The following is a 55,743-nucleotide window of genomic DNA, read 5'->3' on the forward strand; positions in this document are numbered from 1 at the left end:
AGTGGTTACAATCATCCGGGTTTAAATCATGCTCACATTGATTTGATTTTGACGCAATATTTACACTGAAGCTGGCAGGTGGCTATGGTAAGGGGCCTGACATTTCCCGACCAGGTGCCGAGTGGTGCCCAATCACAACACACACTGGCCCAGCTAACCAATAACAGCACATTTCGTATTTCAGAAGGCGGGCCTTCATTTGATACAGGAACTATTCGAGCCGTTCATGCCAGACTGGGGAGAGAGGTGTTGTAATAATGTAAAATATGTGAAACATAATGTTTTTCGAACTACCTAGTATGAGAGCCTGTTCTAGTACACCCCCAAAACAAAATCAAGTCTTTGTAAAAGAGCATAATTGGACCCCTTTAAGGGAACACAAAGAGTTGAGAAAGAAATCGGATATGTATTATTATATTGGATCCATGCAGTGTGTCTTAAAGTGATTCTGTTCTATATTTATTTGTGCTGTTGCTTGTCATTTGTTTATTTGTTCTTATTTTAGTTCTGACTGTCCACTTGTCTTGTTTAGGCTAGTAGTTTTTGCTGTGGTAATTGGAAGCGAGAACTGTAAAATGTAACTGGTATCTAAAATGTTGGTGTCATACTGTAAGCTTATTTATTAGAATACAAGATAAATAACATGGGTCAAAAACAACAAAAACAATAAATATTCAATTGTTTTGTGGCAGGGACAATGAAAATGTTGGCAAGTAAAGCAAAGTAAAAGGGCAAGCAAGAATTTAACCACTGGCCCGACCTGGCCTGACCGGGCCAGTAGACAAAATCTTTCGCGTTGAGCCCGGTTAGAGTTTTCACCTGGTGAATGATAAAACAGGTGAAAAAAGTCTTGTTGTTGAGCTTCTTTGAATTGGACCAATAAGTCCACCATCAACCAAAAATGTCTTATCAATGCTCTAGCAACCACCCTCATCTTGCTAGAATAATGACTTTAGGATTCACTAGAAAAATGTAAAAATAATCACAAAATCTCATTCTCAGTCTCATTTAATTTTTTTTTTCTCTATCAAACCTTCAAATGACAATAGGAAATTGCAGTGAAAAACAACTAAAATAAAGTCATAAAATAAACAACTAACCATCATAAAAGACCACACAAGCTAATTTTTCTGCCTGACAGAATTAAGGGTAATTTAGTTTTTAGGTTTTTGTTGTAGTAGAGGTTATAATTATTCACAGCACATGAAATTGACTTTAGCAGACATTCCCCAATCCCTGCCAACAGTTCAGACAGATCCTCATGTAGTGTGTTAAAAATGACAGCATCAGCATTTCCCTATTAAAGTGCCGTGACCCCAGAACCACAGGGGCCCTTCTCTCGGCCTCGCTCTCACTCTGCCTCCTTATGTTTTCTTTGTTTCTGCACTCTGTTCAGCAGTTATGGCTTTCGCTTCAGGATTAAAGGCTGAATTCCACAGACACTGTAATAATGTTTACATTACAATCTACAGGCCCGCAGGCATCCTGTCATATACCAGCATGTGTTAAACTCTGACAACCACTTACATTTGCCAAGAATACCCAAGTGATCTACTTAACATCGCCTTGTGTGTATTTAAACTCTGCTTTACTGTCGCATTTCGGCACATCAGACCATATTTTACTTACAATGTAATTGTACTTTATTATACACTAATGTACCACACATGTACCATGCCTTCGTATACAGGTGCATCTCAATAAATTAGAATGTCATGGAAAAGTTCATTTATTTCAGTAATTCAACTCAAATTGTGAAACTTGTTTTTCCACGACATTCTAATTTATTGAGATGCACCTGTACACAGGTGAAACTGTCAGGAAGAGTGTTTATATAAGTGTGCATTTGTCCACTACATTTTGTGCATAGCATAAAAACATCCAAAAAAAAAAAAGATAAAAAAATAGAAATAAATCAAGGTTCTGGAACAGATTGTTTGTTTTATACAGCCTAAAATTAAATGGGTAACACTTTATTTCAGTGTCCATTGTTACACGTTACATATACTTACTATAGTAAAAACAGTAAATTATGCATAATTATCTGCAACTAACCTTAAGCCAAACCCTAAACCTAATTATATCGTAAGTACATGTTGTTAACATTAAGGACACTGTAAAAAATAAAGTGCAAAAAATAAATGCATTTAATGTGTATTTACCTGTAATGTGATTTTAAAAAGTGATTTAAAAAGTGAACATCAATTCACATACCTTGATGCTCTAAAGTGTAAACTTGTGTTTGATCATGGGTTAGTCTAGATTTAGTTTAGGTGTTTGTCATTTTGTCCAGTTCATGCATATGGCCAACTACAAGTCAACAGTTAATAAATGTCTGACAACATGCGTTTGGTTACAAAACCAGTTTTCTGAACTCAGTTGCCCACCAGCAGTCTGTATACTTTATTGAGGAACAATTTAATGTTCAGTTATTTGTATCCAGTTACAACAGGGCAAACAAAAGTCTTCAGATGATCATTTCCCCACACAGTGGGTTTTTGTTTCAGAAAACAGTGCATAGAAAATAATTATTAGAACTACACAGTAACACTTTCCAGCATCTCTTGGTGCAAGCAGCATCTGCAAGATATGTCACAGAAGTGTACTGGAAAGGATTATTAACTAGTCTGTTAGGAATATATCCTTCCGCCCAAATCCCAATCTACACCCATGCACTGCACTTAACATCATATCTTTGGACTGCACGTCTTCTCTCTGGCTATAGCCCATTTTAGGCACACAAAGCCTACCTCACCCTGTCGTTTTCATGCCAGCCATTTTAATTAGAGGGATGTCTGATCTCTTAGCATGTGCCTGTTACTGGCTCTTTGCCCAACTGCAATTAATTACTGGTGTGCCTGCTCAAATGATCTGGCAGCCAGATAACAATTTCTCAGTGAGAATCCACAGGGATTTCCTCTCCTCCGTTTGATCCTGCTACTGGGGTTTACACGCCACTTAAGGCCATTTTCCGGGGTGTAGCAGGTGAGAGGAGAAGTGGGTTATCAGAGCAGTTATCAGTGTCTGACTACAAATAACTAGATAAACATTACATTTTTTCCCAAAAAGGTATACAGACTGATGGTGTGCACCTGAGTTCAGAAAACTGATTTCATAACAACCAAACACATGTGGTCAGACTTAAAAATCTAGTGTTAAAGTATCTGTAAACTCAATTCCACATCTGAGAAACATTTTAATTTTCTAAGCTGTTCATTTTTTGTATTAAACAGCATTCTGAAATACAAATAAAGCTCAAAACACAAAAAATAACATCATGAAAACATGGCAATTAAAAATGCATGGCAGGAAATCAGTTATAGCTCATTCATTATATCACAAAAATAGCCATCTTGTAGGAAATGAGAAGAACAGACTGAAACAAATAAGGTGAAACATATTTAAAATGTATCAGACCACAACTGTAAGAGAAGATCTGCTGTACTGTATGTCTAATTGTTACTTTTTCTCCAATTGCTGACACTGAGCAACTATTTCCATCAATCAATGTCTAACATCAGCTAATAGTGACTGCACTGATTCTATGGCTAGCACAATAAGAGCATTGGGTTTTATAGTGAAGCTAAAATCGAGGGACTGGAGAGAAGTGCCTTATTGTAATCTTTATAATATGACATAGTCCATTACCCTCAATCCTCATGTTTTTATTCATCTGGGGAAACAGGAGGGGGTAGGGACAGAGAGAGGGGGAGCTAACAAAAAAGGGTTAAAAATACAGTAATTTATTTGGGCGTTTCTCTTGAATTCACATTGCTATTTATAGCTTGAACACTAAAGAATAACCAAAAGAGTTTTGCAATGTCTACAAACAGGACAAAACTGACCCACTGAAAAATAAAAAAACAAAAAGCTGAAAAAAATGGCTGCTGAAAATTCAGCTTTTGCATTTAAAAAAATATTACAATAGAACACAGTTATATGTAATAATATTTTACAATATATCTGTTTCTGTTGTATTATTGATCAAATAACTGCAGTCTTGGTGAGAATAAGAGACTTCATTCAAAAACTTTTTTTTTTTAATCTTACCGACCCCAAACAAATGGCAGTTTAATTACAGTAAGTGATAATGTATGTGTCATGCAAGGTGAACTTTGTCAATCTATCATGAATTTAAATAGCAAAAAAGGCCTAGCAAACTATATTTGATATAAGATAGATCTTTTGACTTATTTCTTATAGGCATCATCTTAGACCGCTGCAGACACAAAAGTTAGTGAATAAATCTAGAAATATCTGACCCATAGCATGATTGCTACACACTCAAGCAATAGATGGATCTTAAAAATAACTGACCTGAAACGCTCTCGTGCTATTTCAATCAGGATAATGAGCAGCACAGTGGTTTGGACCACTGAACTGATTAGATGTTTTGCTGTTGTTCTCATTAAACTGCACATACTGTATCCAATGAAGCCTCCCATAAGCATTGGCCTTAAAGATTTTGTAACAACTGCCCTGAGGGCTGTTATTTTTTTATCAGACTTATTACTGCTATTCATATCAGTCATAAAACACATTTTGCTCCTTGAACAAAGGGATAGAGTTCACTATGGCAGTGTTTCCTGTGTCACCTTTAGTCAGCAGCGTCATTAATTAACAGAGGAACAGTCTGTTTTTCCACACTAACGCCAAGCCGGAAAAACATTTCACTGATCCTTACCGAGATGAGTGTGGCTCTCCCTTCCTGGACGTTGTTTCCAAACCCTGGTGTTTTCCCTTTCTTTATAACTCATATAAATTAATGTATTCGTTTTTGTCATGGTTAAAAGCTCATTTGGGTGTAATTACAAACGCTGGACTTCATATTCTAAGAATATTGAAATCGAAAACCCTTGGGACAAAGCAGTATTCCAAAATCAAAGCACCACACACAAACACACAAGCATGCCCATCTACTTCAATCTGCCACATGCTGACCTCTGCATATCTGAGTCAGAGAGGGAGAGGGGCAACAGGCCAGTGATCATTTTTATTTTTGAGCCTGGCCAGAGAAAGGATTTTGTTGTCTGACTAATATCAGTCAAACACCCACCCTGCACAGACCCCAAGAAGGCCGAGAGCCTTCTGCTTAGAAACAGATCAATCCACAGCATAACGCCAGTGTAATCCTGCATGTCGTCTGCTTAAAAAATACAAATCAATGAACAAATCTCGGGTTAAAATCATTTCAGTTCTAAGCCCCAAATCATTCCATACCAGTCCGCTGGGGGGCAGAGACATTTTGAGTCACAGACATTTTTATATCTAATAAGCATAATAATAAATAATTTAAAATACTTTGTACATTCATGTTTATTAGTAAACTCCTATCGGTTTCACTCTGAATGGTATTGTATCCTAAATAAGTCGAAAATGACACCTAAACTTTACTGTAAACTGACTGCGAGACACTATAATCCTGTCTGTCTTTTGCTCCTAAAGCCTCTTAGTCTAGACTGACTCCTCTTAACAGGTTGAGAGAAAACCAGACTCAGCCCTGATAAACAGCAAACCACATCCTCAAGCAAATTATGAAGATAGCTAAGAATTTTCTCATATTATATGTTCTTTCTCATATACATCATCAAATTCTACAAAACAGTGAAATTGCACACCATTTGCTGAAGTGGTCATTTTAAGTATGCAACTAAATGTTTCATACAAAATCTTGCGATATTGGTCGTGAGAGGTGAGGAGAGGAGAGGAGAGGAGAGGAGAGGAGAGGAGAGGAGCCTTGTTCTTGCTTGCCGAGTGAGCATTTAAGTGTAATACCCTTTATTTCAGCTAGAGCTCTAGTTAGAGCTGGGTTAGTCTCAGAGCAGTGAGACAGCAAGAAGAACACAATTTGGCTCTTGATGTGTGTCAGGAGAGCACTGTGTCTCTCAAATCCTTCTAGGGCTGAGAGACTAAGAGAGAGAGAGACAAAAACAAGAAACAAAGAAAAAAAAGTGACGTGACCAAGTATGGTGACCCATACTAGGAATTAGTGCTCTGCATTTACCCATCCAAAGTGCACACACACAGCAGTGAACACACACACACCATGAACACACACCCGGAGCAGTGGGCAGCCATTTATGCTGCGGCGCCCGGGGAGCAGTTGGGGGTTCAGTGCCTTGCTCAAGGGCACCTCAGTCGTGGTATTGAAGGTGGGAGAGAGCGCTGTACATTCACTCCCCCCACCTACAATCCCTGCCGGTACGAGACTCGAACCCACAACCTTTGGGTTATGAGTCCGACTCTCTAACCATTAGGCCACGACTTCCCTGAGAAAGAAGGAGTCTTTCAATAAAAGGATAGTTCACCCATAAATTCTGTCATCATTTACTCATTTTCATGTTGTTCAAAACCTGTATGACTTTTTCTTTCATTGAATAAAAGAAAGTTCAGACACACTCGCTCTGTTTAAATCTAGATTAAAGACTCATCTCTTTGGCCAAGCATTCAAATAATGCATCTCATAATCTTTGGACTGCAGTTATATCTGATCAAATGCGTATTATTATTCTTTAGCTTGGGTTAAACAAATTAATTTTACTTGGTTGGAACAGCAGCTACGCCAATTATGTCTCTATTCGTTTCTCTGTTTTTGCCGTAACTAGGATTTACACAAGCTTCAGTCTGGATCCAGAACACCTGAGAAGAGATGATGCCAACCCCTCAGAGGACCTCAGATGATGCCAACCCTGAAACAACATACATAACTACCACATTTTGCTATAAGTTTGATTGCATCATATAATAATTGCTGTTAATAGTGTTCATCGTCTGTTTGATTACGTCTTTAATTGATTTTTCCATACATTTCTGCCATATGTACATAAACTGACAGTCACCACTGATAAGCTACTACTAAATATTGTAGAAACTTCTGTAAAGTTGCTTTGCAACTATTTGTATCTTAAAAAGCATTATACAAATAAACTTGAGTTGAATTGAATTGAATAAAAAAAGGAGAAATTCTTTTCTTTTTTTCATGCAGTTACAATGAACAGAAACTAAAGCTGTCAAAGGACACAAAGCACCAAAATAGTATCATTGAAGTGGTCCATATAAAAGCTATATGATAGTTTTGTATATGACCATTCACTGAAAATCAGCGGAGATCGCTCTACCTCTCACCGACAATTGAGAGAAGTCCCAATCTCCAATTCATTAACAAATTATTCTTTTTGATGTGATCTTTTCAGTGAACCAATTGATCTGCTTCACGAAGGAACAAGGAGCATTTCAATATTATTTTCGTCAGTACTGAGATACAGGCCTCTCATCAAAACAAGTATCATTTTGATATTATTTTTATACTGTTGTGGATATATGGCTGTATAATGTCTTTTCATGCAGTAGGGAGTCGTTCACAAGCTGCACAATAAAGAGCTGCTTCATCGCTGACAAACAACAGAGTTCTGTTTCCTTTGTATAGTAGGTAAATATCCACCTCCAGTGCTCTTTTTTTTTCCGTCTTATAAAATATCCCTTTATTATTATGGTGTGAGAAACAGCTGCTAATGATTCAGTGAATGAGTGAACTGATTGAATGAATCAAATTAAATGGCAAACAAACACCTTTTTGCAAACCCACTGACATTGACTGAAGTATTTTAATACATCACACGAGTTGTATGAACCACTTTTTTGTGTTGCACAGAGGAAAGCAAATAATGATATAATTTTAATTTCTAAGATTTCTAAGAAATATCTCATTAATGCAACTGAAGAAGAGGCAGAGGGGAAAAACCACAACAACCAGTGCTCTGAGGCTACATGTGACCTGTGTAGAGTACATGCACACAAAAAGCCGTCTGTCAGCGTCAGTGAGGAATGCGGTGTAAATGTCCTTGCTGCTGAGCGCCTGCATGCAGCACTGAAGTTTCCGTTCTTCCTTTCAGAAACCATTCTGAATATGAATAAAAAATGAGCTGAGAGCGCAAGAGAAAGAGAGACTGCGAAGGAAGGTGAGAACAAGACAAAGAGCTGGTGAGTCTTGAGAGAGTGGGCGGAAGATAAATTGCAGAAGTAGGGTGAACTACGAGAAGAACGGAAGAACACATGTGGGAGGGGTGAACACGGAGAAAGGTGCCTGCATGAGAAAGAAATGACTGGGTTCCTTTGAGAGATGTGGTAAAAAGGCTTGTTGTTGCTAAGATGCCATATACACACACAAAAAATTCTGCTGTGGAAATGTATTAATACATTAGCCGTGGGAGAAGCAAACCTCGCATGGCTAATGAAGTTCACACATCCCCTCCTTCAACACTATGCTTCTCCCATGATGGCATGCACTGCAGCTCTACATGTTCACTGGGATATGAGTTCAAAGCATAAAAACAGTATTTTTTAGAAGATTAGAGAATATTCACACTTGAATCCTTCAGCAGGTAATTTAGGTGACTTATAAATGAAACACAAAAATGGGTTTCAAAATAATACAAAGCTAGAGCCAAATACAAGGATTTTTTTATTGATTATGATGATATTGAATAATGATAGAAATTTTACTTATGCATAAAACTATACCCATATCTAAAAGTGATTCATTATCTAACTTGACCATCACCATGAATTCAAGTTCTCAGATCAGACCTGCATGATGCAGAAGGATGCCATTTTGACCGATTATATGGTCTCTATCCTTAACAATGGTGAAATGGTAAGAATTCTTTGTTGACAGAATAATTGCACATCACAATGGTTTGTACCCATTACGTCACTAAAAGCCAGACCTCCCACCTGAGATGCAGGAATAGCTGTTGACATTCCTAATGTGCCTGACAGCATTGTTTAAGCACTCCTCTTTGGCAGGAGCAAAGTGCTTGATGATTTGTCCAACTTCAATGCATTCGACAGCGATATGAGAAATACCTCACACAAGTGTAAGCTGAGAATGAATTATTAGACCCACAGACACACTGCCACCACAGAGGTTTACATTTTTTGTAGTCCCAGAGTAAATCTAAAATTCTGTTTATATAACACTAGTGTGTTAATGCTGTTAAACAGAGTGCTACTGACTGTTATTTGTATATGGTGACTTAGGATGAAACAAATCTCGGCTGCAGGATGAGCTGTGCAGGATAAGTTTATTATTTATTTTCAATTTTAATGAAGCTTATATTTACGGACTGTTGATGGCAAGCCCAAGATTTGGGGGGCTAAGCCCACCTACGTGAACATATGCCGTTTAAATGTTTGGGGTCAGTACGATTTTTTTTAAAGAAATTAATACTTCCATTCAGAAAGGATACATTCAATTGATCAAAAGTAATAGACATTTATAATGTCACAAAAGTTTTATATTTCAAATAAATGCTGTTCTTTTGAACTTTTGTTTGAACTGTTTAAGGAATGGTGGTTTCCACAAAATATGAAGTAGTGCATCTGTTTTCAACATTGATAATAAGAAATATTTCTTGAACACCAAATCAACATATTAGAATGATTTCTGAAGGATCATGTGGCACTGAAGATTGGAGTAATGGCTGCTCAAAATTCAGCTTTGCCATTAAAGGAATAAATAACATTTTAAAATATATTTAAATAGAAAACACTTATTTTATATTGCAATAATATAGAAAAATATTACAATTTGCAGTATATTTTGGTCAAATCATGAATCCATCCTTGGTGAACATAAGATACTTTTAAAAACATTTAAAAAAAAATGTATTTGACCCCAAACATTTGAATGGTATATCCTGACTTAGGTGTGAGAGGTTGCAAGTTCAACTAAACCAAATAAATTAATTAAACTAAAATAAACCAATTAAAACGACAGATGTCAGTACATGTTAATAGTTGTGTGTGGTTGTCAGGGTTGAACAAAATTCAGAACTGAAGAATTAGTTTCCTTTCAATTCACGAGTTTATTCTGAATTGAATTGGCCACACTCCACAGGAAGCAGACAGAGAGAAATTCAGTAGATTGTAATTCAAAGAAATGTAACACAGTCGATGCATTCTAGATCTAGGAAATGAAGCGTTCTTCCATCTTGGTTCACAAAAGTTAATTAAATGATGAAATGTATATTCTATCCTCAATCCTTCACACTTCAAGGATTTTGAAACTTTTTCAAAACTTTCAAACCAGATTTTGTCAAGCCAGCATTCAGACATTGAATATCAATTACAAAAAAATGTTTTACATAAAATTTCAATTCATTTTAATTCTACTTCCTTACTTTCAAATAGCAAATCTGCAAACTGTTTTCCACCTCAATTCAAATTCAGGAATTCAGGAACTGAATTGGAATTTTAAAGAGGTCATGAACTGCCTTTTTACTGTTCTCTGACGTCCACTTATAATGATATTAATGATTCAGTGAATGAGTGAACTGATTGAATGAATCAAATTAAATGGCAAACAAACACCTTTTTGCAAACCCACTGACATTGACTGAAGTATTTTAATACATCACACGAGTTGTATGAACCACTTTTTTGTGTTGCACAGAGGAAAGCAAATAATGATATAATTTTAATTTCTAAGATTTCTAAGAAATATCTCATTAATGCAACTGAAGAAGAGGCAGAGGGGAAAAACCACAACAACCAGTGCTCTGAGGCTACATGTGACCTGTGTAGAGTACATGCACACAAAAAGCCGTCTGTCAGCGTCAGTGAGGAATGCGGTGTAAATGTCCTTGCTGCTGAGCGCCTGCATGCAGCACTGAAGTTTCCGTTCTTCCTTTCAGAAACCATTCTGAATATGAATAAAAAATGAGCTGAGAGCGCAAGAGAAAGAGAGACTGCGAAGGAAGGTGAGAACAAGACAAAGAGCTGGTGAGTCTTGAGAGAGTGGGCGGAAGATAAATTGCAGAAGTAGGGTGAACTACGAGAAGAACGGAAGAACACATGTGGGAGGGGTGAACACGGAGAAAGGTGCCTGCATGAGAAAGAAATGACTGGGTTCCTTTGAGAGATGTGGTAAAAAGGCTTGTTGTTGCTAAGATGCCATATACACACACAAAAAATTCTGCTGTGGAAATGTATTAATACATTAGCCGTGGGAGAAGCAAACCTCGCATGGCTAATGAAGTTCACACATCCCCTCCTTCAACACTATGCTTCTCCCATGATGGCATGCACTGCAGCTCTACATGTTCACTGGGATATGAGTTCAAAGCATAAAAACAGTATTTTTTAGAAGATTAGAGAATATTCACACTTGAATCCTTCAGCAGGTAATTTAGGTGACTTATAAATGAAACACAAAAATGGGTTTCAAAATAATACAAAGCTAGAGCCAAATACAAGGATTTTTTTATTGATTATGATGATATTGAATAATGATAGAAATTTTACTTATGCATAAAACTATACCCATATCTAAAAGTGATTCATTATCTAACTTGACCATCACCATGAATTCAAGTTCTCAGATCAGACCTGCATGATGCAGAAGGATGCCATTTTGACCGATTATATGGTCTCTATCCTTAACAATGGTGAAATGGTAAGAATTCTTTGTTGACAGAATAATTGCACATCACAATGGTTTGTACCCATTACGTCACTAAAAGCCAGACCTCCCACCTGAGATGCAGGAATAGCTGTTGACATTCCTAATGTGCCTGACAGCATTGTTTAAGCACTCCTCTTTGGCAGGAGCAAAGTGCTTGATGATTTGTCCAACTTCAATGCATTCGACAGCGATATGAGAAATACCTCACACAAGTGTAAGCTGAGAATGAATTATTAGACCCACAGACACACTGCCACCACAGAGGTTTACATTTTTTGTAGTCCCAGAGTAAATCTAAAATTCTGTTTATATAACACTAGTGTGTTAATGCTGTTAAACAGAGTGCTACTGACTGTTATTTGTATATGGTGACTTAGGATGAAACAAATCTCGGCTGCAGGATGAGCTGTGCAGGATAAGTTTATTATTTATTTTCAATTTTAATGAAGCTTATATTTACGGACTGTTGATGGCAAGCCCAAGATTTGGGGGGCTAAGCCCACCTACGTGAACATATGCCGTTTAAATGTTTGGGGTCAGTACGATTTTTTTTAAAGAAATTAATACTTCCATTCAGAAAGGATACATTCAATTGATCAAAAGTAATAGACATTTATAATGTCACAAAAGTTTTATATTTCAAATAAATGCTGTTCTTTTGAACTTTTGTTTGAACTGTTTAAGGAATGGTGGTTTCCACAAAATATGAAGTAGTGCATCTGTTTTCAACATTGATAATAAGAAATATTTCTTGAACACCAAATCAACATATTAGAATGATTTCTGAAGGATCATGTGGCACTGAAGATTGGAGTAATGGCTGCTCAAAATTCAGCTTTGCCATTAAAGGAATAAATAACATTTTAAAATATATTTAAATAGAAAACACTTATTTTATATTGCAATAATATAGAAAAATATTACAATTTGCAGTATATTTTGGTCAAATCATGAATCCATCCTTGGTGAACATAAGATACTTTTAAAAACATTTAAAAAAAAATGTATTTGACCCCAAACATTTGAATGGTATATCCTGACTTAGGTGTGAGAGGTTGCAAGTTCAACTAAACCAAATAAATTAATTAAACTAAAATAAACCAATTAAAACGACAGATGTCAGTACATGTTAATAGTTGTGTGTGGTTGTCAGGGTTGAACAAAATTCAGAACTGAAGAATTAGTTTCCTTTCAATTCACGAGTTTATTCTGAATTGAATTGGCCACACTCCACAGGAAGCAGACAGAGAGAAATTCAGTAGATTGTAATTCAAAGAAATGTAACACAGTCGATGCATTCTAGATCTAGGAAATGAAGCGTTCTTCCATCTTGGTTCACAAAAGTTAATTAAATGATGAAATGTATATTCTATCCTCAATCCTTCACACTTCAAGGATTTTGAAACTTTTTCAAAACTTTCAAACCAGATTTTGTCAAGCCAGCATTCAGACATTGAATATCAATTACAAAAAAATGTTTTACATAAAATTTCAATTCATTTTAATTCTACTTCCTTACTTTCAAATAGCAAATCTGCAAACTGTTTTCCACCTCAATTCAAATTCAGGAATTCAGGAACTGAATTGGAATTTTAAAGGGGTCATGAACTGCCTTTTTACTGTTCTCTGACGTCCACTTATAATGATATAAAGATTTTTACATCAAAAAACATCATAATTTAGAATAGACTATTTTCTGTCCTGATTTGACCCCCCTCATCTTTCTCTCTCAAGATTGTTGTTACAATCTTTCTGAAAATCCTGCGTCGAATTGTGCCTTGTTTGTAAACAAATCTGCGATAAAATGAAGTGAACAATGGACCAAGTTCTTACTGACATGGTCTGGATCTTTATTAAAAAAAGTTAATCCACTCGTTCCTAAAGTTGGGATCAGAAGGAAGGCGATGCAAAATGGCTGTTTTCGGGGCCATTTTTACAGTTTGATTACTCAATTCAAATTCAGGAATTCAGGAACTGAATTGGAATTTTAAAGAGGTCATGAACTGCCTTTTTACTGTTCTCTGACGTCCACTTATAATGATATCAAGATTTTTACATCAAAAAACATCATACTTTAGAATAGGCTATTTTCTGTCCTGATTTGACCCCCCTCATCTTTCTCTCTCAAGATTGTTGTTACAATCTTTCTGAAAATCCTGCGTCGAATTGTGCCTTGTTTGTAAACAAATCTGCGATAAAATGAAGTGAACAAAGGACCGAGTTCTTACTGATGCGGTCTGGATCTTCATTAAAAATAAAGTTCATCCAATCTATCCTAACGTTGGGATAAGAAGGAAGGCAATGCAAAGACTGTTTTCCAACAGCTTGGCACTGAACAGCGTCTTGTTGTCTTCGGAGCATCTTTATCGTTTGGTTTCTGCATAGACCTGCATTCGCCTCTTTCATAAACACTACATATGCGTGAATCGGTGGGCGGGGCTAAACAGGCAGTGATGTAGAAGCAGCCATTGATCTTCTTCTGAGGAGGCGGGGTTTAGCCACACTATTACATCATAAAGTGGCACATTCCACAACCTGTCGTTTTGGCAGATTGGCTTCAAGATAAGCCAAGATAAGTTTTTAGACTAACAAGAAAGTTTTGAGTTCTGAAACTTACAGGAGGTTTTTATAGTACAATGACTTCTTATATGTCAAAAGATCAAGGGAATTTTGATTTCTCAGTTCACGACCCCTTTAAAGGTATTCTCAATTCTAAATGGCACACAAACCTGTTGACTGCATTTTTTTATTTCACTGGAACAGAGGGCATTCAGATGAGACATGCGGAGCACTCGTCTGGGACAGCGATGCATGGCTCAGGCTCCACCACTAACTAAAGGAAAAGAACCAATGCTGTAACAAAACTTTAAAGTTCTCAAAGCAAAATCTCAGATATCTTACTACAGCCACTAGTTTCAGCAAACAAAGAGTGAGATCACACAAATCACAGATCTTTAGAGAGGCCGAGATAAAAGACAAGTCCTCTAAACAGGGCCTTACAACCTCTTGTTGACAGGATTTCAAAACAAAAGTGAATCTATAGTGCACATAAGCAGAATTCATGTTTGGTCAGCAAACAAGCCAAAGCATTCTTATGTATGCAAATTACTGTAACATTTATAAAGCAAAAATGCAATGAACGGTTCATGTTTCCTAACTCACTCATAAAGTGTTTTGTGCTGTCCACATTTAGAGCGACCTCCCAATAATGCTCTTACTCTCAGTCTAAATTACATTAACAGGGTTGAATATTTTCAGTGTTCTTGGTTGTTACTGTTTTGGATTTGATCCTGCTCCATTAGCAGGTGATTACTGGGTGTATAATGAGTGCATTAATAAAACAGACACAGCATATGGAAAAAAAGACAGAGGCAAAAACAGCAGCAGTCTGTTTATCTTTCCCACTCAGTCCCACTGATCAGAAAAGGAATTAACTTTTTAGGAATTAAGCACAATGCGGCTAAATTCCATGGATTGGGAGAGCTGTGCACGCATTACAGTGCAAGCGGATCTTACCGTCCTTCCAGTCTCATTTATTTCCTTTTATTCCATCCATAGCATTCTATTGTTACACGTAATGTGTTCCACACTATTCCATTTCATTCCATTATACAGAGTGCCATTCCTAGCCATTTACGTCCATTCATTTTCATTCTGTTCTATTCCATTCCATTGGTGCAAGCTGATATCACATTGCCGTCATTGTGGCTGGTAACTGCATCCAACATCCTGATTGGATTGAAAGTGGGAGTGAACATTGGCAGGACCCCAAAGTCTGGTGGCCTTGTGTACGGCCACCCTCTCAGATTCACACACACCCACAAAGGCCCTCCTTTGAGCCGACGAAAGAGTTCACCATCGGACAAACGCAGGTCTGCCATTCCCAGTGGGTAATTATTGTTTGCTGCAAGCCTACTGACATGCTGAATGTTAGCTCAAGACCACTTTTAAGTCCCTATTATTCGCTTTCTCTCTCCCTTTTAGGGGCATGTTTCTCATGGTCCTCTGTGTCTCTCGCACACAATCAGTTCTTCATTATCAGGGGTCACATTGGTCCCGGGTAATTGGTCTACCCTTCAATAAAGAGACTGAAAAAGAGGGTGAGATGGCTGCTTTACTGCTGTGAAGGATGCCTGATGAAACGGGTTATATCAATAGGTTATAACTAACCGAATTAGCGAATTAATCTACAGATTTCAATTCATCAAATTCATAAATTCACAATGATTCATGATTCGCTCATGGTGGATGAGGACAGACTCCAGAGTCATGCAGAAATCTAGTGAAAACAATTGAAATTGAAAGAAATATATCAATTACTAGTTTCTCACACAAAACAGAATTTCTACAGCTTTTTGTGTTGCTTCATGCAGGCTACTCCATAACTGTCTTTTTGGACAAGTACTCTACTGCCTTCCTCTAGTCCTTGAAACTCGTCACTGGAAAAATGACACTTTCTCATCCATTTGCTAAACCACATGGACCACTGCAGATCATTACCAAGTGTTCAAGGCCCCTTGAGACAAAAGAAGACTGTGGAAGCTGTCTGCATTAGTCAGGTCTCCATCATGAAGAGCAGACCAAAAGACTGACCTTGAATAATGGCCATGGCACCATTAGTGCACCATTATAAATCTCTTGCTGTCAGCAGCCAGCCTCTTTATCTTGGTTATATGATAAAGTCAAAAAGCCTATAATTATCCTGGCCAAGGTCCCATTAATTCCACTTTGAAATTTATGAACCACAATACATGGCTTGTTTTGTCTTTTATAATTCCCTATATTAACTATATAGTGATATATACCATAGCGTTCAAATAAAATTACTGAAAACAATGTTTTGATCACACTGCCCACTCCTAGATCTTTACAAGGTCCTATTAATTATATTTTGGACTTTATGAACCAATATACTTCATTTTGTCTTGTGCAAGTCCCTATATTAACTATTGTGATGTGAAACCATTAGTTTCATATAAAATGACGAAAAAATAATATTTTGGTAATACTGGCCACCCCTATATCTTTATGGGCTTTTACTCTACAACATCACTGTGACAATCCATCCTCCATTATAACCTTAAAAGGCCAGATTCTCAGTCCCCCCCCAGAGTGCTTTAACATGGTCATTAATCAACTGACCTACGGTTCATCATCCATGGAGTAAAAAAAAAAAAAAAAAGATTAGTCATGGCTTAGAGCTGTGAAAAGTTGACAAGACTCAAAAGCATCTGGAGGCCAGCTTTCAAACACTCAGTTCACACCTTCACAAGAACACACACTAACCTCTCCAAACTGCACCCTGTAGTTAATTCCAATGGGCGCACAGAAGTTCTAATATACCAGTCACTGGGGATCAGGACCCGACGCACTTCCCAAATAAATATTTATTTAAGCTGAAATTATTTTAATATGTGGCTAGAGAGTAGAGACCAATGTGTGCAATGAGAGATATGAAACAAGCACATCTATGCATGAAATTAGTTGGCAGGGACAACTGTCAATTGTACAATAAGTTTTAAAGAAGTTTTATAATTTTACAAATCTGCATTAATTTTGGAAACCAACATACACATTTTTTTAGGATGCCAACAAAAAAAAGAAAGAACTATTGCTCTGTTCTCTCATATCCCACCACCTGTCCAAACAGCAATTACTTGAGTATTATTTACTGAAAAAGCCCAGTGTTACTGATAATCCAGGACTAAGCTGAAAATCTGGCCGAGATGTATACGGCTCTGCAGTCAACCCATTCTTCAGGCTTTCCTTGTAACAGATAAAAAAAAAAGCTCAATAGATTATCCTTTCTCCATGGATGGAAATATGATAATAAAGTCTTATGTTTGTTTATATATAATGCTTTTAGAAAGACTGAGTACAGAATGTTTAGTGTGGTGAACATCTATAGTTTATGGTGAAGAGTGTAATTTTACATCACTAGCATCAGTTGCAAAAAAAAGTGATTGTTTTCAAACAGGTTTCTTAAACACTCCTTCTGTCCTACCATTGGTCAGGCAAATCAATAGCCCCACCCAAAACTCACACCATTGGTTAAGCCGATTGCTATGCTGGGCTGGTCAGGATGCTCAAACAAGCAAAACAAGTAATGGTGTTTACACTTCTTGAGGCATTCAACCTACAAATGGCTTGCTTATTGTCTCTGCATATCAAGCTGGAGTAGGAAAAAGTATTTTACATTGGAAAAATAACACTTTCTGGAGTTTCTGAACACCCAGATAACTCAATCAGTGCTAAAAGTTTCAGCCTTTGATTGAGCGAATGGTAAAGCTGCTGAATTTTTCAGTTAAAACCCATTTTCTGAGCCAAGCATTAACAACAGATTTATGCTTATGCTGGAATGACTGCACATCCTCCGACAGCCCAGGCATCTTAAATGCAAACATTACTTACTGCAACTCAAAGAGCTTAGTGTGATCTTGCTCAGAATGATTTCATATCAAATGATTTCATGATCAAAGAAACATATTATGCACAAAGCTTTCATACAACTGACAAAAAAAAAGATTGCACTGCCCTTTCCTTAATCTTTGAAGATACATGAAATACATTATTTGAAGTTAATATCTATGTAATCAAACATGTAGCCAACAATTCAAGCTCTGTTCCAAAAACATCATATGAACAATCCTTTTCCTAAGGGTAGACAACTTATTTATGATGCCTAAGATACTTAAATCCCAAGGCAGTATCTTTCATGGATAAAAACGATTCTAAAATGCATCTTAACAAGCGTAGTAAAATGTCAATTAAACAGTAAATATATTTAATAAATAATAAAACTATATAATTGAATAGCAAAAAGGCTGTGAGGTAGTTGCTAAGTTTTGGAATAGACTGTATGTTTGCTATTGCAAGCAAGAACATTTTACGATGAAACGTCTTCAGGACATACACATTTGTACGCAGGCCAAGACACAAATCTGAAGTAATGCAATCAACTTCAATTCTGCCAAGGTCAAGAAGAGAGTTCAGCAACAGACAGTAAGTCTTCAACTCATACAGTACACTCAGCACTCTTGATAACAGGAAATTAGGAGTAAAGCGATGAATACAGTGCAATAAAAGCTATAAAGGATAAATCAATGAGAAACATTTGAAGTATCAGAGCTGAAGGGACCAATTATTAAAAAATAAGATATATTCTCTTTTATTATCGATCTAATTTTGTCCAGAGACTTGCTGTTGGACAGCAAACTGTTAGGAACCGAATGGGTGTGTAGCCCTATTTATACTATACCTACTATTAACATCAGTCTCAGACAACACACTTACAAGTGGCCAGCACTAAATACAGGTGTAAACAGCCTCCAAAACTCTGTCATTCCTGAAGATTTATTTCTCAAATTTCTATTTTTTAAACGGATGGCAACTTGAAATTTCAATCAATGTTTTAGACAAAATGTATAGAAGACTCAGATGTGACGTAAAATACCATTCACATAAAATACCATTATTTATCATTTGTCCAACTGGTCCTGTAAACAATATGAAATGATGGTAAATAATAACTCCATTTAAAAACAATAACATAGAAAAATGAATCCTGTCCCAGATCACATTATGATGTTGTAGCCCTGTCTGTTCCACATTTGGCTACAGACACATGGATAAACTTCAATATGACATCCAATGTGCACTCAGCAATTATAACCCCCAGGAAAAAGTAGATTGATTGTTGAACTCTAGTTTAGTTCCTTACCTAACTGTGCAACAGCAGAGATTTGACACTTTCAGGCCAGATTTACCAGTTGATTTCTGAGTAGTAAAGTGGAACTGAATAATTCATCTTCTGAACAGTGCTGAATAGGCAAAGATCTGCAATAAGAGCAATAGCAGCTGATCACAATTTAAAGTAAAATGTTGCAGTGTCATATTTAACACTGATTAGTGATCAAAGTCTGAATTCTAAATACATATTAGATTTTAATTGACTGCTTTAAATTAATTAAGTGCCCTTGATTAATTGAGTGTACCTGAGGCTCGAACAAAAGCTGAAAAATATTTAAACATGACATGAGATTGCATGTCTATCTGCCATTGTACCAACTAAATGTCAAAGTACGAAATGCAGATAATAGACTAATCTTTTTAAGATCAATTTAAATATAAAATACTGAAATCCTGAGGAGAAAACCATTTTAAAAAATATTGATAATTTTTTACTTTTACATTCTTGTAAATGTGCAGGTTACAAATCTTTGATAAAAATGAAGTGTTCTAGTTTGAAAATAGAGCACCCAGTTTACGACAGAAGGTCTTACAGTACATCACTGCTCTAGTCATTGAAATGACATCTGCAAACATCAAACATGTCCTAAAGACTCTGTAAATCACATGGCACACAGACTCCGATCAGAGGGGTTTCATACCTCCCAGAACACAGACTAATTAATCTCACACCCCACTGATCAAATAAAAAATAACAGCCCAGATCACTGAATCTATGACAAACACAACAGATTAATAGCCTTGCAGCTGGTCAGTTATGTAAAAAAATTAAATAAAATACTAAATTGTAATCTACTAATCTATTATGGAAATTCTAATATTCCAGAACAGCATTAGTATTGAAATTCATAGGGAACAAGCTCATGTAAGGCACCGATGTGTTTGTCCACTTATGCAAACGAAAATCGCCCCCAGCTGTTTGAAGGTTCATGTCGGCTTCATTACTTCTCTGCGTTTTATCTTTGCTGGTTTGGTTTGGCACTTGTTTAGAGCATGAAAAAGATCTCTTTAAACAATAGTCTAAATGGAAACAGAAATGACACATTAACAGAAGGAGTTTGACTAAATTACAGATGTGTTTTAGAACTTAAAGGGCACTAGGATGAAGTTGAAGGTAGCCAGAGAGGCTGAAAGAGAAAACCATATTACATTTCAGAAAAAGATAAAAGATAAATCAATGTTCTCGCAGAATCTGGGAATATGTGGATGGATGGAGGCTATAAAGAGGGCCTCTCACTATAGCAACTGCATCTCAGCGACAGAATGAAGAGAATCATAAAACACACACTGTGCTGCTAATTTGCTGAGAAGCTTTAGAGACAGTAGCAAGTTATTAAACCTTGTTACAAGTCAAGCTCTACACAACCGAGAAGGGTCTGGCTGCAGACATGTACTTGTACTCTCAGACACCTGCGCTCTCAAGTGACGTCACTTGCAATCTTTTTTTATTTTTTATTTTATGTATTTTTTATTTTTTTAATTGAATCTCTCAACATTTTACAAAAGTAGACAAGAAAAAAGAAACAAAATTACAATGTCACTTGCAATCGCTACCTGCACTCTCTGCGACGTCACTTGCAATTGACACAAATCGTGCGTGTTGCCAATGGAGACAAGACACTGTGGCGGTTAAACGATTAAAACGAATTTAGTACTCATAACGTACAGGGCCCTGCAAGTCACCTGTAGGAGAAAAAGACAAGACCTGCAAAATATGAGTTATGAGTTATCAATATTTGAGTTATGGGTATAGTTCAAAGGACATAGAACAAAGGACATGTAGTTTTCTTTTGAAATATAAGTTTACATATACAAACAACAGTGAAATATCTCGAAGCTCAGAAATATGCTTATAGCATGTGAACATGGTCATAATTAACCCAGCTTATGCCATATTTAAATTATTAAAATGAAATAATCTAATATGCTAGATGTAAATTGGGACCTTGTTTGGAACATTTGTACATAATCAAAAACTGCTCATCAGTTGATACAACAAGTTGGTGCACCGAGTTTATGTGACAACGTGAGGCTCTTACATGAAGTCAAATGCTATAGATGCAAAAACTGTAATACATACAATACTGGGACTGTGAAGTGATTATTTGCAAATGTTTTGCCAATGACCTTATATTCTGGTTCTGTGGAATTATAGCTAAAAAAAAATGGTAACACTTTACAATAAGGTTAAATTTGTTAACATTAGTTAACCATATTTTTGTTAACATGAACAAAAAACAACAACTTCTAAAGCATTTATCAGTATTAATTAAGGTTAATTAAAACATTTACTAATACATTATTAAAACCAAACGTTGCATCTGTTGGTATTATTTAAACCACCTGAGCTGACATGAACAAACAATGAACAGGTTGTACTTTTATTAACTAACATTAAGAAAGATTAACTAATGAGATTAAAAGATTAACAAATATAATGCTCATAGCTAGTTAACGTTATTTAATGCATTAAATAACTAATGCGATCTTATTGTAAAGTGTTACCAAAAACTTGACTTAATAAATAAAAATCCACCGTGCTTGATGGATATAACCCACAGTTGACACACAGGACATGTCAGTTACAGCAGTGTCCTGCAGTGTGACTTGCTATACTCCATCTAAAACTATTTTAAACAATATATTTTTTTAATTCTTGTATAATTATTATGCAGTTTTAATACCTCCAGTAAAGCAAAAGCTGGTTAAAAACGAAGAACATTTACCGCATCTAAAAATATGTACTCTCGCGATTTTTGAGTTTGTGTTGAACTGCGATTTTCTCTAAAAATTAAAAACCATAAGTAACTTAGCCTATACGTTAACGGGGCAACACATAGCTGACACATGAACTCTGTAGAGGATGGCTCCAATTCACTTTGCCCCTAAAATGTCTGACGGCATGATAAACTTGCATATTGACGGCTTACCTGACTGTAAGGTCTTTCCAGAAGCTTGAACTGAGCAGTGAAGAAACTACGGAATCACTTGCACCGTGAGCACCCCTCGAGTGTAAATTCGCATTCAAATGCTCTGTCTCTTCCACTGTGGTAATCGATCGAAGAACGGAACGCTTGGAGGCGCACACAATGAATACGTCTGCAAATGATTGTCTGGTTGATTATTTGCTCAGTGATCAATGTGGTTTTCCATGCCTCGCCGAGTTTTCCAATCCCAGTTATTCCCTATCACAGCTGCCGCAGAATCCGCACGCGCTGCCTTTTTACATCGTCGTGCGCTCAGAGCCGCAAGCGCGCACCCACATCGCGGCCACATAGTACCAGCTACTCGCCTCCTCTTCTTCACAGGCGGTGAATCAGGTCAGAGAGGAGGTGTCCTGTTTTTTGTAATGTTGTCAGGAGACCTGTCTGTCTATTCTCTCTTCGCGCATACGGCGCGTGTCTCGCATCCCTGCGCTTCACAGCAGCAGCAGCAGCCGCGCATCAGCACAGCCCGACAGCACTGCCTAGAGTTCTCACACAGACACAGCACGACACATATTATTAAATACATAAACCGAGATATGAATAAAACGCGACTGCTCGAACAGTAGGCTGCATTCTGCTCTCTTTTATAGAACACTATGCAAGAAAACAAAAATACTTTTGTCACATGGCAGTAGCCCGGGATGAGTCAGAAAGGAAATCTGTTTTTGGTTTGATACAAAAATACATTACATTAACTAATTTAATTAATTGAATGGACAAGGTTACAACGCAGTGCTGAATTTTAGTGTGCTTTGATTGTGTGTGTTTTTTCCTAAGAGCTACATTGCAAAGCCATACAATCGTTTTGGGTTATTCATTTAATCGCGAGAATCGCGACTTTGCATAAACGTGCGTAAAGCCATTGTGCGCTGCATGTATGACTGTTATACTAGGGTGACCATACGTGCCATTTTCCCAGGACGCGTCCTGGCCAGGATTTCTATATTGCCTAAAATATCTAGGTTTTGGCTTTGTTTGCGTGTGCAGACCGATTGGTGTATGACATCAAAATACCATACAGACGGTTCCTTATGCTTTCAAAATGCTCTCGAGGTATTTTGATGTCATACACCGATCGGAAAATGGCACGTATGGTCACCCTATGTTATACAGTAGCCTATACATGCAGCACTCGACTTAGGGCATAGGCGTTTTTTACTATTGATAGACAGACATGCCGAAATTTATTCTATAAATCGTAGGCTAATCGCTTACTTTCAGGACGAACTCGCCTTGACCAAGCACGATACAAATGCTGATCGAAAACAGACCACGTGAGCGCCATTGTCTGTATATCAAGTTGATCAAATCGCTTACTTTCAGGATGAACTCGCCTTGACCAAGCACGATACAAATGCTGATCGGAAACAGACCACGTGAGCGCCATTGTCTGTATATCAAGTTGATCAAGTTAAATTTTTCTCAACTCTGTCTTTTTCTCAACCCCGACATATTGTTGCTGTCTCTCAAGTCGCCAAATCGTTGAAAATGAGTGAGCGGTGAACCGTGGCTTTTCTCGGCCTAGTGATGTTAGATTCGTAAACAAATCATTTTTTAAAATTGAATCTTTTCGATTAATTACTTGAACTAGTTCACAGTTTCGCAAAAAGCTGTGCGGTTCTTCATTCACTGACACACTACACCGCAATTCATTTACATTTATTAATTTACCAGTAAATTGAATCTTTTCGATTAATTACTTGAACTAGTTCACAGTTTCGCAAAAAGCTGTGCGGTTCTTCATTCTCTGACACACTACACCGCAATTCATTTACATTTATTAATTTACCAGATGAGTAATCTACATAAATGAGATTTAACAGCTCGCAGTGATCCGGGTTAACAACTCACCGAATCGTTGAACTGAACTCATTAACATGTTGAGTGAAGGAAGTGAATCCGGAAATGAATAAATTAACATTTTGTAGGCCTATTTCCACAGCCATTTGTATATAAGACTGGATTATTTAAAGTTTTAGTTAATTTATTTATAATTTTTATTTAATGAATTATTAATTAATTAACTGAGTTAATTAATTTAGCACATTTATTTATAGGCTATATTTTGTAAAGTTGATTACGCTGAATTATCTATTTTTTTAATGATTATTTTCATAGGTTTGGTCCTACAGAACCAAGAACCATATCTGTTTGTTTATATCCATGCACATTTACTTATATATTTATTAATGTATGAATATGCGAATGTAGTTATTTATTTATTTCAGGTTTTGTCCTCCAAAACCGAGAACAGTCTATTTCAGACATTTCTGATTCATAATAAATTGAGAACTGATAAGTGCACTGATAGTATAAGAAATCAGTAGTGAACCGAACATTTGAATGATGGGATGAAAAGATATGTTAATGTTATAGCAGAATTGTAAAGTTGATTACGCTGAATTATCTAATTTTTTAATGATTATTTTCATAGGTTTGGTCCTACAGAACCAAGAACCATCTGTTTGTTTATATCCATGCACATTTACTTATATATTTATTAATGTATGAATATGCGAATGTAGTTATTTATTTATTTCAGGTTTTGTCCTCCAAAACCGAGAACAGTCTATTTCAGACATTTCTGATTCATAATAAATTGAGAACTGATAAGTGCACTGATAGTATAAGAAATCAGTAGTGAACCGAACATTTGAATGATGGGATGAAAAGATATGTTAATGTTATAGCAGAAATGCTACAAATAAAGCACATTGGTAGTATGTTTATTTGATTCTCAGATTCTTTCAAGCTATAGGCCTATATATTAAGGAGTTTGGGTTGGCATGAAACCAAATATTTGTCACATTATGAAAAATATAAATTTTGTCTGTTTACCCACCATGTGCCTTCTACTATTATCCATCCATTCAGTCTATATATATCAGCTCCTGATCGAGGATTCTTTAGCTCTATGATAACGATTCACATGCTAACTGTTCCCCTGTCAGCTCATTGGAATGAATTAAACTTTATCCCTTCTGATCCAAGGCTGATCTCATCCTTCTGAAGACATTTCTCGCCCACAGACCCCCGACTCAAGAGGGAATACAGAGCGTTCATGCAGTACTTCATCTAAGCTCTATTCATGCCCTGCACTGAATAAAGCTTCTGTCTGGTTGAACCATTTGCATGTTGAACTGTACATCTTATTTACTGAGTGTCTTCTGGTAACAAGTTCTGACAATGATCAGACATTAATGGATCTCTATATAACAACAAGCATGACTTATTCTTTCTATGAAATTACATGTAAAACTTCCTGAAATGCAAAGATCTGGAATAATAAAAACATTTTTCTTCGGTGCCAGTTCTGTTGTATGATGTATCACCCAATGACTGCTGAACAGCTATTTCTTGTTCTAATGTGATGATTCATGCTGATCAAACATTTTTGCAAAAAGCATCTTACTCCCAGCTGACCCTCTGTACTGCTTCAGGCCAGTAAAATGCAGTACAGGATACAGGGCTATTTTGGAGGATGAATTATTCCACTGGTAAAGCAAAGCATATTTAATATGACGTCACAGTTTGGGCGGGAGGGAGTGGAGGACGGGTTAAAGGTTGGTTTTTTGTGGCTGTTGGGCCCCAAGTTACTGTCAGGTCTGATCAGTCTCCTCCACTTTTACTGGTTAGAAAAAAAGTGAACCCAACCTGGAGGCCAGAGATGGGGCCTCTCTACTCTTCTTCATTCAAAACATTCATGCTGGACAGACAGAGACATTTTGCTCCCTCAAACCATGCTGAATACAGTCTTATTGTGGAGTCACTGGCTTGTCAATCAAACATGTTCTGAATTACTTGGGAAACATTTCTTATCAATGTTAATATAAGGCCTTAATATGAGTGTATATGATTTTAAGCATGCAAAAATGCTATTTCATTTACTGAAAACCGTTTGATGAGAAAAAAAATACTGAGTGCACCGTTAAAGTGACAAATTCAGAAATATGAAAAATGAAGAAAAAAATAACAAACAGAAAAACAGCTGACATTTGATTATTTTTTACATAGTTTTATTGGGATTTAAGGTGAACATATATTTCATGAAAAACTCCTTCTGGTCATGGATTCACTGCATGAAGCATTGAAACTCTGAGTGTCAAGATTCCAGTCAGCACTGTCCTCTTTCCTCTCTTCAGATATCGCTAAACTTCCTTGGGATTAAAGACCTCTCAGGACTCCAGTTTGCAGTAAATATCACAGCCAGTGACTTAAATGGTTTAGAAAAGTGAGGGCATTATAATCACACCTTAAGCTGGTCACATGCCAGACAACATTTCTATTTCTTCTAAGTTCAAAAAAGCTGAGCCTTGTTCATCTACACGAGCAGACCAAATTTCTGTTTAAAATTACTCAGAAACCCATTCTAATAATGCACTACATTCAATTTTGTGCAAAAATGTACATAACATTTGGTTTGCAAACGTCTTAGGTATTTGTTCTGCTTTTGTTTCATCAATAAGGCCCATTGACAGACACTTTTCTCCACATGTCTATATTCGTCATGGTAGTGTTTCAAGTTCAAGTTCCCACTGGGCACATCATTTATAAAAATGGTCTCTGCAATTATTATTGACTCACTACGAGGTATTAAGGATGACTTAATAACTGCAGTAATTTCAGGCCATGACCCTCAAGGGCACCAATCATTTAAAATGAGGGATATTATGGAAGAACAAAGGCCATTAGATTGGTTCAAAGACCCAAAGAAGATTATTTTAACAAAAAATTCACCACTGAACTGTTATTGGTTATTCTCTATATTTGTGAATTACCAATAGTATTCACAGTGAGAGAGAGAGAGTATAAGTGTATGATCATATGTGTAAATGTCTTCAAGAATTGAAGTATTGAAATAAATGAATTCTACATTTAAGAAAAAAAACAAACAATCAATTGACAGTAAAGACATTTATAAAGTTACAAATAATTTTTATTTCAAATAATTGCTGTTCTTTAGAACTTTCTATTTATCAAAGAATCCTGAAAAAAATACATCACGGCTTCCACAAAAATATTAAGCAGCACAACATTGATAATGTTTCTTGAGCAGCAAAACAGCATATTAGAATGATTTCTGAAGGATCATGTGACACTGAAGACTGGAGTAATGGCTGCTGAAAATTCAACTTTGCCATCATAGGAATAAATTACATTTGAAAACATATTCAAATAGAACATAGGTATTTAAAATAGTAATAATATTTCACAATATTACAAAAAAATATAAACTCTCCTTTCATTTTTTAAAGGGAAAGAATAACAGCATACAAGTTTGACTGACCAAATTTTGACTTTTTTGTGAACTGTTAAAAAAAAAACTAAATCTAGATTTTATGTAGTCTAGTAATGAGACATTTCAGGTAAATGTTTCAAGTAAAATTACAGTGAGAGAGCTGAAGCCTTTCTGAATTTCCTGCGGGGAATCATGGGAATGTTGATGAGGTCCAGTGACAGCTCATTTATTCACTGCACATACGCTCCATATCACAGCTCATTTTCAGACATTTAAAAACATGATGAATTGACCCAACAGTGTAACATCTCACATTTAAATCAAGGCTGAAAAATGCTAATCGATGCACTGATTTGTAGACATGCAGTCATGTGTGAAATGGGTCTGACATTTTCATGTTAGTTCAGGGTTTGACTCACCAACGTCTCAGCTGCAGTTTAACTCTATATTCTAAGTAAAAACTTCATGTGCATCACATAAGAAATTCCCTGTGAAGATTCAAACTTTCTCTGTCTCTTCAAAACTTCATCTGACCTTCAGTTGATGAACTGAAGAGAACTACAGCGAACCAAGTAGCTTAGAATTTGAAACCACAAATTAAAGTCTGCATTGGTTTCATATAACATGTTACCACTTAGTCTGTGATATAATGTATAAATAGCCTACAGTGGGTCCAAAAGTCTGAGACCACATTAAAATCACGTTGGTGGGAAGAAAGAACACAAGCTTTTACATAAAAGGAAATATCTGCATGACTTCTAGGTCAATGATACAATATAACATTTGATATTTACTATGTTTATCTCCTTTGTACAGACAGTCAGATGTTCCTGCTTGCATTAAAACACAAGATCATTCTCAAATCATGCTGGAGAATGTATCATTAGGTTTCACAAACACTTGTGGAGTTCATGTCCTCTTACTTTTAAAATCCTCCAAATCAGTAAACGGTCAAATGTGTGTCTTGTTTAAAGGGGGTTGAAACTTAATACATGTAATTTTGAGTGATCTCATTTCCTGTCAGCACATCTTGATATGTGGCTTCTTAAATTGCATGTATTACAAGTACATCACATTTCACTTGGACCCTGCAAAAGATCAGATCGAGACATTTAATCTGAGGCCAATCCATTAAGAGGAACTCCTGGAGCTTTATATTACACATGGAAGTATAAGAGATATCGCACAAATATGTTTTACTTGAAAGAGAAAACAGAGACTTATGCCCCAAGATGATCCCACACACGCTGTAAGCTGTAAATAAAAGACAAAGGTTATGTAGTTAAATACTGCTGCTATAATTGAAAACATGCAACCAGGAATCAACTCCAGTGTAGTGACAGAATTAATTTACTATAATAATCAAACTTGCAGGCAGTAGTACTGTATAATATGGCTGCATCATGCATGACTATTGTCAAACAAATGTATTCACTTGACTGTCATATTTCAACTGCCTAATCTGTTGACTCAAGCCTTTCTAGGGACCTTTTTGGCAGAAATAAAGACACGTTTGTGTGTGTATGCTTTGGAAAAGGGAGAAATGAACCATGCACTCATTACGACTTACCTTTACATTAATTTCTTTACAAGATGCTACTTTCCAAAGCAGCTTCCAAATCATCCATTTATTATGGTCATGGTTGTGATACACACCTCTGCAATCAAAAGGGAACCCAGTTTGAAAACCCAGACAAAGAAATGTTTCTTTAAATGTATTATTGGCAGTTAATTTAATTAAAAAGCATCAAAGCAACCAAACAGTAACTCTAAAATGTATCCGCAATCACCCACAACAGCCTTGTACTTTCACACAGGCAAGTACAACTCACATTTTCTTAGGAGGTTCAAATCTACTTTAAAATGTTAAAGGGGTGGTTCACTGTTTTTTTTCTAGGCTTGATTGTGTTTATGGGGTGCAGTCTAACATGTGTTAATGCTTCGTTTAAAAAAAAAAAAAAAAACTATTATTTTTCACATAATTTACCTTTATTCCACACCGCTCTGTCCCTTCTCCTCTGAATGGGCTTATCATTTCCTGCTTTTATGAAGCCCCGCCCTCAGAAATAGGCAATGGGCTCTGATTGGTTAGCTAGCCCAGTGTGTTGTGATTGGCTAAACCGCCTCTAAACGTCCCGCCCCTCTCCTCAGCGGCATGTGCTCCAGTTGAATTGTAAACAGCGGCGTCGTTAATACGCCCGATTGATCAGTTTGAGCCCGACTGAGAAGCAGAGGATATTATTGAAGAGGATCACGCAGAACCTGTGCAAGCACGGCTTTTAATGGTAGGCCTATGTTTTTTGTTTTTTGTTGTTTCATACTTTTAGATATGCTGTTATTTGTAACTGCTACTTCTTATGTTAGCTTTTAATATACAGTTTTATCCTGATTAAAGCTTTAATACAGTACGGCAACTGCACGCGCGTCCATGTTTAACGCTTCTCATAGCTATGTGAAAATAAGTATATAATTGGAACAGTTCATTGTTGGAGCTGAGCTGGTGATCTGAATGAGAGATTGAGGGAGAGAGAAAGAGAGAGAGATGCAGAGCGTGTGCAGAGCAGGGGGGCGCGAGGAACAGTATTAAGAACCGCTGCTTTAGAACATTGATTTTGAAACTTGTGAATCCATTAGAATTGTTAGAAGACAGAATCGCGATTCAGCTTATGAATAGATTTTTACGTGCACCTCTAGTTTTCTCTTCCTCTTCTCTAAAGCAGCGCAGCATGGCCTCGCCCCCTTTGCTGCCTTTTCCCGAGGGCGGGGTTTATCTGGGTTTGTGATGTCACGAACCCGGGAAGTAACTCGTTGTAGTCCCTACCAGCCGTTTTTGTAGGCATTAAACTGCCAGAATTTTAAAAGACAACTCCGTTTGCATTGAACTTTCAACTTCGTAACTTTGCAGATATTGTTTATGCTCAAACACTAACATTACACACTAACTAATTTTAAAAAAGTGAATTCACAATCAACCACCCCTTTAAAATTCAAATTAAAGATCTAATTTTAACATCTGTAATCAGTAATCTTTCGAAATCAAAGCTCATAGGAGGGGTCAATTTAATGCTTCCAATCAGAAAACAAAGATATAACCATTACCATTCTATCTCCGCCTGAGTGCCATTCATGAGCCCCTGCCAAACCTTTTTTATTTTTTCACTTTTTAAGATTTTATTAAAATAGACTTGCGAGTTTTACAGTTTTATTCCATTATGGTGGGCAAAAATTATTTTCGAGATGTGCAGCACCAAGATGAAGCAGCTCACAATGCCAGTGCTGGGATGTGTGATTGCCTCATGGCTCATAGGGATGATGAGGTCAGTCCACTATCTGCATTGCAGACAGGAAATAAGGGCTTAAATCTCACTCAGCAAGCTATATGGGATGCCCATGGAGAGAAGCAGCAGCCAAGAGGAAAAAGACCCTCATAGCAAATTAGAATAAACTGTCTGGGATATTGAATAAATGCAAAAAACAAGAACTTCCTTCATTATTTCTTCTCTTAGTAGGCTCCTGTGTGTTGTTGAAAATGGATATTGTTTACATTAGACGTAATTTTTTGCAGATACTTTAAGGATTGTTGCATTGTGAAAATGGTAGGCCCTCAAGCACACCAAAATGGTTTGCATCAAAAGCACTAGAAAAGAGAACCATGTTTTATGATTATGTAAAAAGCAAAATACACACAACTAACAGGAGACCTCAGAAGAGTCATATCCATTCAAATGAAGTGATTTAAGGAAACAGAGTGATGCTTTGAAAGCTTCACAGAGCCACAGTGTTTACAATCAGGGAAATACAAATAGCTTACTTTCACACCATCTTAACATCTTAAAATTTTAGCAGGAGAAAAATAGCTGCTACAGGCTGTATAAACAGCCAAATGACCATTTAAAGGTTTTATACATTGATTTATATTAGGGGTGCAAATCAATTCAACATTTTAACTAATCATAAATATATCTACACATTGAATTCATGTAACACACATTACAAATTAATGTAGATTTAATGTAGATTAATATCTTCTTTCGAGGCACTGCCAATACAAATACCCATATTAAATGCATTTATTTATTTTTTATTCAAATTTTTATAGAAGTAAGTCATATGTAAAACAATGACTAGTTAACAATTTAATAACAATACTTTTATGTGAGAATCTATTCTCTCTAAATAACACCAGTACCGCAATTTTGGAAAAAAAAAAAAATCGTAGCTTCACGAAGTTAAAAAAAAAGCAATGCATTTGTGAATTATTTTAAAAGCATTGAACAGCCAATATTAATTGCAAAAATTAACATGCAATTTTCTCCAGCCCTAGTTAACGTATAATACTTCTGTATGCTGATTTAAATGCACATATACAGCAAATCAGAACAATGTTTTTCTATCCAAACACAGCTCATGGCATAGAACAGAAGTGTTATTTACAAGAGTATTCTTAACAGTACTCTATTTGAAAGCTGATAAGCAATATGCAATTATTAAAATGCTAAGTAAACAGAAAGTGCTTTGCTCTGCTCTAGTGGACTTAAGGCTATGAGAAATAAAGGATTGCATTCATTTGCTGATTTCCTGTAACCAGAAAAGGTCAGACCTGAGGTCAGCATGATCTATTGTTGTTGCTTCCAACACATAAGACTGTGGCAAACAATAAACTCACTAACATTGTTGTGTAGAGTGGGAGGAAAAACCTATTCAAAAATTATAGATACAATTAGCTGATTAGAGGCTAAAATTCAAAGATCTGCACTCAGCTAAAATCCTGTGAACAGTAGAGTCACACAAATATGCACACTTTAGGCATCTGCATGCTCACTGCTCACCATCTCACCAACATTTCAACTGCCAAGAAATGTAAATCTTTTTTTATTTTCTTTAAATGCTCTTGTGCACTGGGTTGTGCAATGCAGCAGATGTGGGGGAAAACACAAGGAAAGATAAAGTTCAAAAATACACAAAAAGTCACTCACAGTATAGGGATGAGGGTTATCCGATGATGGAGATCCTATTTAGTCTATCCACCCAGCGATGTTTGTGGCACCAGATCAAGCCCTTGACCTGTAATCCACCACCAGTCAAATATAGTCAACACAGACACAGCCATATGTGACCCTGGACCACAAAACCAGTCATAACGGTCAATTTTCCTGAAAGCTGAAGGGTCAATCACCTGAAAGCTGAATAAATAAGCTTTCCATTGATTTATGGTTTGATGGGATAGGACAATATTTGGCCGAAATACAGCTATTTGAAAATCTGGAATCTGAGGGTGCAAACAAATCTAAATATTGAGAAAATCGCCTTTAAAGCTGTCCAAATGAAGTTCTTAGCAATGCATATTACTAATCAAAAATTAATTTTTTATATATTTACAGTAGGAAATTTACAAAATATCTTCATGGAACATGATCTTTACTTAATATCCTAATGATTTTTGGCATAAAAGAAAAATCTATAATTTTGACCCATACAATGTATTTTTGGCCATTGCTACAAATATACCCCAGCGACTCAAGACTGGTTTTGTGCTCCAGGGTCACATATCAGGGTGCTCCTACAGGGACTTTCAAGGGGTTGATTTTTTATTTATTTATTTTATTTTTGATATATGAAGGTCACATTATGACTTGAAATCTTCTACCATCATGTACTATTATGTGTGTGTATACACAGTATTTTAATTAATTTTTATTTTTATATTTGCAATTTTCAATTTAATTGAATTTTGTCATTTTGTTTTGTGTTTGCATTTTATAATTTATATATATAAGCAATATAGTTTTTATTAATTTTTATTTCAGTTTTAGATTGTTATTTTAGTACATCAAGTTAAACTAAATGACAATGAGAAATGTTGATTGTGGTGCAAATTGCTGAGGGGTAATCATCATCTGTGTAAAAAATAGCATAAATAATTTTCACCAGGATTATAATACTTAAAGGGGTCATATGATGCGATTTCAATTTTTCCTTTCTCTTTGGAGTGTTACAAGCTCTTGGTGCATAAAGAAGATCTGTAAAGTTGCAAAGAGTTGTAAAGTCTCAAATCCAAAGAGATATTCTTTATAAAAGTTAAGAGTCAGCAACACCTACCTAAAACAGCTCGTTCTAACACTGTCACTGTGTGGAAAGATTTGCATAAAGCTGCCCAAATGTTCACGCAAAGAAAGAAGGTGTAACTTTTATTCTCGCTGTAGTATTGTTGTTGCCGCCACCGCCATGTCGTGAAGGCGCTGTGTGTTTCGTTGTGAAAGCGAAACTACTTTGTTTGGCCTTCCAAAAGAGGACGATATCCACTTCGTCATGCCTGGAGCTGATCCGTGCTGGTCGCTGAGGAAATACATCAACTTCGTGCACCAAATACACAAAATAATGTTATTTTTAGCAACATCATATGACCCCTTTAACTAAAACAAAAATCATAAAACATTTTCATTATTTTAAATAATATAGCCATGAACTGAAATAAAATGTTTAAGATTTTTTAAAATGTTTTTTTTTATTAACATTTATTTTAAGTAACAAAAATGCTTTTTATGGTTTTAGTTGTAGTATAGTACATATTATATTAACTACAAATATATATTTTTCATAATAAAAGTTAACTGAAATAAATAAGGTTTTTAAAATAGTTTATCTTAATTCAACTAACATTTATTTTAAGTAACTAAAATGTTTTTATGGTTTTAGTTTTAGTTAAATATAACAACCCTGGTGACATTTATTTATTTTTTTATTTTTTATGCAAATTATGATTATCCCTTTATCAGTTTTTTTGAAATTGAAGGGGGTCTGAATACTTTCTGTACCCACTGTACATTAAAAACCTGTTAATTGGTTAACTGTAACTTACCATATACGTGAATAATTGTACATGGTTGAACGATATATGTAATATTACTGTAAAACACTGGCAAATGTATGTTTTTTAAGCAAAAATTATGAATTAACAATTTAAAAGGACCTTCCCAAAAGTTCTTGTGTGACATCACATACTGTATGTTTTTTTTTATTCGTTTTGTTTCTTATTTTTGTTTTCAGCAATGAACAATAGGATGTTTTGTGTCACATTTCATGTTATTTAGTTAATGTTTATTGCATTATTTTAGTTTCATGTTTGTTACAATGATGGTGTTTTGTCTTTGTATGACCTTGTGCATCGTCTATTTTAGTGTTGTTTTATAGGCAGGCCAATGAACTTCAAACCATCTTTATTATGGTGGTTATCAGTACATTTTAAAGTAGATTGCTATATTAACACTATATCACTTAATGAAATACAAGTTAAAATATACAGGCACCAATATGCCATCCACAATACCTGAAACATTGTCACTGTATTTTTTGTGTGAATTTCTAGCAACCACAACCATTTTTTTTAAACATAAAGGTAACATGACATTTTTAAAGAGTAGGAGGAATTTGATGAGAAGTGTGAAATATCTCTTGAAAGATCCAACTTTGATCGCAGACTATAGAATCTTGGCTAATATAAAGCAAATGAATAGTTTTTCCGCTGTTAAATTACCTTATGAATCTGTGAATTTGTGGAGGGACTATCTGTTTGTCCAACCAGTTGAAGAAAAAAAACATGATTTTTTACATGGCAGATAACTGCTGTCTAAAGGTGTGTTCACATTTGCTACTGTTCAGCGAATTTTTGCGGGCTTGGTGAAATGATCTGGAATTTTGCGTGAAGATGCTGATTTCACACCAGGTTCAGCTGGTCACATGAATTTGCAGTGTTGACCAACAGAACACTGCTTGATTTGAACGTGATTTCTGTGTGAACTGTGCTTTATCACTACACTATTGACAACAGACAATGGACCTTTTTTTTGCCCTCTGTGAAATTTTGCTAATGTGACCACAAATGAGAAACAGTTGAGATATTACAACAGTATCATCGAGGATCAACTCTTGAGCTAAATCTGGACAACTGTGGTTGCTCTTTCACTGCAAACCAATATTTACAATTATGTAAAGTCAATGCAAAGGCTCAAATGCCTGTTTTCCATCTGAACCGCATATGTGTATGTGTGTGTGTGTGTGTGGAGGGAAAAAAGAGGGACATGTGTCTTCATTTCCCTTTACGCCTGACGGCATGTCAAGTCACAAAGATATCAATTCCCAATGCCACACAGATCCAAAGCCCCATGTACTCTCTGTTATACAGACAAATTCACGTATTGGAGCCTTTCCAGTCCCTAAAAAGCTAACATACACATCCTCTCTGTTGTAGACACACACGCACGCAAACAAATGTCCCTGTCCTCTGCCTGCACACACTGTGCTATTTCGGTGGCGCTAATAGCAGTGTAGCACACCTCTCCCACCGAGGCACTGCTCTGTCACAGGCTGCAGTGTATTGATCTGCTGCTGGCTATAAATGAGACACTGTGGTGGCATCCAGCCAGGGTATTGATCTGCCACCCAAACCAGTCTCAACTGACTTCTATTAGTGCTTCCGCTTTTCAGTTACAAAGTGCACACACAGGAAATGCAATTGATCTAGAGGAAGAGGTCACCAGAAGTCATATTTAACTTACACAACCCCCCATCAAGCTTTGCAATGTGACAAAATAAATGCACATTTAAATCTGTAGCATTTATCTTTACTTCTAAGGCTGCTATTGAAATGGTTCTTATAAATAATAAGAATGTGATATTTCTATTTTAATTTAAAAAGAAAAAAAATGTATATTTTTTTACTTATTAAAAAAAATGGTTATATAATATATTTATAAAAAGAATTAAATCATAATATTTAATTATTGTAAATAATAAATTACGATATTGTATAAATAATATTATATAACTTGAAATTATATAAAGTTACTGCCGATGAATGGCGTGTTTGTGACAAATGAATAGCTTTGACATCAGTAGTTCATTGTGCTACGATGACATCTTGTGATGAACGGCACGTACGACACCTCATTATATGGAACTGAAACTGACAACACAGACTTTTATTTTGGTGAGACCACTTGCATATAAAACTGCCATGTCATGACATAAAAACTACATTTTAAATATACAAAAATGTTTCATCTTCTTAGACAGTTTATAATGACAAACAAAAAAACAACTGTTTGAATGATTATCCTTCTGTAATATAATTAACAACAAAACAAATACAAAATAAGTATTCATTCTGATATGCATATGTTATATAAATAACAAAAATAAAAATAACAGTAAAAACAAAAATATTTATACAATATAATTATCAGTCCTTAAGTTGATACTACTGTTTATGATTGATCTATTATTAGTTGCATTTAAAACAAAGTATTTTATTTCTAAATGTGCATTTTTATATAAAGGCCACTTTTTGGGGGAAAATAAAGTTGTTTTACTCTAAATTGAAAGTAGTAAAATAGTTCATACTAAAAGAAAAATATTAAAAATAGCAAACATGAATTTGAGCAGAATATCTATATCAGAATGCATAAGCCTTACAGATGACATCAGAAAGTGCTTACTAATAAGGTCATCCATTTTTACTTGCATCCTTTATCCTTTTCCTCTTTTTTCCCCCCAGTAAACTTGGGCAAAGTGTTTTAGAATATGTGCCACAGTTCAAGTTACAAAGTAGAGGGCAAAAGCTGCCCGAGTCATAAGAAGCTGTATATGTAGAGTTCAATTCATATAACCTTGGTTCACTGTGAACACAAAGGCATCTAAAGCAGCTCACTGCATTTCTTTTTCTAGAATCTATAGAATCTGAATGTGTTAAAGCCTATGAGAGTGAATTTTGTTGTACCCACAATAAATTGATGTTGACATTTGAGAACTTTGCGAAAGAGTTTCATGAAAACAGGCATTTGTTACTGCAGTGGCATCAGTTTTAGGTTTCATTTTAAGGTTTCATCAGTCCTTCAGATCAGTGTATCAAAAGATATATTCCATCAAATTTCAAGCTCCATGATTAATTATTTTAAAGTTTAAATAACGGAGAAAAAACAAAATCTTGTCACTGCTCTCTTATTAAATCATCATATATTTTACATTTCTTTACTTGAAGAAAAATATGAATAAAATCTCTTAATCTTTTTACATAAAAAACAACTGTAAAATAATCAAATAAATACATGTAAAAAAACGTTATTCAATTATGCAATAAAAAAAACAGACTTTCATCAATATTAATGCCATATTGAAATTCTGGGACCTTTTTGGTGTTTGTTCTTTTCAGCATTAATCTCAAATACAATAAACAGAATATGAATACTAATAAAACATAAAATTATAGTTTTTACAGTTTAAGCAAAGCTATTTTGTACTTCTAATGAGTAAACATACCAAGAACACACACTAGCAGGCGTCTAAGCAGCAGTGAACAGCGCAATGGACTCGGCCGATGGTTTCTCGGAAACAGACTCCAGATCTACAGTTGGGGTTATGGACTTTTTCAACCTCTGCATCAGAGACAGATAGAGAGGCACTGGGTTCATTTTGACATGGAGAAACAAAACAAATATTGATATAGTGAATGTTTGTGCACTGTACATACCTGCAGCAGAGACCCTTCTGTGGTCCAAAGCTCATGTACAGCCCCAAGTGGAATCCAGATGATGGAGATGAGAGAGATGAACCAGCCCACCACCTCTGCCCAGAACGGGTATGTGTAGGACTTCCCGTATCGAGCTGGAGTGTACTGAAAAATACTGGAGATCAGAATACCCTGCAGAGAGAGCCAGGAAAGAGGACATTATTATTCATTCAAAACAAAGCATTATACCCCATCTGAACTTTCTGCACTTGAACAGACACAAACCAGGCTCTACTCTATTACTATTAATAAATGTATTTTCAATGTTAAGATTTTAAAGATTTGAATGTCCTCAAATTGTTAAAAAAAAATAAATAAAAAAGTGAATTTAAGGTAACGCAAGGGCATTTAGGATGCCCATATCCTATGTATAAGGATGTGTGCACAATACAATCTGACAAAAAGTAGTTTTGTCATTGATTTTATTTCAGTTTACTGCTACTTAATGTAAAAATGGTCTTATGGGGGGGGTGGGGGTGGGGGGGGGACACACAGTTGTCAATGTTATAGAGGATCCCAAAATGTATGTACGTTTTTCTTTTCCTCACCAGCACAAGCATGGGTGACAGGAACTGCCAACAAACACGGAAGAAGAGGTTTGGTTTCTTTCCCAGCATATTCTCCACCATTACACTGAGCCGTCTCACTCCTGCGTATGTGTGAGAGAGCAAGAAAGAGGTGAGATAAAAGCATAAACCTTCATATCTCAATAGGAGCAGTGGTACAATGGTTACATCTGATTTTCTATGATCTTGAAGTGCAGACTGAAGGAAGTGAAACTTACCAAATATGAGAGTGATGGCGAGCACCTCGAAGAAGGCCAGAAACATTAGAGACACCACAGCTGTGTAGTGATCCATCAGCTGAAACACATATATCCCACCCTGCACACACACAGTATTATTTCATTAGCATCAAAATGAGGGTTAGGTTTTCGTGTCCATATTCAAAACAATGGCTATACAGCAGATATTTTAAATGGTGCTTGTATTTTTTATTTTTTTTTGGCCTTTAAGTTTCCCAAAAATAATATTACATATTTTTTAAGTATGGAAGAATTAAGATGTGTTTTTACAATGTCTTTAATGGTGTCTAAACTTCATTAGCAAAAACATCAGTTGCTAAGTTTGATTCAATTCAGTGAATCAGTTCAAACCGTACATTTCAAAGAACTGAATTAAAACTCGGATTCATTTGCTTCATTATATATGCTCACTGTAGGTCACAGACAACATTTTTTACATATTAAAATTAGTTAGTAAAACGTATGTAGAAATATAGATTTTGTCTTCTTTTTTACATGTATTGTTAAACTGGTCCAAATTAAAAACGGAATATAATTTTCCTTCCTTCTGTTCTTTTTGTAAAAAAAACTTGACTTTATTTAAACATACTTACTGAATTTTATTTGTTGAATTTATTTATAAGCTCTAAAATGGTTACATTTCAAAATAAATTGAATATAGTTTTAAAAAGATGCATTAGATATCAATATATTTTTTCTTCTCAAACTAAAATTATGTTCCAAGTGTCAAGTGTAAACAGTTCCAGGTGCAGTCGTAAATCCAACTGATCCAAGTATAACAAAATCTCAACTGTAAGAACACAACACTTGTTAATGAAGTGAAACTAGATCATATTTACCCTGGTAATATGAGGAATCCCCAGCAGAAAGCCAAGTTTTTCTTTTCCTCACCAGCACAAGCATGGGTGACAGGAACTGCCAACAAACACGGAAGAAGAGGTTTGGTTTCTTTCCCAGCATATTCTCCACCATTACACTGAGCCGTCTCACTCCTGCGTATGTGTGAGAGAGCAAGAAAGAGGTGAGATAAAAGCATAAACCTTCATATCTCAATAGGAGCAGTGGTACAATGGTTACATCTGATTTTCTATGATCTTGAAGTGCAGACTGAAGGAAGTGAAACTTACCAAATATGAGAGTGATGGCGAGCACCTCGAAGAAGGCCAGAAACATTAGAGACACCACAGCTGTGTAGTGATCCATCAGCTGAAACACATATATCCCACCCTGCACACACACAGTATTATTTCATTAGCATCAAAATGAGGGTTAGGTTTTCGTGTCCATATTCAAAACAATGGCTATACAGCAGATATTTTAAATGGTGCTTGTATTTTTTATTTTTTTTTGGCCTTTAAGTTTCCCAAAAATAATATTACATATTTTTTAAGTATGGAAGAATTAAGATGTGTTTTTACAATGTCTTTAATGGTGTCTAAACTTCATTAGCAAAAACATCAGTTGCTAAGTTTGATTCAATTCAGTGAATCAGTTCAAACCGTACATTTCAAAGAACTGAATTAAAACTCGGATTCATTTGCTTCATTATATATGCTCACTGTAGGTCACAGACAACATTTTTTACATATTAAAATTAGTTAGTAAAACGTATGTAGAAATATAGATTTTGTCTTCTTTTTTACATGTATTGTTAAACTGGTCCAAATTAAAAACGGAATATAATTTTCCTTCCTTCTGTTCTTTTTGTAAAAAAAACTTGACTTTATTTAAACATACTTACTGAATTTTATTTGTTGAATTTATTTATAAGCTCTAAAATGGTTACATTTCAAAATAAATTGAATATAGTTTTAAAAAGATGCATTAGATATCAATATATTTTTTCTTCTCAAACTAAAATTATGTTCCAAGTGTCAAGTGTAAACAGTTCCAGGTGCAGTCGTAAATCCAACTGATCCAAGTATAACAAAATCTCAACTGTAAGAACACAACACTTGTTAATGAAGTGAAACTAGATCATATTTACCCTGGTAATATGAGGAATCCCCAGCAGAAAGCCAAGGCTGCACACCGCCAGAACAATCAGCTCCTTTCTCTTAAAAACTTGCAAAACCTTCTTGCCAAAACCGTCCATGATGAACGTTACAGCCACCTCCACCATGGCAAACTGCACAGTGCACATGTACACATATAACAGGTCAAAATGCACAAACACATGATTATAGCTCTGTTGAAAAACCTGCTGAGTTGGGCCCTTCCCTCATTCGGATCACCTTTCCACACACAAGAATTAGACGTTTTCATGTATTATCCCGCTCCATCTAAACACATGGGGCATGGATTTTCCAACTGCGCTCTTGTTTCTCATTTGCTAGCAAGGTGTTGACACTGTGTGCAATGAAGAAACAGCTTTTCACAGCTTAAAGAGAATATAAGAATCCTGTGTAATCTTGGTCCTTAAATCTCTGAATTATGATTTTTGGCAGTTCAGAAACATAGCAATAAAAGCAGATGACAAATTTAATCCTTTTTTAAAACAAACAAATTTGCCATCTGTGGCCTACCAAACTTCACCAAGGCAGCATTAGGTTTATACTTTGCACAGAAGACAATTGCAGAATGCACTGTGACAAAACTGATTCAATATGAATGCAAAGAATTGTCAATTATTAATATATTTACATATGCTGAGAAAAGCAGTGAGATCCACTGCAAAGGTTAAAGATGTCAGTTTAGCACTTGTTGACAGAGAAAACAAGAGCATATCTTGTTTGAATGGCTTCTTAGAGAGTAGCTGCCTGCTTTATGTGGGTATTAGACAGAAAGGAAGCTTACTCGGGATTGAAATTATGTTTTGAAGCCTGTTCTACCTGACTGTCTAATCCAAGGCAGAGTAACATGATGAAAAACAGAGGAGCCCAAAGCTGAGAAACTGGCATAGTGGAGAAAACTTCAGGATACACCACAAACACCAGACCAGGCCCTGCAAGAAAACAGACACAGACACACACAGACACACACACACACACAGACACACACACACACACACACTTTTAGAGAATCTAACCGTTTTCAGATCGCAGTAAGAGCTTAGTACTAAGAGATAATAAGAGATTAGTAATAAGAGAAAAGAGATTACGCTTAACACATTTTAGCATGTTTAAATCAATTTATATTCTGCACTTTTTCCCCCAAATCAGTGCAGAAATTGATAAAAAGTGCAGATTATAGATTCCTATAGTACTCAAAACCCAAAATAAGACAGGAAGAGAAGGAGACTAAAAAGAATCAGAAAAGTAGCTGGGGAAACCGGAGAAAATTATTTTTGATTTTTAAGAGACTCTCCAAAGGAGAGAGAACAGAGAGTGAAGAAATGAATGTGACAAAGACATTAAACTATTTGCTATGATGAGAAATACTCCGTAAAGCCACTGAACAACACTACTATAATTGCATGTCTCAGAGGAAAACATCTGCCTGCAAGAGAAAGTCAAGATGAAAGATGACTGGGTGAAATTTAGCTGATAAGGTGACCATAGTTGAGGCAGGGGTATTTCTTTTGAGGAAGTGCCTCCTCAAAAAATAAATAAATAAATATAATATCAAAATATGATATCAAACAGTGTGTGTGAACTCATTTTTCTTAAGTATAACATTATCCAACATCAGCACTCTGTGTTCTCCTTGAGGTCTTAATGGGTTAAACTTGTGGAAACTGATGAACTTGAATGTTTTAATAAACAGTGCTGTAATATAAACACAAAAATATTATGATATTGTAAACTGCTGTGAAGTACTCTTGAGGGCAGCTCGACTCAAGGACATGCTTTTATCAGTTTTTTGTTTTCACACTGTTCTACTCAGTCTACCTTCATCCGATTCTTCCTGATTCTGTTTCTTCCATGAATAGTCCCTTTTATTCTTTTTTTTTGGCATAATCCTACCCACCCTTCACCTCCTCTCTCTGGTGGTAAAGAAGGAGAACTTTTCATTTATTATCCTGCTTCATCTCAACTTGATGTTAATCGCCAACCTCATGTAGAGTGCATTAGATTTCCCAACGATCACAAGAGCACAACAGCAAAGAGCACATAAAAAAGATAACAGAGATTCTTTGTGATCCTCTGGTCCTTAAAACTAAATTGTGATTCTTGGCTGTACAGAGACACAGCAATAAAACCAGACAGTAAAATTGGTTCAACCAGACCAAGCGATTAAGTTTATTTCCTGCTTGTGAACAAACCTTGAAACACACAAGGACAGGGGAGGACTAGATTCACAGCTGCAGAAACTGATATTACAGAGAAAAGGAAAACAAACTCACCATCAGTGGCAATGTCATCTATAGGCAGGTTGTGAATGTGGGCCATGTACCCAATGGCAGAGAAAATAACAAACCCGGCCACGATACTAGTGGCTGAATTAGCTAGAGAGACGATAAATGTGTCCCTGTAAAATAAAAGGTGAAGAGTGATGAGGAGAAAGAATCATGTTTTCCTGAAAGATAACAGACCCTTGTAACGACTGGACCAAGCAGACACACAATCATTTGTTATCAAATAATCTTTAAAACCCACTCTGTGAGTTCCATGGACCATGCCCTGAAGTGAAACGATCACTCCAAGAGGGCTCAGTTACCAGGGCTACAATCTGATAAGACTGTGTTATTGATCGAAAGTATGTGGAAAGGTGCTATGTGCAAGGGAACAGAACCTATGTAATCTTATGTTCTTTTATAGTGTTTTGCTTATATATTAAACCTTGAATGAATGTTTTAGTATTACTTAATTAACCACGATCACACATATGCCATGCTTAGTATCTATGAGCTCCACATTACGTTTCCTATTTGTTCTTTTACATTACATTTTGCTAACTTTGTGACACATTAGTATTATAAGAATCTTTGAAGATTCTCCTCTTGACCAGCCAATCCAGTTTCATTTGCAAAACACCCTGCTAGATGACAAAGGATCGTAAAATTTCCCTCCAAAGGTACTATTCCTCATTGGCTCACTCAAATCCTGACGGTGTGTATGATGACTGTGTGTGTTATAAATGTTTGCTAGGTAAGTTGATTGTTTATTTATGTATTGGTTTTGATGCGTTTTCTTTTCCATTTTTCTCTTCCTTTGTAAATTTGTATTTATCTTTGTATGTTTTTTTTGTTGCTAATTTGTCTAAATAGTTATGCTCTAAGTTAGGTAGTTTAGGTTGTCTTCTTTATGCGCGCTAAAGGAGGACAGATAGCTCCTAATTATTATTCCCTATTCGCTGGAGTGCACGCTGGTGAATGGAAGGTGTAACAACGAGCAGAGACAAATTATGTTGTTCGTTATTTATATGAATTGTTATAGAGTATAAATGATTTATGGATGGTATTATTTTTATTTTTTCTGTTCTAAATGAGATGTGAATTTGTTTAATTTAGGTAGTTAAGTTATTTGAATGTATTTGTGTGTGAGTGACCCCTCGGTCATTTGTTAATGGTACGGTCCCGGTAATATAAGGGCTGGGTTTGGTTTGTTAGGGGCTCCATATTTTCTTTTCTTTATTTGTGTAGTTTTTTTTTTCTTTATATATGGCCAAGTGTATGTTAAAAAAAAAAAAAAAAAGAAAAAAAGAATGGGAAAACTATAAAGAACTGAATGTTTGCAAATCATGTAAATCATGCTTCCTGCATTTATTGGACGAACCCTGACAGTGTGACATCCTCACACGGTTTTTAGATTCGGAGAAGATGAGGATGCTGAGCTAGAAGTCTTCTAAGGAACCCTAAGTTTGTGCCAGGCTGCGGCCTTGTCTTTCCATTCACCAAAGGTCCTCAGACTTCAGCTGGTTCTCTCTCATCAAGACAAAATCAGCCAAGATCAACTGGAGCCTCAACAAACTGCATCAGGACACTTTTATTCAAATGGACAACACATGCAAGTATCAAACTTAGTCTCATTGTTTGATCCATTAAGTATTCCCACCCCTTTTAAAGAAGAAATTAACTAAGAACTAAGAAATGATTTGATGGTTTGCTCAAGGCTGTTGATCTGCTCAATCTCAAACAATACTATAACTTCTTGCATTCCTGTACTCTGCTTAAGTTCTCTTATATGTGTGTGTGTGTTAGAATAGTTTTAATAAGTATTTAGTGTAGTTAATAAAGTGTTGTTTGTATCACACTCAAGACTGTTTGTCGTTTTGCTCATAACTGGAGTCCCTAATCATGTAGATTTTGGCTACATGCTCCGAGTATTATTGTACAATAAGGACGTTATTTCCCATACCTCGGGAATACATTTCTTAGAATTAATAAACAATTAACACCAGGTGTTTGCTGGGCGAACAGATTTGCTGATTGTAATATTAACTCCATTAGCTGATCCAAATATTTATAATTAATTATAACAAGTTATGATTAATTATTAATATTTGCCTTTTGACCTAATGTGCTACACCTAGTTCTGATCAGTGTAATAAACTTCAAAGCAAATAAAAAGCAAGGTTACAGTTTGAAAGCTACAAAAGTACATTTTTCAAACACAGTTTTTTTTATTTACTTAGATACATTTATTTGAATTAAATAAGCTTTTAAAATGTAAAATCAGCACCTGGGACAAAACCAACCAATACCCCTAACATGTATCTTTAAAAACCTTCACTGCTATATTGCTTACCTGAGGATGTTGTTGTTGAACTTGTTGTAACTGGCCATAGATATCATAGAACCAAAGGAAATGCCAATCGAGTTGAAGACCTGAGCAGCAGCATTGACCCACACCTACAACATAAGATTAACAAAGACAAACAAGCGCAAGGTTTTATTTTTGTCCTTTGTCCATATATTGTTAACATAAACAGTTATCTAAAGTTTTGAGTTTTAATGAAACATTAACAGGAATCATGTCATGTTTGTTTTATTATATGGAATTACTAGGACTCTCAATTGATCTAAATATTTAATAGCAATTTAATTCCAACATTTCTGTAGTTAACCTTTTTATGAAAAAACAAAAAACAAAATGTGCAATTATTGGGTTTGGCAATTTGTATAAGCATTTATACAAGCAACATAAATAGAAACAGGGGAAACGTGTCATGAGAAATAAACCTGCCATGCATTCAGTGCCTTTGTTTTTACATGAAGCATGGGTGTTTTCAAAGATTTTCCAGTGTTAAAGTTATTATTTCAAACCTGCTCCGGACCTGCTGATTCACTTCACCAAGTGCTAATTACATGTCAAATGGTAAACCACCACAGTTCCCACAGTAATGTTGTTGTTTGTCAGCGGTACTACAGTAATGATGTGGTAGCATGTAAACAGCTTCTAGTTTGTTTTTAACACTACGTGACTTCATGTATGTTCATTCACGTATAATCTCACCTGGACTTCCAAGAGTTTACTCCAGTTTGGCATGAGGAAGAAGAGGATACCATCTTTTGCTCCAGGCAACTGGACATTATTGATCAGTAATGCAAACAGTATGAAATAAGGGAATGTGGCAGTAAAGTACACAACCTATGGACAGAGTCGACAGGGGGATTTATATTTGTGATAAGGCAAAACTATATAATTTCTATATATAATAATAATAATATAGAAAATTATTTAATTTTATTAATTTTTTATATATATATTATTTGATTTCTGTCTTTTTTTGACAAATAAAATGAAATATACTGAGGGTTATTCACCTGAATAAATTTGATAAATATGGTTACTATTACAGTTAATATAGCCTTATTCTATACACTCAAACACATTGTTTATATTTTTATAAAGACACAATCCTTAACTATCTCTTTGTAGTTTCAATATGCTATTGTTTCCCATACTAAAGGCTTAATTTAGATATTCGAATGCATTGAATCTGTTAAGAAATGATGTGAGCTCTGAACTCAGACCTTTCCAGTGGATTTGACCCCTTTAAAGATACAGAAATAAACAATGGCCCAGGCCAGAACTAGAAGACCAAAGAGTTCCCAACGAATCCCTCCAGCATGCTCAATCCCTTTGGTCATTTCTAGCACCTTGTGACTGAAAAAAACCCAAAACAAAAACAAAACATTGAAACATCATTTTACAAAGCACAGTCACAAAACAGAGCACATCTCAGGATGTAATTAAATGAATATACACTTTAAAAAATATATTGTTAAAGACTCATTAAATGTTCATTGATGTCCATAATTTCATTGGAAATCCACAAATTCTACACACAATAAGAAAGCACTCTTTCCAATAACTTTTCCAAATGTTCCATTTACATTGAATATGAAAAGTCAACAATACAGAGTGATACACAACTATAATCAACCTCTGACAAAAAGTCAAGCATTCTCACCAAAAATGGCATAAACATTAAAGACAGTAAACAAATTAAATCTGTTACTCACTCAAAGAACTGTTGACTGGCCGATTGCAGATGTGTGGCATTGCCAGGAAAACCAGTGGAACAGTTGCCAACCGCATTCCATGTGTTGTTGCAGGATTGCCATGGCAATGAGGGGCTGAAGGAGTGAAGTAGGTAGTAGAGAGCCCAGGTCATGAGCACATTGTAGTAGGTGCAGAGCACATAAGAAATCACCACTGTGGCAAGACCCACACCTGAGGACAGACAAAGAAAAAGTGAGACACCAAAAGACACCACCGTTTTCTGCCACCTTGTCCAAGTTTATCCCTGCTGAACAGACTCACATTGGAACAGCACCTAGGGCTCTTCAGAGGCTCTGAAATGTTTAGCTTTTGTTTTAGAAGAAAAAGAATAAATCTGTTGACCTCCAGAAGTACTTTTTTAGGTTAATATACAAGTTCCAAAAGAACAAAGCAAATTTTTAAGACAGATGTTTTAGGTTTCTATCTGAAAACATTTCTGAATGTATGCTAAAGGAAAAAAAACCTTTTCATCAGTTTCCCATGACTCTTCGTTATCCTTTTTTTATTGAATATTTTTGGTGGTTGGCCAAAACAACCAGGGATAATGCAAGAGGTTCTAGGAGATTTGTATCAGAAAAGAGTTTTTTTTTTTTTTTAAGGATTGCATGAATTAATCCAGTAAGGCTGTGCAATGTTATGCTAAACATTAGATTTCAAATTTTAAAGATGCACAAGACTTAATTTCAAAAGATCTCAGGCACACTCAATATTGCTAAAAATGTCTTGTATACTTGTTACCTGTAATATATATATATATATACAGCTGTGGTCAAAATTTTACATACTCTGTAGTATCTGCAAAATGTTAATTATTTTACCAAAATAAGAGGGATCATACAAAATGCATGTTATTTTTTATTTAGTACTGACCTGAATAAGATATTTCATGTAAAAGACGTTTGCATATCGTCCACAAGAGAAAATAATACTTGACTTTATAAAAATGACCCCGTTCAAAAGTTTACATACACTTGATTCTTAATACTGTGTTGTTACCTGGATGATCCACAGCCGTTTATTTGTTTTGTGATGGTTGTTCATGAGTCCCTTGTTTGTCCTGAACAGTTAAACTGCCCGCTGTTCTTGAGAAAAATCCTTCAGGTCCCACAAATTCTTTGGTTTGCCTGCATCTTTTGCGTATTTGAACCCTTTCCAACAATGACTATGATTTTTAGATCCATCTTTTCACACTGAGTACAACTGAGGGACTTATACACAACTATTACAAAAAGTTCAAATGCTCACTGAGGACAGACAATTGGCCAAAGAGAAACAACCAACAATATTACTGTTTTAAGTCTAGCTTCATGATTTCTACAAGTCAAATGAATTTTAATGGTTTCATGCTGTTGGCAGACAGAATTACTGCACAAAACTGTTGCCAAGTTGTATGAGAGAATGTCATGCAACCTGTTAATATCTGCCTTTGGCTAGCTTTCACAAAGTGACTGATACAACAAAATATCATTGAGCTTATTTGAATGCGCTGGCTTTAACCTCAACAACAAAACCACTTGCTTACACAATAGTAGTTCAGTTTCTCAGTGATTTCAAGTATTAATTACATCCTGAGAAATAAGAAACAGGACTATTAGCAATCCACAGAATATGCCTTCGTCACAAAAGGATTCAATGGTCAGGGTTTAACTTAATACACTTCTCTTCTGTGCAGGCAGTGGCACATCATTGACATTCTGATATAATCACAACAGCGTTGCTTCCAGTGATTTTGATTCGTTACTGCCATACAGTAATCAGGGTTGAAATCTCACAGAAGCCTGGAGTGAAACAGAATTTGCTTTAGAAACTGAATATGAACATCAGGAAGATGTTTAAAAATTAACAGCCGCATAGTAAGAAAAAAAACATTTCTCAAAGACCAGTCCAGTCATCAGGGTTTTTAAAATAAGCTTTGGAGAAAGAAAATGTGCTATATAATCTATTCTTAGTGATCTATTTATGGTTTAGTTGCCAAATCAAACAGTTGAACAGTTCTGAATCCAATATAGATATGTGTGGGAAACCAATCTAATCATTCACTGTGACCCAAAACAACATGGTAGGAGGATGACAATGCAAAGATCACTGATTTGATTTTTTTTCCATGTTTTGATGCCCGCTTTAAATCCGTGGATTAGCTATCATCACTCTCTGTGGATCTTGGCATTATTTTGGGTCCCTTTCCCACCGTCTAAATGGAATGTTCATTTGTTGTTTCAGTCCTGAATAGCAGAAAGCTCTAAAAACAGGAATGTTGTTGTTGGCACGTTCCGTGGTGCCCTCCAAGGTCACCCAGATTCCCTCAGTGCCTTTTGGTCTCCTGAACTTAAGCCTATATGAGTCCACTGCTTCAGCGAAACTATAGACCAGAGGCATAATGGGATCATTGGATGCTCTACTGGAAATCCAGACTCAACCAGTCAATCCAAACGGTTTTGTTTTTGCATGACCATGGTTACTATCCACTGCAAATAACATTATTGTAAACTGTGTTGCTCAGAATTTTATTTCATAAACAGATCTGTTGAAGTTATTAAAAGGTTTGTATGCATTTCTAATTGAGAACAAGTTTGAACCTAAAATGGCATCACATATCATTAAAAGAGAAAACACTACTTGGCATGTAAATATTTATTATATTTCAATGAGTAAATAAACCCGATGTTACCATTATTTTCTTATGGAGAACAGCTGGGCCTCAAATAATTCTTTTGAGTTTCACATCTATAGATGTTTGCTTCAGATCAGCCAAATTAGTTCTACAACTACACTTTAAATTGTGTGAACAGACAGCAAGGCTGGATTTGCAGACAAAAACCAGATCTGCATTAAAGGATATTCAGTTGAATTAATTAAAAATGTATGGAAGAATTTTGTTTCTGTGACAAATACCATAACCTGCAGGTATTAGCCAGGGAGAAAAGCATTAGAGCTGACTGTCACACAGGTTTATCAAGATAGTTAGTTTTTTTCTGAGAAAAACCCATCTTTTGTATTTTCATCTGTTTGCTTGTGCAGGAAAGAACCCACAGAATTCATCTTCTCTAATGTACCACATGCAATTCTACCACCAGTTCCACATTTCGAGAATCACATTAGTGTTGTATGATTAAACATAATTGTATGCGCACTCTCTCTTTTTCCTGTTAAGTGCGCAAATATGTAATTCTAACATCTTGTTCCATTCTAGTCTTATACTGAGCTGAACGGTGCCATTTTGACCATGGTCATGCAAGTCATGCAACCCTGAAGTCAACACCTGGTGAAAGACTAACCCGTTAGGAAATGATTACCCCCAGAGACAGAAAAGTTACTTAGGTGTGAGGTTACTTTACTGAGCATATAGATAATGCAGGAGTAAAAGGAGGAGCTTTATTACAAAGGAGAGCCGCTGAATAGCCCATTACTCACTTTTTTTTTTTTGTTGGATTGTCAGAACACCACAAAGAATGTGACATAAGGGTACATTTCAGTCAAGAGAATATACAGAAAGAACTACCTGCTTCAGTCCCTCTGCTACCAAGGAGCCATAATCGGCCCTATATCAAGGGACGGACCCAAAAGATTTGACCGGGTAGACTATCTCTGTCTTTGAGGAAAGAAGTCCTTGTTAGCAGGTGAAAGAATGTCAAATAAATAAAAATATAAAGAAACCCAAATGACGAACAGTGATGGCTGAACTTCTTAATGTTGACACTCACTTTGGTTACAAATGGGTTGCCCTCAATATACATAAAAATGACTAATTTACACAAATTATTTCAAAACTTTTATTTTTATTTAATTGTGATTTATTTATTTTTGGTAACAATTATGCAGATAGTATTTTTTTTTTTAAATGTATCACATGGCAATAAAACATAACCTATAAACCTACAATAACCTATAAATAAACTAAAATATATTTATTTCTAAATATTCCAAACAAAATTATCAGTAATAACGATTTTTCACTTAAACGTGATCAGGATTCTAGAGGAAATGTTGTTGTTTGCACATTAACAACGCATGTTTTTATAAACATAGGAATTCAAATATGATAAAGTTGATTCAGGTACAGAAAACTGAGTAGTAATAAGATCAGCCATCACTAGATCATCAGAGATCAAGTGTAATATAGTTGCAGATCCACACATTTTATAGGAAAAAATCCAATGTAAAGGGGAGAAGACAAGCTCTGAGGTCAATATACATGCCATGTCAAAGCAAAGAGACGAGATTGTTCAGTTAAGCGAAATGATAATGCAGTTACAAAGAGTTGCAATGCTTAAAATATGTTACTGTAACACTGTTCAATAACTATGTGTGCAAAGAAGCAAACTTCCATGATATATGATGAGCATTCACTTTTGTTGATACAGTAAACAACAGAAAAAAGCAGGACATAAATAATCACTGATAAACAAAAACCAAGGTGCACAGCAGGCAAAGCCATCCAGTGGTTTTACAAGGAATATATAAAAATACATTAGATTAACATCTTTAAATAATTTATTTCTAAAACATATTCATTGAACTCATTTGATGTCAAATTATCATTGAACAGGTTTGAACAGTGTTGAACAGGAGGTTATTTGTGTGATTGAAATATTGGAATGTCCCATACAACATATACAATAAAAAGACTGCCCATTTTTTTTGGACTATGTTTTGAACACAGGAGATGTGAGGGATTGGGGCACACGGACCACTCACCTTTGAAAAGGGGACATATTTTAGCCAGAGCGTGGACCGGCCCCAGACGGGTGTACTGCCCAACAGTGAACTCCATGAACAGCAGTGGGATACCACAGAGAAACAACATGATGAAGTAGGGAATCAAGAAAGCACCTGGAACATGTGAAAGATTGGAAAATGAAACATGAGACAAGATTGCAATAACTGATTAAATGACTAAATATTCTTTAAATAAAACTGACACCATTATTAATAAAAAAATATTGTTTTACTTCAATGGCCACAAATGTATTTTTGTCTTCATAAATTTGACGGGGATACATCAAAAGAGTAGTCAAATAGTCTTGTCATTCCATTTTCTAACCCACAATTTGTTTTATTTTGCAGAGTCATTCTGTGAGGTTAAAACTATTTTCTTGCAAGTCATATTAAGGCAAATTTACCATGAAAAGAGGAAGTGTCTTTCAGGAGAACAAGATGATTTATTCACATGCTCTATATAGATAAAAAGGTCTTGCCACAAATCTATTCCCTCTGATTTATAAACTTTTTTTTTTTTTTTTAAATAAAATATCAAGAATCTTGGGTCATGAATGGTTTTACTTTCTATAAAAACAGGTGCAGAAAGCAAACATTCATCTGGACAATATGCATATACACTAAGCAAACAAAAACTATATGGAGCAATACAAACATGAAGCAGTGGGATGCAGGATTATCTGCTGTGAACCTTGTGACAACTGTCCTATGAAACATGTTTATCCTAAATATCACAGATCAGTTCTTACAGAAATTGAGTTTTATTGATTATTACTCTTGGGACAGTATATATTGCATCTCTTCAAACTTTTGAAAAAATGTAAATAATTTTGGCATGCATTTGGTACATATTTTTAACTTTTTTATACAAGTGAAAATACTGTAGGCTATATGGCATCTTGCCAACCCAATAATGAAATTTTATGGTTGATAAATATTCTTGGAATCAACAACCCCTTATGTTCTAACTGGTATGTTTTAAGTCAATAATTAACCATGGAAAAACGGTCAAAAGAACAACATAAAAAAACAATAGAAACAAAGTCTGGCGTGAGAAAACAAGAGACATATCCAAAAATGGCACAAACTCCTGGAGTTACTATTGTTACATCGTATAGTTACACAACTGCTGCAACCTTAGCTTCAAATAAATTACATAAATATAAATAAAATAGTTACACAACTGCTGCAACCTTAGCTTCAAATAAATTACATAAATATAGATAAAATAAACACAAAACAATGGTCATAAAAATACAGTTTGAAAATGTAGGTCATGAAAATAATTTATACAATTTTCTACAAACATTTACATTTTTTACGGTCTAACAAGGTGGTAAACCCTTAAGTAAAAATTATTAAGACTTTCATTAAAACCAGGGGCGGCGTTTCCGTATGGCAGTTGCCATGCCACAGTCGGGTGTGCCGTGGAAAATGATCCAAACTCAAGTGAAAGCGTTTAATGCGATGCACTTGCTGCCTCAGATATAGCCGTTCTAATGACAGACAAAACAGATCTCCGTCATTCGCTGGTCAAAAACCAACTCCATTTAATGTTAAGTGCAAGTGTCTGATAAAGCCACAATACCAACTCTGACGACGTTTATGAAACGTTATCCCTTTCTATATTTTTTTCTTATATTTCAGTGCTTAATGTTGTGCCGTTGGATTTTTTTATTTATCAAAACTGTGATATGTTTTCTAGGTGTTATGGTTTGTAGTTCTTATGTCACATGATAACAAAATGGATTCCTGCATGTTGGTTGGCCACACTGACTTATTTGGCAGATCAAAGTTTTATATATAGAGAGAGAGAGAGAGAGATCGGAATATGAAACCAAAAATTGTTGTCGTTTACAAAGGATTTCAACCAATTTATTTTTAGGGTCCCTGTTATATAAAAAAAAATGTACTTTTTTTCTTTTAGATATATTTTAATTTATGTAATATAATTTTTGGAGACTCAAAATACGCGTAGCAATGGTTAATATAGCCTACTGTAAAGCATAGTTAATATTCTGATATTCTGAAAACTATTATGGGGCCACATTTTGTAAGGGGTATCAATAAGATGAATATATAAGCGTGGTATCAGAGCGGCTCTGTGGTGATCATGCAGGAGTCGTTACTCACCTCCTCCGCTCCTGTAGCACAGGTACGGAAAGCGCCACACGTTTCCCAGACCCACAGCATAACCGATGGAGGCGAGCACGAACTCCAGACGCCGACCCCACATTTCTCTTGTCTCCGTTGACCGGTGATCAGCCTTTGCCAGCCTCATGGCTTCAGCATTGCCGGGTGTCATCTTGTCGAGCTCTACCCCCTCTTTTTCTTCAAACTGCTGCAATGTAAACTTACTAGATGTGCTCACGGTTTTGTTATCAGCTCCGACTACCATCATTACAAACGTTTCATACACACATACATTCACTTTTTAAAATAGCGATTTTAATATAGGCAAAGAAGGACGTAACAGTTTTTTTTAAACGAGTCAGCTTTAGACTGTTGCAATTTGCCGGTATAGCATTACCGAACGTCACTATCACCGCTGTATTAAAAGAGATGAATGGTGCCGAATATATTACCTAAACCTGTCGTTATAAAACAACGAGATACCGCATTGTCTTTAACGGTTCCAAACACATAATAGGCACAAGTTGTTGCTTATATAGCTCAGTTACACGATTTTTAAGATCAGCCCCCTATAGTTTCCCATGTTGTCACGACGATACTGGCCTCCTTCGGCTCCGCCCTTTTAGTGTTGTAGTTTGCTGTACAAGTCCGGTGCTCTTTGCTCACGTGCGAATTTCAAATCGAGTGAAATAACGCGCATGCACGTGTAGGGGTTTGTTCGCTTCATGCAGAATTAATGTAGCCTGTATTACCGACTAGAAACATTATATACTGGAGATGATAAAAGGTTTTATACGTGATAACGTTTGATTGATGTTGATAAGGGATGTTTGACTACACTGGACTGGACACCCAATAGAACATTTAGATTGGCCATATTGTAGACCAGTATGTCAGTAATTTAATTCAAATTCTGCTACTTAAAGGTTTAAGTTCACACACAACATCCTCTTCTTACATGTATCAAGTAAATGCATGGATTGTATTGCCGATTCATCATGAGTTTGCAGAAATGAGAGGGAGGAAGGCCAGTGCCATTAGCCAAATGATAGGGGAAAGGCGGGATTTTAAAAAAGTAAATCCACCCACAACTGCATTTGTTAAGTCATTCTTTTACTTTATGTATTTCCTCATCTTGTCCATTCAAACCTAACACAAACCCAACCACAAAACATTTATATTTACATTTCAAATTTGCACATATCATACCTGTACATACATAATTGTCTATATTATATATTGTGTTTTTGCTATTTTGTACATTGTCTATTTTGTATATTTGTATATTATTCTTTTTATTATCTGCGTCCTGTCTTGTCGCTGTTATTCTGTTGCACTGTGGAGCTTCTGTCACTAAAACTAATTCCTCGTATGTGTAAACATACCTGGCAATAAAGCTCATTCTGATTCTGATTCGGAAAAACCTCTGCTGCTCCTCTACTCATTTTGGCCATGCGACTGTATCTGTGACAGTAATATCCAAGGGTATGTACCAAAGTCCCTTTGGTATGTACTCACTTAATAGTCAAATACATTTTTAACTAATTTAAAATGCTAAACAAAAGTGAATAAAAACGTTTGCTTTCATTATTTTTAACAAATAAGCTTTTGATTATTTACAACATTTTATTAAAGGGGTCATATGATGCGATTTCAATTTTTCCTTTCTCTTTGGAGTGTTACAAGCTCTTGGTGC

The 55,743-nt window shown here is 35.7% G+C and overlaps 1 protein-coding gene and 2 long non-coding RNA genes across 4 annotated transcripts in view; all 3 read right to left on the bottom strand.

The window, feature by feature from the left end:
- Positions 1-15,157, bottom strand: part of LOC107696067 (uncharacterized) — a 22,167-nt gene extending 7,010 nt beyond the window's left edge. Inside the window, exons 1-2 of the long non-coding RNA XR_001635056.1 lie at positions 14,981-15,157; positions 14,194-14,297 (exon numbers count right to left, since the gene is read on the bottom strand). This is a non-coding gene — a long non-coding RNA (uncharacterized LOC107696067). The remainder of the gene's footprint in view (positions 1-14,193; positions 14,298-14,980) is intronic.
- A 13,064-nt stretch (positions 15,158-28,221) lies between these two features.
- Positions 28,222-29,455, bottom strand: LOC107696055 (uncharacterized). Its single transcript, XR_001635055.1, has 3 exons — positions 29,427-29,455; positions 29,010-29,097; positions 28,222-28,527 (listed from the first exon to the last, which is right to left on the bottom strand). It is a non-coding gene; the product is annotated as an uncharacterized LOC107696055 (long non-coding RNA).
- An 8,136-nt stretch (positions 29,456-37,591) lies between these two features.
- Positions 37,592-54,605, bottom strand: LOC107696069 (sodium- and chloride-dependent GABA transporter ine-like). 2 transcript variants are annotated; one of them, XM_016496215.1, is made up of 13 exons: positions 54,048-54,605; positions 51,894-52,028; positions 47,159-47,369; positions 46,667-46,799; positions 46,146-46,280; positions 45,438-45,541; positions 43,094-43,218; positions 41,640-41,752; positions 40,796-40,936; positions 39,936-40,035; positions 39,700-39,800; positions 37,965-38,135; positions 37,592-37,869 (listed from the first exon to the last, which is right to left on the bottom strand). In XM_016496215.1, the coding sequence occupies exons 1-13, from the start codon at positions 54,313-54,315 to the stop codon at positions 37,777-37,779; spliced, it is 1,830 nt and encodes a 609-aa protein (XP_016351701.1). In that variant the 5' UTR covers positions 54,316-54,605; the 3' UTR covers positions 37,592-37,776. The 2 variants fall into 2 exon arrangements, with proteins under 2 accessions (XP_016351701.1, XP_016351702.1); XM_016496216.1 differs by having other exon boundaries at positions 37,828-37,895.
- Positions 54,606-55,743: the final 1,138 nt, after the last annotated feature.

This window comes from Sinocyclocheilus anshuiensis, unplaced genomic scaffold (genome assembly GCF_001515605.1).
Source record: "Sinocyclocheilus anshuiensis isolate Anshui unplaced genomic scaffold, SAMN03320099.WGS_v1.1 scaffold935, whole genome shotgun sequence".
NCBI lineage: Eukaryota > Metazoa > Chordata > Actinopteri > Cypriniformes > Cyprinidae > Sinocyclocheilus > Sinocyclocheilus anshuiensis.

What these genes read in the sequence shown, in the direction of transcription:
- LOC107696069 (XM_016496215.1), bottom strand. Translation starts at nt 54,315, where the DNA reads ATGATGGTAGTCGGAGCTGATAACAAAACCGTGAGCACATCTAGTAAG. An exon ending in AATATGTCCCCTTTTCAAAG is followed by an intron (nt 47,370 to 51,893) that starts GTGAGTGGTCCG and finishes GTCTGTCCTCAG; the next exon opens with GTGTGGGTCTTGCCACAGTG. An exon ending in AGATGACATTGCCACTGATG is followed by an intron (nt 41,753 to 43,093) that starts GTGAGTTTGTTT and finishes GTTTTCTTGCAG; the next exon opens with GGCCTGGTCTGGTGTTTGTG.